The 69,692-nt window shown below is 42.6% G+C and overlaps 1 protein-coding gene across 1 annotated transcript; it reads left to right on the top strand.

The window, feature by feature from the left end:
- The first annotated feature begins 29,103 nt into the window (after nucleotides 1–29,103).
- On the top strand, nucleotides 29,104–58,451 carry LOC114590864 (serine protease inhibitor Kazal-type 5-like). Its single transcript, XM_077923477.1, has 19 exons — nucleotides 29,104–29,187; nucleotides 33,802–33,827; nucleotides 35,345–35,475; nucleotides 35,571–35,651; nucleotides 36,539–36,587; nucleotides 39,874–40,004; nucleotides 40,093–40,153; nucleotides 42,113–42,249; nucleotides 43,137–43,263; nucleotides 47,940–48,040; nucleotides 49,614–49,701; nucleotides 50,678–50,707; nucleotides 50,884–50,913; nucleotides 52,710–52,837; nucleotides 54,142–54,202; nucleotides 54,728–54,849; nucleotides 55,383–55,431; nucleotides 55,722–55,773; nucleotides 57,437–58,451. Exons 1-18 carry the CDS (start codon nucleotides 29,136–29,138, stop codon nucleotides 55,725–55,727), a joined length of 1,410 nt encoding a protein of 469 aa, XP_077779603.1. The 5' UTR covers nucleotides 29,104–29,135; the 3' UTR covers nucleotides 55,728–55,773; nucleotides 57,437–58,451.
- The last annotated feature ends 11,241 nt before the right edge of the window (nucleotides 58,452–69,692 follow it).

Genomic DNA, 69,692 nt, shown 5'->3' with positions numbered 1-69,692 from the left:
GGCTTTTTAAGATGTGGCAGAGATTGGACATTATGCCACACACCTAACCTGAGGGATAGTTGGTAGAACAGCAGTCATTTTGTGACTGGCGCCCACGGAGGCAGTAAGTTGTGTGTGCTCTTCTATGGTAATGCTGTGTATTTTCTCTCTGTGTGCATCCACTGGTATCAGCCAGCAACCAGCTGACCCATTTGCTTTATTGCAAAGAAAACAATTAATTTACTTTGAAGGGAACAGCTGTGCTGCTGCTGCTTTTGCCCTTAGTATTTCTTTGCCTGTTTGATAAATGTTAAGCCCTTGGGGTTTTTTTTTGCAAATCTCCAGAATCTGCCATTTATCACAATGCAATTTAGATTGTATATTTAGGAGACAAACATATTTCAGATCAGAAAGGAAGTCTAGATCAGGTTTCTCTAAACCTTTAAGATGTTCAGGTATTTCCTTCAGTTCCCAAACATTCAATCTTTCCATTTGTCTGGATATACAAATAGGGGGGGGGGGAATATGAAGGTTCAGTGAAATCATTGGCCTGCTTCTCCTGGAGTGGAATCCAGCAGTCCCACCTGGTTACATCTATCCTCATTTTATGGAAGATTAAGGTTGCAATCCTGGCCTACACATACTTCCCCTGGGAGTAAGCCCCATTGTACCTCTTAGTAGTCAAGTATAGGATTGCCCTGCCAGAAACAAGGATTTGGCCCAGACAACCTGCAGCCTATCAAATTGCATCATGGTCACTCATAGGCGAGGGGCTCACCTTCCTTCTGCTCTTTGTGCCAAAGTGTGCTTACCCTCAGACCATAATAGTTGCTGATGGACGTATGGAGATATGCAAAGAACAGCAAAGGTATTAGCTACTGAGAATTAAGAGAGCCAGGTATTAACATCACCAGGAGATGGCAGCAGGTGAATGAAAAAGAGATTACAGTATTATATTTTGAAAATATACAATGATCCATGCAAGTCAACAATGAAACATGAAACATTCGTACTAAACTGAACATAAGCTATCATAAGTTGTGCTTCTGTTTTTGGAAGTCTTCTACTTTCTTTGTCCCTGTAAGTTTTCCTTTCCTACATGCTTATTCTGGAGGAAAGAGTGGAACCATTTAATCCAGCATCTAGTTCTCACAATGACCAACCAGATGTCTTTGGAAACCTGCAAGCAGGATCTGAGCGCAACAGCACACAAATATGTAAGCATTAAGGCCCTCAAATTCTTCTCCAGCCTGGATTTTACTCTGGTAATCCTGCTAATGCTGCAGAAGACAGAATCAAGATTCAAGATGACCTTAACAGATTGGAGAACTGGGTCCAAACTAACAAACTGTATTTTATTAGGCACAAATATAAAGTTCTACACTTACGCAGGAATAACCATCTGCACAAATATAAGATAGATTGCCAGTAGTACAAGTGAAAAGGATCTAGGAGCCTTAGTAGATCACAACAGAGTGATGTAGCAGCAAAAAAGCTAATGCTATTCTAGGCTGTATCAAAAGAGGTATAGTGTACAGATCAAGTGAAGTAATAGTACTGCCTTGATCAGACCACATGTGGAGTACTGTGTCCAGTTCTGGGCATCATTTAATAAGGATGTTGACAAGATGGAATATGTGCAGAGGAGGGTGACCAAGTTGATCAGGGTTCTGGAAACCAAGCCTTATGAGAAATGGTTGAGGAAGTTGGGTATGTTAGCCTGGAAAAGAGGAGACTGAGAGGAGATATGATATCCATCTGCAAATATCTCAAGGGTTGTCACATGGAAGATGGAGCAAGCTTGTTTTCTCCTGCTCCGGAGGCTAAGACCCGAACCAATGGATTCAAGTTACAAGAAAGGAAATTGTGACTAAACATCAGAATACCGTCAGACCTTTTTGACAGTAAGAGCTGTTTGAAAGTGGAATGGACTCCCTCAGAAGGTGATAGACTCCTTCCTTGGAGGTTTTAAAGCAGAGGCTGGATGGCCATTTGTCATAGATGCTTTAGATTCCTGCATTGCAGGGGGTTGGACTAGAAGACACTTGCGTTCTCTTCCAACTTACAGTGATTCTGAACCAGAAAACAATCCCCCATCCTGCTAGTTCCCAAACCCACCCATCTCCCTTGACCCCAGAAACTGCTTCCCCTTTTGACCCAATCTGACAGTAGCAAGCTGGAGGGAGGGGGGTATCTCCTGCCTCATCTCTTCAGGGTCTGGCATGTTGCTGCTACTCAACACACCAAACCACAAACAGCTCTTGGGAAATGTAACTCTCCCAAGGGCTGCTGCCATGTCAGCTGACCTTGGGCAGGAGAAAAACATTGCCCAAGGTGGACTTCTGGCCTGACATGCTGCCATGTATCATGTGAATATCATGTGAATATTCAACATCAATATTTGCAGAAGAGAAGTGTGAGAGTTGTTGAGAGCAAGTTTGCTTCAGCGCTAAAATGTCGCTCTCTGGGTGTTTTAATTAATCAGTTAAAGAAAATAGCCACTTATCTTGCAAAGTGAAGGAAAGAAAATCCCCACATTTCAACAACAGATTACACATAAGTTATTATTATTATTACAATTAATTTATTAATTGCCCTAAAAACCACCATCTGAAGGCGATTGCCACATAATATAATTTAAAACACAAATATAATAAATGGACATCTGTTTTCCCTTGCATCACACAGACCCAAAACCACGCTCACATATTGCTGCCTCATGACCCGATGGAAAATGACTAACACTGGTTTATATTATTCCCTCTGTGTGTTCCTCTGTTGTTACTTTACATCCCAGTTCCCGCCACCACCTGCCAGGAATTGCCTTGCAATCCCACCCTTTCAAGTGGTTGCTTCCCATTCTGAAGGAATCATTTTCCAGTTTCTGCTAGTCAGCTGCAGATTCCTTCATCAAAGCAAACAAGATGGGATAAACAGGATGTGGTGAAAGCATCAGGACCCTTGTCAAGAAGGAAGGATGTTGAATCAGCACCCCCTTGTTTGCGTTCAGCCTTCCAAGGCACACCTAAGCTGGCAGAAAATATGGAGACAATAAATTAATTCATGGCTGTGTAATATCCATGAGAAAACAAACACTGACCTACACCTGCTGTCTCTATGCAAACTGCTGTTGAAATAAATGCTTTACACTGCCTTTATAATACTAAGAAAGTGGAAGGGATTCCCCTAATGAACCCCATCCACAGAAGTCCCCCTCTCCTTCCCTTGCACCTCCTGAAATTAGCATGGGGAGCTGGGAATACCCCCATCAGAGCATGCAAGGGGAGAGAGATTGTTCTAGCTGGCATTTCTGGCTGAAACGCTTGCACAGGTGGAACATTTGTACCAGGGCAACATTAAATTCCACCCACTGTCCTTTAATATAGAGTAAGAGATGGTTGAGGCTTCAGGTTCCCCAGGCCATGATGGTTGCAAAGTTTTAGCACGTTGGTTTCCGTGTCTTTGATTTTCCTAACCCAACACACCCAACACCCACACCTACGGGCAAGGATAGAAATTGCCATTCATCAGGACGCAAGCATTAAGACCCAAACCCACACTTTCTCAGACCCAATAGGATATTGAGCAATGCCTTTCCCAACTGCAATACGGTCGAAACAGTTTTCATCTTATGGTTCTCTGAGCCAATCATGTGGGGTTTACTTTCCAGATATATGATATATGTTGTTCATGATCCCGACCCTTCCAGATTGGAATGGGAGGGAGTGTGGAGGTGCAGGAATGGCACTGTATATGGCACCATTGTCAGGTTTATGCATCTTTATGATATAGGACCATGGAGTTGGAGGGTGGGTGGGTGGCCTTTTCATCATGGGGGTTTCTTTGCCTGGCTAGAGACACACCAGAAGGGATGACTGATTTCTATCTCAGAAAGATAAAAAGCTAATGACTTTTACACAGTCATCTAATTCCTTCCAGTAATGCAGGGTAAAGGGTAATGCAGTGCATTATTTTTACTTGATTTCAAGTTCTTACGAAAAACTTAGGAAAACCCCAATGCCAATGGGACAGGCATATGGCAAATATCTCCTGAGGGATTTCTTTGAACTTATCTGTGGAGGTTCTGGGTGGGTGGCAAATGTATGAATTAAGAAGTAAACATTAACTAAGATTAATGAGACCTGCCAATTCTGCCAGATCACATTGGTCTGATGAAATGATAAAGTAAATAAACGTACATCACATGCCAGCTGTGCTCATGGTGAAGTCCTTTTGAAACACGAGAGGAAGGAAATTTGTATTATTACTGCTAGTAGAAGTAGCAGTGTCTATACCAGTGTTTCCCAACCTTGTGCCTCCAGCTGTTTTTGGCCTACAATTCCCATCATCCCTTGCCACTGGTCTTGCTAGTCAGGGATGATGGGAGTTGTAGGCCAAAAACATCTGGAGGCACAAGGTTGGGAAACACTGGTCTATACCACTTATATGCCAAAATGGCTTCTAAGCAACTGACAACTATAAAATCGAAACAGAATTAAAATGCACAATAAGCAGTCTGTTAGGTCATTAAAACATCCTTTATTAAAATCTAAACTAAAACAATCAATTAAAAAGCATAACCATTAAAAAGTTTAAAAACAGATAAAACAGATTGTGGAGGAATGTGAAATTCAAAGGAAAATGGCATCCTGATCTATGTGTGAGTCCATGAGTTGTGGATCAAATCAGTTTTTATCAGAATTCACCCCCAAAATATTAATAAATGAATTCCTCAAGTATCCTTACCAGCTATTTGATTGCTCAAAACTCACCCTTTCTTCCAAAACATACCACCCTAAAGAGAAAAGATGTGTGGTACCTATCTTTTCTATCAACACACTGTTGGCACATATCCCCATGGGTGCAGAAACTAAACCCTTCTAACAATGCATAGAGCATTCCCTCCAACATGTTGAGGTGAAAAACCAGGATGCGTTCCTGCATGAGTCATGTGACCCACGCAAAATTGTGGCCCCCAGAAAAGTGCTTTCTTTGGGGTGAGATCGCAATGCCCCAAATGACTGCCATGCTCTTGCACACAAAAAAGGAAAAAGGAATGTCCCACTTTTACTGGGATAGCTGGGGGGTATGGTACAGAGACTTGCTAGTCCCAGATTTAGTAGGACTAGCAAAGAGGAAATGGCCTCTACAGTGGTACCTCGGGTTACATACGCTTCAGGTTACAGACTCCGCTAACCCAGAAATAGTACCTCGGGTTAAGAACTTTGCTTCAGGTTGAGAACAGAAATCATGCTCTGGCGGCGCGGAGGCAGCAGAAGGCCCCATAGGCTAAAGTGGTGCTTCAGGTTAAGAACAGTTTCAGGTTAAGAACGGACCTCCGGAATAAATTAAGTACTTAACCCGAGGTACCACTGTAGTCAAAAGAGGCAATCAGAACATTACTATTCTGTGAATGGTTGTTTTTCAATAGCAGGCACTTCCTCTCAGTCATATGCAAATTGGTTTCCAGCTGCTTTAGCCTAAAAGGAAATACAATGAATAAAGAGTACTTAAGCAATAATACTGGGCAGCAAGGCCCACCCCACATTCCCAACCCAATCCATGATTTAATGGGTATCATTATAATTAGAGTATATTGTTTCCAGTTAAAGTCACAGAAATGTGATGCATATAATGGGTGTTTACTCTTCTTCTCTCATTTGACAAAGCAATTACAAGTGTTTTGAAGCTCAGTGGGTTAGCAATTTTCTCTTAGAATTGACTAGAATAGCTGGTGCACTTGAAAAATAGCCATTAACTCAGGCAATATTCCACCCACAAGCTGGGCAGTTATTAAATACTGAGAATTGTGATCAACTGACAGGCAGGTCATAGAGACCTAGATGCTCCTCTTTCCCACAGCCCACCATCACCAGAGATCTGGAAACCACTCCCTGTTTGAATGCCTCTTCAGGCATTAAGGCCCAAGTCTGGGGGAGGAGGGTGCCCTATTCTGTGCATAGCTACTTTACCTATAATGAAGAGTTGGAAGGACCAAACTACTTTTTGAGAGTAGTTGGCTGAATAGCCATTCAGCCAACTATTCTCAAAAAGCCACCTCACAGTCAGGAGACATTTGACTTAAAAACCTCCTCACAATCAGGAATCCTGAGAGTGCAGCGTTTCAAATCTTTGGGAACATTTAGCTGAATGCTCTTAGAAGTCTGCTTCTGACCTTCCCAGTCAAGTCGAGAAGGTCAGGATTGAGTGTGCCCTCTGCATACAGGGATCTTGGGTGTAGGGTTGGGGTGTGAACCCCTCCTTGGAGCAACAATAGACTGTTTTTATAGGGTGAAGATAGGGCAGAGATATGGGGGACTTATGGTCCTTCAGTTGTTGTTGGACTACAACAGTTGGCCATGCTCTCTGGGGTTGATAGGAGCTTGAGTCTATCAACATCTAAAGGGCCAGATGTTCTCATCCCTGGATTAATGGATAGGCACAGAAGACCAACTCAAAAGACCAGGGATGTGATTTAAGAAAGCCAGAGAGGGTTATCCAAGGACAGAGGTAGCAATGGCCACAGGGGTTATCAAGTCCATTCCTACCACCATTTAGATAATGTATCCCAAAATAACAATGATAGATATGAATCTAGCTTCCTCTTGGCTCCTACCAGTTATCATTAAACAAGACAGGCAAGAAACTCAAGGGGAAAGCTTGAGTTTCTGGAGCAGAAGGGAGTGTGGATGAGAGGGAAGCAGAGATGCAATTGCTGCATTAAAGACAGCTTCAGTTGTGCCTGATTTCAGTTTTGATGTTTTCAGGGTTGATTAGAACAGTAATGTTAATTACTTGCAAACAGCAACCATGCAAGTATAAATAGCAATTCATGACACCTAATTAAGGCCAGTCTCCTAAGTAGAGAGACTGCAAGTGAAGCACAACTGGTTGCCCCCCAGCCTTTAATAATAAATGTGAATGGTAAGGGGAAGGTGTGGCCCCATCTGCAGCACTCTGGCACTTGCACTAAGAGATGGTGGCATCAGGCAGTGAGCCTGCAGTCCTGCTGCACAGGTGCTGTGCATCTTTGGAGTTCCCACCTGGATGGTATTCGAGTTAAAAGCAGCTTTAACATTCACAAGGTCCTTCAGCAGAATCGAAATTCTCCTAAGAGATAAGTTGAGGATGATCTAGGCTGCAGCTATTGCAGTAAAGAGATAAGTTGAGGATGATCTAGGCTGCAGCTATTGCAGTAAAGAGGACAGGCTAACCCTGCTAGAAATGATGGTTGGAGGGAACCCCCCGTGAAAGAAAGTGAAGGTGAAAAAAGGCCACTTCCTTCCCCTCCAATGTACCATGCTGTGTGCAGCCTCTCTCTAGCAGTTTCCTCATCAGTGGAACTACGCTTAACTTGCCTGGGGTGTGGAAAGGATTAATTAGTTTGAGTTAGTAAATCACTTTGAAGATTTAAAAGTCTTAACTGCTAAGCATTATTGCTATTAATTATTAGAGATGGGTGGTGTCTGATGACAGTACAGAGCATGCCAGGAATGCACTTCTAAGCCTTTCCTTTCTCTGAAATGTTTGAGGTGAAAAGTTTCATCACAATGAGCTGGATTGTTGCACTTCAGAGAAGCCGTGAGGCTCAAAAGAGTGGGTCCTGGTGGTTGGACGAGGAAAGTACAAGCTTAGTGTTCCACTCAGTGGGACTGTGCCATTGGTCACTTAATGGGTCCTCCCTTTGGAAGAATAGGAATGGCACAGAATTTTATTTATTGATCTTGTTTAATGAGATGTACATGCCACTTCATTGCAAGGAAACCTCTAAGCCAGTGTTTCCCAAACTTGGGTCTCCAGCTGTTTTTGAATGACAACTCCCATCATCCCTAGCTAGCAGAACCAGTGGTCAGGGATGATGGGAATTGTAGCTCAAAAACAGCTGGAGCTCAGATCTAAATCAGCAGTTCTCAACCTGTGGGTCCCCAGATGATGTTGGACTACAACTCCCATCATCCCTGAGCTCTGGCCTTGCTAGCTACGGGTGATGGGAGTTGTAGTTCAACAACATCTGGCGACCCACAGGTTGAGAAAGGCTGGTAACGAAGTTGAATTAAAGACATGACTTGAGCCTAATTGACTTCAACGGGAATGAATTTCAACTAACTTAGTCTGGATCCAACCCAATGACACTGAAATAGTATAATGAAAAGTATGTCTTTAAAAATGTGAGCTGTTTGTATTCATGAGCAACTATGAAGGCAGCATTGTTTGAAATGGCATTTATAAGGCAGATACAATGCCATCTTGCACAATGAGGGATTCTCTGTCAGGGGAGGAGTATGTGGATCCATGTGCCCAAAGCTGGAATGTGTTTTGGGATGTGAGTGACACATTGCAGATGGAGGCGGTAGTAGTTAAGAGTTGCAGTTAGCATGGGTGTGTGTCTGCCCACTCGGTCTTACTTAATAGGCTACAACATTAAGCAATATGTGAAGCAGGCTCTCTAAGCAACTGAGTTGCCACCAACAGAGCTGTGGTGTCTTTTAGATAACCTAGAAATGGTCCAAGCTGTAACAAGAGAAAACAACATTTTTTTCAAGGCATGTAGAATTCAAGGCACCACCTTGTTGCATGTGTTGATCTTGCCCATCACAGATGGCTTGACGCTCATCATCAGGTTAGCAACAAAGGAAGGATCATCCAATAATTAGATAGCAACCGCAGAGTCAGGAGACCACAGGCATTTGATGTGGACACACCCTTGAACCTTTATATATCTATAAGTCTATTGCAATGGACGTGATGGTTTCACCCAGCAACTATGAGACTAGCTGTGTCCCAATGACTGCTTCATTAGTAACAAAGCTCAGACTCCTTACTTTGGAGAGGTTTCTCTTTGGGAATTAGGTGTATTCTCAGTGGTAGAACACATGTATTGCTTGCAAAGGTCCCAGGTTCAATTCCTGGTGACTCCTGGAAGGGCTGGAAAAGACTCCAGTCTGTAAACCCGAGGAGCTGAAATCAGTGTAAACTACAAGTCCCATAATCCCTGACCACTGGTTGTGCTTGGTGGTGCTGGTGGGAGTTGAGCAATGTCTGGAGGGCTGCAGGTTCCCCAGCTTCGTGGGATCTGTTTTGATAGCAAACATTTGTTTGGGACATTTCTTTGAAACTCAAGGCAGCAGAGAGTCCGTCTGAAGTTGGAAATGGTTCCTAGCATAGTATTTCTACAATCCCTAATCCCTTGCTCTGCCCTGCCATGCAGGTTTCACTCTCACTTCTTAGCTAGTAATTCAGGAGTCTGGATTTCATCCAGTGTCAGCTGCTTGCAACACAGCAGGTCTGCACCTGTGCAGCCTGCTTGCTGCTTTTTGTCATGTCAAACACACACCTTCGTTGTGATGAGCTCATGAACCTCCTAATCCCTCTCTGAAGTGTAACTCATTTAATTTCCTACAAGTTCCTCCTCAGCTTTCCCCCCTCATCTGTCTCAGCCACCATGGCCAATAGTCAAGAAAGATGAGCATTATATAGGGGTGTGCAGCCCACAAGATTAGTCTTGTATCTGTGCTTTAAAAACAAAACAAAAGTGATCTCCTTTTTATTCACTCTATGCTATTTCCATATGGATCTGGAATTTGGGCTCTAAACTGCTGTGTATAAAAATAAGCTGTGTCCCCCCCCCCCCATTCATTACAACAGGGAGTCTACAAATGGCTATAATTGTCTTTCTTTTTGACCAAAGTGAATGAAATTTACAGGCATGGGAAACTCTCCAAGTGGATTAATCCTGACAAATTACAGACAAATGAACCCAGGGGCTTTTTGTGGGTAAGGTAAAAGGGATTCGCTACCCTCCATAATCTTACCTGTCTGGACCGGAAGGGTTATAAAGGGCTTTCTTCTTGGGCCGAGCATTTTCTTGATTAGCAATGATCTTTCTGGTGCATTTCTCTTATTCCTTTTTTTTAAAAAAAATAATTTTTATTAACAGGCCAATTACATCACATTATCCATATCACATTAATTCCAAATTATACAGCCAAATTTTAAATTTTGTTGGGGGTACCCATACATCAAGCTCTGCTCGAGTCCAAAACAGCATCACTTATCTTACTGCTTTAATTAGACAGTTCTGTCCAGTTTGATCCGGATAGTCCTTTATTACTTCCTTTCTCTTCTTGTTGTTATCATAAATTCCTTTCTTTGCGATCTCTGATGATTTTCACAAGCAGGTTAAAAGCTGGCATTCTATGTGGATTTTGTACTCTTCCAAAAATCATATCGATCAGGGACAGCCTCTGTACAACGCTTCCATAAACAAAATTAATCTCCGATCTGTCCTTTATTTTTCTCAGGCTTACCAAATAAATCAAATGAGTCTGGGGGCTCTGTCAGGCCAAACTCACATTCCAACATTCCTTCTCATTCGAACAATCCTGATTCTCCTCCCCCAGTCCTTCTTCCTCAGGCAAGCCTGTCTTGGAGAGACGCCATTTTTAAACTGCGTCATAATTTTTTTTCCTCTTTTCTCACCGTTCTCCAGTCTTCTTTCCTATTATAATCCATCCCACATAGTTCTTAAAGTCCTGCCTATGATTCATAAAAACGCGACGATTTTGTTTCTATCTGGGGTGAAGGGTTATTAATGTCACATCATGGAGGAAAAAAAGTTTTTTCCTCCACCCCCCCTTCGTTCCAAACATACAGTCTCTTTGTGGTAATTCATCAGAAGATTTACTTATCCGTCCGTCACTCCTGGTCGCAGAGATCCATTAATCAGCAGCCTTATCAGTTGAGCTTTACTTGATGTATGTGCTTTCGTTGTCCCCGAGAGGGGGCAATGACAATAAAGATATTATTATTATTATTATTATTATTATTATTATTATTATTATTATTTCAGCTTCATTTCCAATTGTATGTTTCCTATTATAATTCCAAGCTGAAGCAACCAGCACGTGCTAATTGGAATCGGCGTCAGGAAGATCTGACTTCACCGAGGGCCTGTGCCAAGTGTTCGGCACCCCCATCACTCGTATCAGGGGGTGCATTGTGAACACCGTTGGCAGGACAGTGCTCCCCCACATCCTGGGGGAGCTTAGGAAGGCTGCATACTTCCCATAGCAGCCCCTTAGTACCTCGTATGGATCAGAGAGATGTTATTGTCGGCCATCTTCCAATGCGCCACCTGGTGGCCCCCCATTTCTCTTATTCCTTAACAGAACTCCTGCTTCCTTGCTTTCCTCGGGCATCTGCCTCCGGCTGAGTCCCATCAAGCTGTAATACTGGCTTTCATACCAGAAGTTAACCTAAGAAATGGGTCTTTCCTTTTCCTTTATATGGCCCAAATCCCCCCTTTGACTCTTGTTTTCCTTAATCACAGCTTAGAGTTACATCTAAATCTAAATCATGGTTAATGTTAACTGGCTTCCCGCTTGACCAGGGTTTACAAATGCAGCTCAAACCCTCATTTGAAATTGGGGCCAGGATGAGATGCTGGGTAACAGTAGCCATAGGTAGCACTGGTATGAAAATAGTGCTAAAACTACAGTTCAGGCAAATATCTGTCCATTCTAAATATTGACACAGGGGTGTTAAAATCAACACAAATATAAAGATATGTAGCTGCCTTGTCCAAGTAGGTCCCTCTAACCTATTAATGTCTGCTCTGAATGACAATGTTGTGGCAGAGTCTTTCCTTGGGATCTTTTAAAGTGCATTAAACATGAGGCTCCCTGCATCTGTTCTCCAGCTGATCTGAGGTCCCACTTGCAAATTCTGTGACTTTAATATCATTTGCATCAGCTAAGAAGATAAGGAGACAGACACTGACAGGCAGACGGTGAATTGTCTGGGATAAAATGGGAGCAAATTTACATAGGCGGCCTGTTCCTGCTCCCAACCCACTGGAATTTTTAAAAACTAGAACACCAGTGATTGAAATTGAGGTCTTCTGCATGCAAAGCATGTCCTCTAGCTACTGGTCTATGGTCCCACCCAAAGATTTGAACCTGGGGCTTCTCAGTTCACACTCTTAGTAATCTAAAGTAGAGTGAGTAGACAAGGGTGGAAGATTAGTAAGGTGTGGTGGAATGTGTAAGTAGGGAACTGAGATAAGTGAGCAGGTGGCATGATGGGGACAGCTAGGTGGCTGGACCAAGATGAGTGATGACTCCATCTCCTTGTGGCTCCTGCTCAGTGGCTTTAAAATCAGCTGCATCAGCTGGAAATGGGGAGACAGGGACTGGGAAACAATGACTCAAGTCTGGACTAAACAAAAGGGAACAAATTTACATAGGCTGCCTACTCCTCCTCCACACCCCCTGTCTGTGTCCAGAGAAAGGAATGAGGGTGGGCGATCAATCAATTAGCTTTGTGAGCTATGCAGCAGAGACCAGGAGTCTGCACTTAATGAAAACAAGGAAGTACATAAAAAGGAAACAGCATAGAGTCAAGTGTAAGAGACAGACAGGTGGCGTTGTCATGGAATTTTACTTACAGTGAATTTTGAAGATTGCTGCTTGGGTAAAACTTTGGAGGAGTTTCTCTTGCAGTAAAAGATGATTATAAAAAGCTTAGAGGAATCTTTCCAAGGGTTCTGCACAATTTGGAGATATCTTTAATAGTGAGATGTGGACCCAAGGGCCTGGAAGTACAATGACCACACATGTACATACACGCAATACAGTAGATCACGGCTGTCAAACATAAGAGCTACATGTCTTTTCAAGTCCTTTGAGGTCCCTTAATGGATGGAAGAGAGGAATCTTGGCTGCTTTCTCATCTCTTTCACCCCAGGCATGTGCAAAACTAAGTGAAAGGAGAGTGTCCCAGTGGCAGTGGAAATGTTAGGGCAGGTGGGGCTCCACCTCTTGCACTTTCACCGCTTCAGGCAGCTGCTTTACCCCATCACATGGATGGGTTGGTTCTGATCAAAATATTTTGCAGAGTATACAACATACTGTACTGTAAGGGAAATACTGGGGTCCCAGGTTTGTCCCGGGGTACAGTACCCACATGTCTTGTCTCCGACATTGTGCGCTAGACAAACACCACTTTCTTGGACTGCTTACAGATGTGCAAGGAGCAGCATTGTACTGATGCAATCAGAGTCCATCTAACATGACCGGCAGCCATTACTGAAAGTCCCAGGGGGCAATCTGATATATGCAAGTCATGCTCTTTTCCTGCTGTGCCAATGTTATACCATGCAATTGATCTTGGTTTTGTAAATGTAGATGTTTTAATTATTGTGTCACATTTTATGCTTCCCACTGCCCTGTGCTCTTTAAGGGGGAAGGACAGTGTATAAAAATGATTAATTATCATCTTCATCCTTTTCCTTTCAAAAGACTTTTTCAGTCTGGTTTTCTTTGAGGAACCATATTACACATGAGATGAACACGATTCCTAACATGAAAACCACATCCTTTCCTTTCAAAGACACAACTGGCCTCTTCCAATAACAAGGAAACTGCTGAACTTCTTTTTCCCCCTGCACTTTCTTTCTTTAGAAGACCTACAATATGATAGCTTAAAATCCTCTATTGAGGTATATTGAAATAACTTAACTGGAATCTCTGATATAGCTGGTGTTCACATTTGACACCAGCTGAAAATCAAACTATAATAAATTGTTATGAAATCAAAATAAAAAATAAAAAAATAAAAGAATGCTCTCCATCTGTTTTCACAACACTTTCCCAAACCAAAGCTTTTTCTCCAATGGCTGGCTAACACTGTGAAGAATATTCTGGAAGGCAATGTGAAACCACAACATCTGCAACATATGGTTGCTAGCCACAAACAATATGTATTGTATTAAAATGAATGTGAAGATGAATATTTTAGTTAAACCCATATGATGACTTTCCTCCCTTCATTACTGGGCAGTGAGTGGGCTCGCACAATGGTTGCCTCAGCACTTGTGATCAAATGAGGCTGTAAAAACTCCACCCCTGAAACGCATGATCTCCATTTTATCTCAGTCATGAAGGTGACATCCTGGTTAAGCAAAGTCAGTAGGAGGTTTGGCTGTGAATGTAATTAAGTTAGGCTTTCCCCTATAATGTATGTTTCTCCCCCCGCCCCATGCATTTTCTCATCAAAGCAATAAAGGTTCTTTCACAATGCATAAAAGGCTGAGATGTGAAATTCCCATATTGCAAGGAAGCTCTGAAAATGCTTCCCTTCAATACTGGGACCATGTGACTCATGCGAGCTTCCCAGCAGGTGCATCACCGTTGCTGACCAGGAGGGGTGAGGCAGTAGGCAGGCCAGCATGGTGCAAACGCACCAGCAGAGTAACCTCCCACCATCTCTCCCCTCTATCTTATGGGAAGCAACCACGAAGCTAGCGTAGCAGTTCCACCCCACCCAGTGAGCTGCTTCTGCTCACTGCTCATTCTTTTGTGAGAAGTCAGTTGCATACGCCTAATCCAGTGCAATAATAATAACAACTCAGATTCCTTCCCCTGGAAAATTAGGAGGAGAGCAACAGAGGGAGAGGAGAAGGGGGGGGGATCACAGAAGATATGGGTTGCATCTGGAAAAGTCATCCCAAGGATGTTTGTCTGCACAACTGGACCTCCTCTCCCCTTGAACCTCCGCGCCCACCCAGCCTAATCAACTCTAGAAGGTCTGAGGAAAACCCAGTTCAGTTCCAGCAGGCAGTGAACATAAGAGCCCATCTAGTCCAACATCATGTTCTCACAGTGGCCAACCAGATGCCTGGGGGGAACCCCACAAGCAGGCTTTGAGCACAAGAGCATTCTCCCCACCTGTGGGTTCCAGCAAATACTATTCAGAGACATCACCGCCTCCACGACAACTGTGGTGCGTTTAGTAAATATTAGACTTCAGACTTAATGGATTCTCTTGTGTTTTAATGCCACTCAATATTGAGTCTGCGTTTCATTCTGCATCATTGATTGTCCGTTTCAGTTCTTGCCATTGTTTCAACAGCTTTCACTGTATCGTTTTATTGCGATTGTCCACGCAGCCTCATAAATCTGTATATATAGAACATTTTCAATAACTAATTGAATAAATCAAACTGTTGGGATTTCCCAAGGTATTAGTTTGAGGATTACTGATAGAATGTATGTGACTCACTTTGAAATTTGAATAATACTCTTTAAACCATAATAAAGGGTGAATTATTATTACTACTTATGTAAGCATGACAAATGTTACATGAATATACTCTGCACGCAGTTCAATATAAAAGTATGACCAACAGGCTGTGACATGTGTTTGTTACACTGCTCATGGATTTATTAGGACCTCTTGACGAAGATTGAACCTATTCATTTCCGTAAGCCTGATCTTATTTCCTGTCCGCATAAACCTTATTGTAGACTTATGATTCTGTAGGTATATTTTGGTATATTTTTCATAAAGAGTTTTGGCCAGGGCTAGTTTTTGGGGGTGGGGGTGGGAAGGGTAAGCAATTGGCCAGCATTGTATATTATAAAATCGCATTCAAGCCATGTATTTCTTCCCCAAACATGTGTTATCCTAGATGTGATCTTGCCCCAGACTGCTGCAAGAGAAGTTAGTCAATAGTACATTCAGAATACAATCACAGCTGGAGAGAGTTATGCAATATGTAACCGTTGGGTATTTCTGGGTCTGAAATAAATTGGTGGCCTTAATCCAGCTTTTAAATTGAGTTACTTCCATTATATCCATTATATCTTGAGCTCTAGATGTAAGATTACATGGCAAGATGTTGTCTTCTTTCTTGAAGAAGGCAGCATCTTCCGTTGAGACTAGTTAGTCAGCCAGAGGTTAGTCCCTAAAGCCAACACAAAAAGACAATAGCCTGGGGATCAGAGGGCAATAGTTGTAGCTAAATTAAAATGGTTTAATCTCAGCACTTAATTGCATCTTGCACTGGAGTCAGACACTGGGGGTGAGGATGTCTCGCTTGATAATAGCTCAGGTGTGCCAAAGCTGAGTGTAAGCTGAGGTCAAATAAAGGTAAATAGATACCAGGAAGAAACAAAGGACCATTACTAAATTGTTCAGACTAGATGCCAAGGGGCTTAAGCACTGAATTTTTTTCCAAATAAATATTTACAAACATTCCAAATCTATGGTGTGATTCCTCATGTTGACATTTGGCGCTTTTAATAAAAATTCAAAACATGTTGTTTAAATGTAAAATCATTGACTCAGAAGTAGAATTAAAATGTTTTAGGCTTGTTGATATCTCTTGGTGGTTTTTATTACATTAGCTAACTGTCAGCTATCAAATACTGCTCACCATTGCATGTGATCTACTAATACAATTAGTGGCAGATGAAGATGTTGGACTTTCTGGAGCTGGCAGACCTTACTGGAAAAATCTGCGATCAGAAGGAGGAGAAATATCAAGAAGATTGGAAAAAATTTAAAGATTATCTAGCTAAATATTATAATATTTTATAAGTAGAAATACTTGTAAGTATTAAATTGGCCTAGGATTTAAGATATGTGGAATTGTGTAATATTATGGATTGAGAACATGATGAAAAGTAAGGAAGTTAGTAATTTCAATTAGGTTATTATATTAGAAAATGAATATTGGAAAATTGCTAAAATGAGACTTTATGAAAATCAGTCAGGAAGGATCTGAGGAAGTCACTTAACAATGGATATTAGGTTGGACTTGGATTGGAAGAATTTTTTTATGTTTGTTTGTTTTCTATATGCTTTGTTTTTTCTGTGTTATGTTGTATCTGATAAAAATTTGGAAAATTAATAAAAAGAAATTTTTTTGGGGGGGAACTAATACAATTAGTTACACGACTGCCATCAAATATTACCTACTGCTCCATTCTGCTGCAGGTCAGTAGTCAAATATTGGCAAGTATGATATAGCCATGGTTTTCAAGCGATGTCCTGGATAAATTATTTGGAATCTTGTCAGTGGTTTGTTGAAAATAAACAGCTAAGGAAGAGCTTGCCCATAGCTACTGATTTACCTCTATAACATGAAGCCACAAGGGAATATCGGGGGTGTGAACCAGTGTGGTGTAGAGTGTGGTTGGATTGTTGGTTCAAATCCCCTCTCAGCCGTGAAACTCAGAGTGACCTTGAGCCAGTCTCAATCTCTCAGCCTAAACTACCTCACAGGGTTGTTGTGAAGATAAAATAAGGAAGAGAAGAACCATGTATGTCTTATTGATCTCCTTAGAGGAAAGGTGGGATATAAATGTGATAAATAAATAGATTCTAGCTTGAACACTCAGTTAAAACTTGGCGAGACAGTGAGACCCAACACTGATGCTCATGAAAACCACTGATATACAATTGAAAGGCAGCTATCGCAAATAGTAAATAGCAGTGTATGTTGACTACTACGCACCATTAAGTATCAACTGTCAGATACCAAATATTGAAATAAACATCACTGGCTGTCAAATACAGGCATCAAATATTCAAAGACTTTAATAGTATGCAGACAATATTTTTTTTTGGGGGGGGGAATGATTTGTAAGTATTATTTAACACTTAAAAATGCAAAGCTATACATCTCACATGCATAAAGACTAATCAACTCAACTCTTACAACATGGCTATTATGTTCAATGCTACAATTTCTCTCTATCTAATCTGGTTCCAGTATTGTACAGATTCAAAAGGATCTCTCCTAGCTGCAAGGATGGACATTAAAATAACAAATGCAGTTCAAAGTAAGCAAGTGTAAATTAAAGCAGAATAAGGCAGAATAAATAAACCCCAACTTCTCATTTACATCGAAAGTGATTCACCAGGAAAAGAATCTTGGTTTTGTGGTGGAGAGGTAAATGAAAATGTTGACTCAATATGTGGCTGTTGTGAACAAGATGAATTCAGTTTGGGAATCATTAGTAAAGGATCTTTTCTAATCCAGGTAGTGTATGGATCTTCCCTTTGCACAGCTGCTTATAACACATGAACTCACCCCCAGACATGATTTTCCAGATTCTTCTTCCCTCCAAATTTCCATAGGTGGAAAGTGAACTGTTCTCCATGCTTTCTCCCACAAAATCCTGTTTGTTGTTAACATATCTCAGAAACCTCATCAGGAGGGCTTTAAACTGACTAATGTGGGGGAGGGAGACAGTGCTCCTGAAGGTAGGAGTCTATCAATTGATGAAGATGATCATCCAAATGTCATAGACCGAATGGAGCAAAGAGCATGCAGACCTAGTGGTGGGAGGAGAAAATCCTTAAATAAGAGACACGGGGGAATGATTAATGGACTTCAATGTCTGTACACTAATGCGCAAAGCATGGGAAATAAACAAGATGAGCTTGAGCTCCTGGTACAGCAAACTAAATATGACATAATAGGAATCACTGAAACCTGGTGGGATAAATCCCACGATTGGAATGTAATAATGGAGGGATACAATCTATTTCAAAGAAACAGACCAGACAAGAAAGGAGGAGGAGTGGCGTTATATGTCAGGGATGTGTATACCTGTGAAGAGATCCAAGATTTAGAACCTCAAAGCCAAAGTGAGAGCATTTGGGTCAAAATTAAGGGAGAGAAGAATAACAGTGACCTCATTGTGGGAGTTTACTATAGATCCCCAAGCCAAACGGAGGACATAGATGATGCCTTCCTGGAACAGATGGCCAAGCATGCAAAAGGAAGGGAGATAGTAGTAATGGGGGACTTCAATTACCCGGATATTTGTTGGGTGTCAAACTCAGCCAAGAGCATAAGGTCAAACAGATTCCTCACTGCCCTTGCAGACAACTTCATTGTCCAGAAAGTGGGAGAAGCAACAAGAGGAACAGCCATTTTAGATCTGGTCCTAACCAATGTTGATGACCTGGTTAGTGGGGTAGAAGTGGAAGGATCATTAGGCGCGAGTGATCATGCTCTTCTGAAGTTTACTATACAGCGGAAAGGAGCAGCCAAGCATACTAGGACTCAATTTCTCGACTTTAAGAAAGCCGACTTCATAAAGCTTAGGGAAGTGCTGGGTGAGATCCCATGGACAGTAATACTAAAAGGAAAGGGAGTTCAAGATGGCTGGGAGTTTGTTAAGAGGGAGATAGTAAAAGCACAACTTCAGGCAATACCAATGAGACGGAAACATGGAAGGTGCCTAAAGAAGCCAGGGTGGCTATCTAAAGAACTTTTAACTGAGTTAAGATTAAAAAAGGATGTGTACAAAAAATGGAAAAGGGGGGAAACCACCAAAGAGGAATTCAAACAAATAGCCAGCACGTGTAGACACAAAGTCAGAAAAGCTAAAGCACAAAATGAACTCAGGCTTGCTAGAGAGGTTAAAAGCAACAAAAAAGGCTTTTATGGGTATGTTCGTAGCAAAAGGAAGAACAAAGAAACCGTGGGGTCACTCAGAGGAGAAGATGGTGAAATGCAAACAGGGGACACAGAAAGGGCTGAACTCCTCAATGCCTTCTTTGCCTCAGTCTTCTCCGATAAAGAAAACAATGCCCGACCTGAAGAATTTGGAGCAAATGATTCAGCAGAGGAAACACAGCCCAGAATAACTAAGGAGATAGTACAAGAATACTTGGCTAGTCTAGATGTATTCAAGTCTCCAGGGCCAGATGAACTGCATCCAAGAGTATTAAAAGAACTGGCAGATGTGATTTCAGAACCACTGGCAGTCATCTTTGAGAATTCCTGGAGAACAGGCGAAGTCCCGGCAGACTGGAGGAGGGCAAATGTTGTCCCTATTTTCAAAAAGGGGAAAAGAGAGGACCCAAATAATTACCGCCCAGTCAGTCTGACATCAATACCAGGGAAGATTCTGGAGCAGATCATTAAGCAAACAGTCTGTGAGCACCTAGAAAGGAATGCTGTGATCACCAATAGTCAGCATGGATTTCTGAAAAATAAGTCATGTCAGACTAACCTGATCTCGTTTTTTGACAGAATTACAAGCCTGGTAGATGAAGGGAACGCAGTGGATGTAGTCTACCTTGATTTCAGCAAGGCATTTGACAAGGTGCCCCATGATATTCTTGTAAAGAAGCTGGTAAAATGCGGTCTTGACTATGCTACCACTCAGTGGATTTGTAACTGGCTGACTGACCGAACCCAAAGGGTGCTCATCAATGGTTCCTCTTCATCCTGGAGAAGAGTGACTAGTGGGGTGCCACAGGGTTCTGTCTTGGGCCCGGTCTTATTCAACATCTTTATCAACGACTTGGATGATGGACTCAAGGGCATCCTGATCAAATTTGCAGATGACACCAAACTGGGAGGGGTGGCTAACACCCCAGAGGACAGGATCACACTTCAAAACGACCTTGACAGATTAGAGAACTGGGCCAAAACAAACAAGATGAACTTTAACAGGGAGAAATGTAAAGTATTGCACTTGGGCAAAAAAAAATGAGAGGCACAAATACAAGATGGGTGACACCTGGCTTGAGAGCAGTACATGTGAAAAGGATCTAGGAGTCTTGGTGACCACAAACTTGACATGAGCCAACAGTGTGACGCGGCAGCTAAAAAAGCCAATGCAATTCTGGGCCTCATCAATAGGAGTATAGCATCTAGATCAAGGGAAGTAATAGTGCCACTGTATTCTGCTCTGGTCAGACCTCACCTGGAGTACTGTGTCCAGTTCTGGGCACCACAGTTCAAGAAGGACACTGACAAACTGGAACGTGTCCAGAGGAGGGCAACCAAAATGGTCAAAGGCCTGGAAATGATGCCTTATGAGGAACGGCTAAGGGAGCTGGGCATGTTTAGCCTGGAGAAGAGGAGGTTAAGGGGTGATATGATAGCCATGTTCAAATATATAAAAGGATGTCACATAGAGGAGGGAGAAAGGCTGTTTTCTGCTGCTCCAGAGAAGCGGACACGGAGCAATGGATCCAAACTACAAGAAAGAAGATTCCACCTAAACATTAGGAAGAACTTCCTGACAGTAAGAGCTGTTCGACAGTGGAATTTGCTGCCAAGGAGTGTGGTGGAGTCTCCTTCTTTGGAGGTCTTTAAGCAGAGGCTTGACAACCATATGTCAGGAGTGCTCTGATGGTGTTTCCTGCTTGGCAGGGGGTTGGACTCGATGGCCCTTGTGGTCTCTTCCAACTCTATGATTCTATGATTCTATGATTCTATGATATCAGTAAATAGCCATCATCACACATATGGGGAATACTTAATGTCAAAAAGTATTAAAAACATTTTCCAGAACAAATTTTGTTTGATTCAGCATTAATATTGGTTAGATTGCAATTTGTCTTCCAGAGGTGATGCATACAATCCCATTGACACTGATATGTGGTAAATCAGTCATTGGAAAAATATGTCACACATTACAATTTAAAGCTTACTTTCAGGCAAATTTAGGGAGGGAAATATTTAGGGAAATATAGATGGTTGCTTAGGCTGGACTTGGACACTGCTGAACATGCAGCTCAATACCTCCTCCATCTCTCCTTTTTCTCCTTTCACCTCCTCCATCTCTCCTTTCACCTCTGGCAACATCAGCTATTACAAAATGTGTGATTGATATCATTAGGTAGATAGCACTGGCAGACAATGAAGTTGAACCAGGGGTAGAGGCAAACTGCGCCATGTTGATTTCATGCTGCATATTCTGTAATAGTAGGTAGATGTTACAGAGAAGGGAGGGTTGCTGTTTTCGGTGGCAGACACAGAAGCTCTGGAATATCTAGGTCACCAGCACATACAAGATACATTGTCATATTTTGTAGAACCAACCATCTGAACTTCACATTAGGCAATTAAAGCTGAGAAACTATTATTACTTTGACCTATTGAATACCCCACCTGTGGTGTATGATCTGATTAATACTTACTCTAATCATGGTCTAGAGCAGTGTTTCCCAACCTTGGGCCTCCAGCTGTTTTTGAACTACAATTCCCATCATCCCTGACCACTGGTCTTGCTAGCTAGGGATGATGGGAGTTGTAGTCCAAAAACAGCTGGAGGCCCAAGGTTGGGAAACACTGGTCTAGAGAAGGCTGAAGCCTTACACTAGGGATAGTTAACATGGTACCTTTCAGGTATCGTTGGACTCCAACTCCCATCAGCCCCAGCCAGCATGCCTATGGCAGGGGTCAGCAACCTAAGCCCCATGGGCCACAAGCAGCCCACTGGCGTCGTTTAACCAGCCCACTAGCTGCCCCTGAACCAAGCTGCCAGCTTGGCAAGTCCCTGCGCACTGTGCTAAACTGGTGCAACGTGGTGCGGGGACTCGCTTCCGCGGTGCTGGAAATCACGCCTGTGCATGCACAGAAGCTGGAAATTGCATCTGTGCAGACGCAAATGGCAGAAATCACAGGCATGCATGTGATCCAGCCCACAGAAGGATCTCCGCTGGAGTGAACCAGCCCAGGCGAGGTAAACCTTGCTGACCCCTGGCCTATGGTCAGGCATAATGGGCTTTGTGTTAACAGAGATGTTGCCTTGGCTGAATACAAAAGCACTGCGACAGAACTGAGTGTCTCTGAGGATGGGTGGGTGGTTACTTGAGATTAAGAATGGCAAATACACCAATTTTGGTTTCTCTCAGTTTATCATTTTTCCAATCTTAAGCACACTTCTCCACATTTACACATCAGTTTGCAAATCATGGGTGGAATTCAAGGTAGCACTAAGCGCAGGGAATGAGGTCTGCTTGCACAATGGGGCTTTCCACTTCTCCTTCCCCCACGTGTCCTCTAAAGGTGTTGCGTGGTTCACCAAGACTCCAGAGCAGATTTAGGAGTGTGAGGGCACATACAGGGAGGAGGCGGGGAAGTCTCATTGTGCAAGCAGACCTCAGTCCAAGCACACAACTTAACTGAATCCTGCCCTCAAAAAAAGTCCTCATAAAATTCATCCAAATTTTAGTGTGACTTCCGCCTAATATACACATATAGGAATTTTGCCTAATATACCCACTTACACAAAACAATTTTCCTTAGTATAGTGCACTTTCATGTGTTATTTTCATTAATATATGCTTTTTATACAAGCTTTGTCCTAGGAAATGCATTTTTGTACACATTACTTACATGGAATATTGCACTTCAAAATTCAGAGAAGTGCGAATTTTGAAGAAAGGCTGTTATGACTTGTTTTGGAAAGTGTGAATTAGATAAATTTGCTTTTAAATACAAACTGATTTGAATTTCTCCACCATACCTACTTGACAAAGGGCCTTTTCAGTGGTTATGCTCTTAGGATGGAGCTCCCTCTCTTGGTGCAGTCACCTAGAGAGACTATACGAGACAATATCTGTTACATCTTCCAGGGCCATTTTTTATTGCGGTTTCTACACTAGGCCAGAGGCACAGGGAGTTGCAAGTGGAAGGAAGCAAATGTTTTCTGGATGGTTGAAACAATATGGGAAGTGGCACTGGGGGCTGTGAAAGGAAGGTGGAATCAGCTTTTTTTTTTATAAAAAAAAAGATCTCCCCACTTCCTCCTGTGAACATTGTTTTCCTACCCACCCTGTTCTGCCATTAGAAGGTTTTGTTGGATCAGAATTCTTTCGCTTTGAGGCAAGGGCTGTTGCTCAGTGGCAGAACATTTGCTTTCCATGTAGAAGGTCCCAAGTCCAATCTCTGGCATTTCCAGGTATGGCTGAGAGAGAACCTTGTCTGGAACTCAGTAAAGTTAGTTTGGACAATACTGAGCTAGATGAAGCAATGGTCCAACTTGATATTTGACAGCTAGTTATGTTCCATGAAGAAAATGAGAAATATAACTCATAACCCAAGCTAATGGGTCCAGTTTAGAAACATGGTTTCTCCTCCAGTAATCTGAAGTGGGACAATCCATTCTGTCACCTCAGCGCTTTATCCCTTCAGTTTTGTCTCATTCTGTGGCATGCATAGACTCTACCAAAATCTATGTCACATGGTTCTCCAATCACTTTACTACACTGTATATTTTCATTTCATTTCTGTTCTGTTCAGAAACCCAGACCCTTGGTGTGACTTTGCCATGCCTACATTTAAATGGCCCAGTTCTTTGACTAGCTTTGGGAGTTTCTATAAGTAAGTTTCAAAATGACTGTACAGCACCCCAAGACACTAAGTAAGAATAGGGTGTGGTGGCGATACCATTTTCTGAGACTTGCTTATATACAGAATGAATACATCTTGGCTTTCTGCCACTGCTTTAGATATGGTGATTGGCAGCTCAGCCTACACACAGACCTACACACAAATGATTGTTTTGTATAAGGAGGTTTTCCATGGATAAAGCACCAATGATTGTGTAGAGAGGCAACCAGCAGAACATTTTCATTTGCCTTAAGGAGTGAATTGATCAGACATGATGTTCCACAGCAGGGCATGGAAGGGGAGAGGAAGAACAGTCAGTTTCTTATCTTTTAGCTTGTTATTCACAACACTTCTTCCCAACACCATGACGTGAAGTTAAGAGTCAAGGGTAGGCCATGAGAAGCAGAAGTAAAAAGGAAGAGTCACCAGCACTTCAGAAAAGTTGCACTAATTCACACACACACAAAAACTTATCTCCTTGTCAGACTGTGCCAAGTGGCTCCAACCTCACAAGAAATGTTCAGCTAAAATTCTCCCCGTTGATGAAAGCCTGTCATTTTAGCCAATAGGTGATACACTTTTCATTTCCTTGAGGGGAAGGGGATAAGATCTAAAAAGGATCAAGGTCAAGAATGGCAGAATGTTTATATTCTGGCCAGTTACCACCTCCCAGAAGTGCCCTCTACCTGATGTTCTGTGCATCATGCGTAAAATACCCCAATGCGCTGGGAGGATTGTGCAATGCCATGAATGGAATGCAATCCCTTCTTAACCCCCGCAGGCGATCAGTTTACGCCCTGAATTATGAGATTTTGATTACTCTTATCTAAGATACAGGTGCTGTTAGATGCAATGAAATTAACCCACTCTTGCAAATGAGTCGGTAGTCTCCTGAGGCAGTGAATATTGCACACTGTCTAGATATTGCACTGATTTTTCTCAGAAACACTTATGTTTCATTCAAAGCTGTGGCTGACTTTTATTCACAGACATGTTCCAAAATTAGAGTGCCCCTAAACATTTTTAAAGAAAAAACTGGTTCCTCAACAAGCTAGGAATACACACTTTATTTCTGCTTCAACAGATATTGTCTCCCAGCTGAATCAGAACAATATTGTATATATATTATTTTCCTGCATGGGTTTAGAATTAGTATGGATTTCTTTGGTATCCTATAAATATGACGTAAATGTAAATATGAAAACAAATTATTTGGGCATCTCTGTCTCATCTCCATAGAATTTTGTGGAAGAATAGCATAGGGATGTATCATCCTAGTCTAGTTCTCACTGTTAGCCATTAGTACCTTGTAAAATATAATGTTACAGGATGTCCCTGGCATGTTTAAAGCCCATAATAATGCTGACTTACATATTTTCCTGAACATCACCCCATCTCTGTCTCCATCAAAAATTGCATCACTCTGAACCAATAAAGTTGCAAATGACTGTTGTGAATTAGAACATGACAGTAGCCAAACCAAAATTAAAGTAGCATGAATGAATACTAATCAGTGGTTTTGCCTTTATTGGAAAGCTATTTTTTGCATGAAATCTGGATAGTAGGGAGCATATGCTTCTGAACCTGAGTTGAGCTGATATACCATATGATTTGAACTTCTGCACATGGTTGCCAATAATCTGTGCTCATCAGATTCACCACCACTGATGATCTTGGAGTTTGGCAGACTAGTTCAACCACATTGAAGAGGTTGTGTGATTTAGTTCTAAGAAATTATATTTTACATGTAATAAGAGGACTATCTCAGATCTGGCTATCTGGTCCGCCCCCTACCCTTCAGCACAGAAAGCCTGCTCTTTATAGCTGAAGTGCAGCAAATGGCAATTCAGGTTTTCCATGGATAGCTGTTTGCTCCAATTCAGTGGCAAAGAACAAGTTTTTGCAGGGAAAGCTCCGGAGTGAAAAAAAGGAGAACTAGGATAGGGAACTTTAAAGTGTAGAGGAAAGTTAAGTGTAAATAAGCCCTTACTGACAGTGGCTCTTGGGGGTTTCAGACTTTTAGAATATGTTACAGCAGGAGCTCCTAAAACAAGGTTAAACACTTTTCAGTTTAGCTAGGTACTGAGTACTTACACAGCTGCAATGCCTTGGCATCCACACCTTTGCAAGGGAGGAAGAAAACCAGAACAGCTTGGCCCCACCCATGTGACTCCCCTTTGTTCCACCCATGTGGCCTTATTGGCCCTGCCTATATGACCTCCTTGGCCACAGGCCACCCCACAAAGTCCAGGGGCTACCATCTGCCACCACAGGTAATGTCTGCAACATGATGGTTGTGTGAAACCATGGGGGGCTGCTTCCCACCTTGTGCTTGTTCTCTTCTTTATTATCACAAAGTATTCCAACTAGAAATTTGTGTGGCAGACCACAACCCTCCATGCAGGTGAGTTGCAGTTGATCTATAAAGCACACTGTTGTAGCTGAAACAGATCATTGTGCAGAGCAGCTGCCCCACCAGCACTATTTTGTTCATGCCTTCAGAATGCCATCACTTTGTTTGAGCCTGTGAGGAATGAAAGAAGTAAAGGGAGTGAAATCTGTTGGTGAAAGGAGTGTGCCTCCATCCAAGCTGGGCAAAAATACAGTATGTGCCAGGGAAGAAAAATAGAAATTCAATTGTTGTTTGTTGTTGTTTAGTCGTTTAGTCGTGTCCGACTCTTCGTGACCCCATGGACCAGAGCACGCCAGGCACCTCTGTCCTCCACTACCTCCCGCAGTTTGGTCAAACTCATGCTGGTAACCTCGAAAACACTATCCAACCATCTCGTCCTCTGTCGCCCCCTTCTCCTTGTGCCCTCCATCTTTCCCAGCATCAGTGTCTTCTCCAGGGAGTCTTCTCTTCTCATGAGGTGGCCAAAGTACTGGAGCCTCAGCTTCACGATCTGTCCTTCCAGTGAGCACTCAGGGCTGATTTCCTTAAGAATGGATGTGTTTGATCTTCTTGCAGTCCATGGGACTCTCAAGAGTCTCCTCCAGCACCATAATTCAAAAGCATCAATTCTTCGGCGATCAGCCTTCTTTATGGTCCAGCTCTCACTTCCATACATCACTACTGGGAAAACCATGGCTTTAACTATACGGACCTTTGTTGGCAAGGTGATGTCTCTGCTTCTCAAGATGCTGTCTAGGCCTGTCATTGCCCTTCTCCCAAGAAGCAGGCGTCTTTTAATTTCGTGGCTGCTGTCACCATCTGCAGTGATCATGGAGCCCAAGAAAGTAAAATCTCTCACTGAGAAATTCAATTAGCTCTCAGCAATCAAAGAAGAAGAAGAAAAATCAATGCTGGTTGCCAATGCACCTTTTAAAAATACAATTTTTAGATTGATCAGAAAGCATAGAGAGTTGCTATGGACAAAATTATATATAAGGATTTAATAGCCTTACTACTGGCTGCAGTTTGTCTGGAATTAGCCAAGCATTGGTGGTACAAAACTCCATTTTTGTTGCAGTGGTAGACCAAGGTCTAGGGCACAGCACTGGCTGAAAAACTTAAAAACTGAGTGTGTAGGGGAGCCAAACATAAAGATTTGTTTGCAAATATGTGTTATCCCCTATGTCTCTGGACAACATGGACTTTTGAAACTTCCAGAGACACAAAAATCATTTTGGTATTATTTATATCTGAAGTATTTGTGGTCTTAGCCTTATTCCAAATGAACACTGGACATTGTAATACGAGCAGGTGTAGATCTTTTTCCTATGTCAGTTTGAGCTTCCACTGGATATGTTTCACGATACAGCTGGTGTAGACTAAACTTTGAAACTCACTGGAACAGCAGTTTCTGAATATATTTCAATGCCAATGTTCTTCCACAATGGTATAAAGTATTGTACATTTCAACATAACAGCCCAAATTCTCATTTTTCAGTTTGTTATTCGCAAGCTTGGACAGCAAAAGAAATGAAAATTGCACAGTGAGCCTCACCAGTTGTGCACTTAGCTGGTATTTCAAAACAGTGGTGATAGCTGTCAGTGTAGGAACCTGGAAGATAAGCAGATGTCGTCCAGAAAAACATTTGATCATATTTATCTTTTTTTCAAATGGGAATAATACTTGGAGAGATCCGGTATAGATTAGTTAGAACTTGGAAACCAGGAAGTCTTAAGTGCTATTATTATTGCTGTCATCACCCAAAGGCACTTAGACCAAACCTTGAGACATTCATCTGTCACTATTGTTCTCCTGATTCACATTTTCCCCAAACAAAATCAGCCATTCAGGAATCCTGCAAACAGCAGGCTAACTGAAGGGTGTATTGGTAGCTGGGATGAGACTAGCACTGCAATCCTGTCCCCGAGTTATGCCAGCTGGATGAAGATAGGCTTGCTCACTACTAAATCTATTGTACTGGTGGAACAAAAGGTTACAGCTGCATAATAGATTCTGTTTTGTTCCACCAATAATAGGTTATGCCAGAGTAGAGATGCTATTGTGCTGGCAATAGTCCTTTTTTAGCTTACCTGAAGATGCTGGGAATTGGAACCTGGGACTTTTTGTATGCAAAGCATGTAGCTGAACTCTGTGCAGAAGCAATTTGTAAAGTCTGAAAAATACTGTCATGCTACTAGACTCACTATTGTTATATTTGAGAGCTCCCAGCTAGGAATGTAATTCCTTATTAGCAACATTATTAGCTCGGAGTTGTAGCCAACTAAATTCTGCTCAGACTCGCTGAAACTAAGGGCCCCAAGTTAGTCATTTCTACCAACTTAAATGGGTCTACTAGCATTGAATGCAGCCCACAAAGTCTAGCAATGCTGAGCTATTCAGATATTGCATCTGGGTGGCTCTGTTTGCTGGTAATAGAAGTATTTTTATACTGCCCTTCAGATATAGTCCCAGGAAGGTCTTTGATTTGAGCATACCTCTTGGATCCAGCATCCTGCAGCCAGGATGCTCTGCTGCTGCTGAAAAATGAGCTGACCGATTGGTAAATGTCTCATTTTGACAAAATCCAGGGTGTGGCTCCCAGCCAGTCCCATCCTGATGAAAGTTATGTTGAAGGAATCATTAGAATTCAAACCATCCCTCATCAGACTGGTTTTCGTGGCTAATGATGGCTGTTCTGAAGGTTATGTCACAAGGAAGGCGGAGAAACCTGTCTCCTATATGTACATATGCAATCAGAGCTTCATCTGTGTGGCTTCTTGTGAGCAATGAGCTAAGAGAATCAAAACACGTTTACCACCATTATCCTTACCATGAAGGTAGCAGGGGTCTTCGTGGCCCTGGCACTTTTCAGCCACTTTGAAGGTAAGCTACATTTGTTATAACCAGTGTCTGTGGCAGGGGATGTCATCTTTGCCTAAGGAGTGGGCACCATGTAGTCCTTTAAAAATAATGATAACTAGGATATTACCTAACAAGAGAACTAGCTTATTTGAAGAGAAAACTGAGGAAAGCCAAGGACTAGGAAATACCAAACACTTTTATTTTATTCATGATAATATCAATGTTTAAAAGATGATTTATGGAACTGGTGGTGGGCATACCTTTGTTGTTGTCAAATACCTTGAAGGTTTGCAAATGAAGAAGGTAGAGAGCTTCCTTGTTTTGGTGAAAGCAATATCTATTTGTAGGGATGCGGGTGGCACTGTGGGTAAAACCTCAGTGCCTAGGACTTGCCGATCGCATGGTCGGCGGTTCGAATCCCCGCGGCGGGGTGCGCTCCCGTCGTTCGGTCCCAGCGCCTGCCAACCTAGCAGTTTGAAAGCACCCCCGGGTGCAAGTAGATAAATAGGGACCGCTTACCAGCGGGAAGGTAAACGGCGTTCCGTGTGCTGCGCTGGCTCGCCAGATGCAGCTTGTCATGCTGGCCACGTGACCCGGAAGTGTCTGCGGACAGCGCTGGCTCCCGGCCTATAGGGTGAGATGAGCACACAACCCTAGAGTCTGGCAAGACTGGCCCGTACGGGCAGGGGTACCTTTACCTTTACCTTTAATATCTATTTTCATCTATTTTGCCTTTTGGGTGGACAGTTCAAATGCACTGTCTGATGAAATGACATTCTTCTGTCAAAACGTGGTTGAGTGTTTGTATCCATGCATAGGGCAGACTTGGAATTCTTCAACTCGTTCAACAGAGTTGACATTAAACAGGAATGAAGATAAAGATAGGGTGATTCTGCAGAGAGAGAGAGAGAGTGCAAACATGGACCAACCAATCAGGGCTCAGTATGGCTGTTATTGTATGTATATATAAATAGAATTCTGTATTCATTGTCATAAAATCTAGAGAATCCTGCCATCTGCAAGTAGTTGAACTTAATGTGTCTGGAATTTTTTCCCTTGCTCTTTGAGTTGTTTATCCCAATGTCTATCAGTGCCTCTTGGGCAAGTTATTATCAGCTGGTTGATTTGCCTGAGGAATTGCAGAAGCAGTGGCTATAAGTGGCAGGATATAACAATGGACAGCACTGGACAAGTCGGGTAGACTGATAGTGATCCAGTCTGAAGGACCTGTCACCTCCAGTGACATGCAGATTGGACATTCTGTGCTAGTTTTCAGTACAGCTTGATTTGCTTTCAGTTCTCATTGGCATCAGGGGGTATCTGCTGTTTGTGGCCTGTGGAGTCTTCTTATCTAGCAGACTTGCGGTGTGGAAGGGGGGGGGGCAGCAATTTTTTTCTGTGCAACCATTGCATCTTAACCGCTACAGCTTCCCAGGTGGTCCCAAAATTGTGGTAAGTGGCAAGATGTGCCCGTCACAAAGTGACTTCAGAAGGAAGATGACTTGACATTATTAACTGGACCAGCATAGGTCACCTCTGCTCCATGGACCAAAGTAGAAACAAGCAGTGGCACCAAAGATTGCTTACTGAGGTGGGGTGTAAAAGAGAGATGGTAATCTTCAGATCTGTGGTTTAGTTAGGGCAAGGATGAGGAACCTCTAGCCTTCCAGATGTGGATAGACCTCAACTCCCACCATCCCTTATTATTAGCCACACCGGCGGGAAGGCCACAAGTTCCCCACCCCTGAGTTAGGGTAATAATATTTCATATAGAGAGCTCCCTGCTTTATATTGACTTGTTGTTGTTGGCATCTGTCTGTCTTGATGGACAATGGAGAGCACCTTTGGGGCTGAAGTCAAACTGCTTCATTAGCAGCACCGAAGTGAACGTACAGGGTGCAAACCTGGGCAGTGTGTATTGAGGTCCTGGGCTGCCCAGATGACAAGTCCCCCCTCTTGGCCTCGTTGATGTGGTTCAAAGTAAAGCAGAGTAATATGTTTGGCACCAGCTGCAGGAATTGCCAGAAGGAGGCATACAAGGCCCCATCAAACTGTCTTATGGACTCTACTTTGGATTTGTGTAGGGTTTATGCCTTAGCCTTTTCTTCTTCTGAAGATATCCCACAAGGCAGAAGAGGTTTAGGATCAGAGTTTTCTTCTCCTAGATGGGCTACTTTCCCAGGTTGACAAACCCCACCTGCTCCTCACTTCCCTCTACATCACATGCAGAAACCGCCTTCTTGACCATTAGACCCTCTATTGGTCTTGTCCACTCAATCCACTGGAGTCTGTCTTTTCATGTAGAGGAAGTCCCTAATTCACTGAGGGTTTGAGACTCAGCAGCCACCCTCACCTGGTTTAGTCAGCCAGTCGAAGCCATTCCTGGGGTGTGGTTCTGTCGCATGCTGACAGCTTCTAGGAACCACAGTGGAGAGCTAAGTGCAGGGTGGGGACCAAAGGTGGACTAACTATCCCAAAAGGAGCATGATGTGTCCCCCACCAGATGCAATACCCCTCCCCAAACACCCCATATATTGACTAGGCTGCTTTATATGAAATACTAGAATAAAACAGTATAAGTTCCATTAAAAAGAAAAGTTAAAGGGGAGAAAGGAAGAGAAAGAAACAAAAAAAGAGGCTGTACGACATGCTGTTCTAAATATCAGTTTAGTTAAGGGCAGTATTCTAGGCTTGGATTTGGGTTGTAAGATGTTTCTGACAAATGTTACATTAACAAATCCTTGTTAAGAACTTCATATAGCTCAGTCCCAACATTTTGAGAACCACACAGAAATATCTGGATGGTATGAATCAAGGAATTTGCAGTTAGTAGTATTATATAATTACCTAGTGGGCAACCAGCCCAATGCACAATCTCATTAAATAAAAGTGCTTACATTTAGCACAGTTCCCATTAAAAGCCATGCTCAGGACTGTGTTTCCATAGGTGCACCATCATCATCACTTGCAGAAAGAGGAGAGACCTATATGATCATGATGTGCACAAAGTTTCACTACAAGTGACAATAAGTAACTCAGGCAAGCATAGGCCTCAAAATTATAGAAAGCAGTGAAGGAATGGGTTTCTGTGTAGTAAGTTTTAAAACTGTCTCAACCCCCCCTTTTGTTCTTTCAAAAGAGAGCACTTTTAAATGCATAAAACTTGAACTGTTCAGCAAAACCATAATAAGGACACAACTGCATAAATAGTTCTCTCCCTTATCAGTTTGACGGCAAGACTGGCCTTGACTTTACCAGTAGAACAGACACAGACATATCTTATGTCCTGGGCACAAATGACGCAGAGACCCAAGTCTGGGACTAACGCCAGAGCATGTTCTCGGAAGTAGTGACCTCTTGCTTCAAGATAGGAGTAGGAACAGGAATATCTTTTTATGGTCAGGAGTGCAGGAAGGAAGATCCTTTTATGGTTGAGAGTACCAGTGCAGGAACATATGTGATGTCAACCTACGTACGTAGGCCGACGTGGTTGGGCTCGTAGGGGAGGAGTGAGAGGGTGCCTGGAGGATATATAAACTGCACAAAACCTGTCATTTCTTCGGACTTGCTAGGGACTAATCACGCAAGTGCCTTCTGCTATCCGGAGAGCAGAATAAACTCTTTCTTTGAACCAACTCGGTGTCATTTTGACTTCCTTCCTCCTGTCCCGGAGCAATGCAGACCCAATCGGTAAACTCCAATAAGGCTACAGCAGGACTGCAAGCCCAAACCATATTTATTGAGAAATAAGTCCCTCGGATTTCAGTAAGGTTTATTTCTAATACTTAGGATTACAGGGTAATTCAGTGTAAATAATTTTCACATCAACCCAGCAAGTGTGTTTTGTGCAAGCAGCTGGTCTGAGTTTGCATTATGAGGCTCACCTGACCCCCTTTGAAGTCCACTGGTACATCTGGTGTGGATGGCTATGCAGATCTCTATCAAGGACCACTAACCTTATGCAAGAAAGCAGAAGGCTATATGGATCAAGGAAATTCAGATTAACTGAAACCATCTTCTTTTAAAAAAGTAATTTTTATTAAAGATTTTCTTGGTTTACCAAAGTACATGCATTTGAAACTCTGAAACAAAGAAAATCATCAAACCATTAATTCTGGCATACGGCATCTCCATGATTGGTATTATTACTTGTATTATAATTTGGCATTGTTGTAACTGAAAACTAATAAAAATTACTATCAGAAGTACGTGCATTGTCTCTTTTTCAGGCTGTAAAGTCTTATCTATAGATCAGTTACATTTGTTATGAGATGTTAGTGTTGAGTACAGTATAAGCTAGGGGAAAGAGAGTGGGGGAGAGGAGGGGTGGGGTGGTGAAAAGTATATTCTTTTTTATAGTGTACGTGTGGGGTTTTGTGTCAGCGTCAAATGGATACAGTAGGTTCTCTTTCTATTCGCTTGTTACATTTCCTTTGTAATGAGAGGGTTTGGGGGGCAGGGTGTAGTTGGTTGTCTATGGTTGTCTGTAGTGGGGTTTGTTTGCATTTGTGAGGGGGTAAGGTTTGTTGGGTCACGTAACTGTAACCACCTCTTTGATTGAGTCATCGTCTTTTTAAAACTTGAATTTGTACAATGACAATGCAAGAATTTACAATCTGTGTATTTTTGTTGCAGGTGTTGCCAGTCAAATGAGATACCAGGTTAGTTCAGACTTTTCTCTTATTTTTCCTAAATCAGGCTGTGTACACACCATACATTTAAAACACCCCACCAAGAATTCTGGGAACTGTAGTTTGTTAAAGGTGCTGAGAATTCACTTGCATTTGGTAATGATTTGTCACGTGTTATTTGTGAAATGAATAACACTGCTGGAGTTTAACTGTTGCAGTTCAGCCAACATCTCTGTTGCCCAATATTTCCAAAAGGCTTGCAACCTAGGACAGGATTCCCCCTCCCCCCCCCCCCAAAAAAAAGAAGAAGGCAAAAATGCACCTGGAAACTACATAATAGCCTGGTTAATATTGCCTCCTGGCAACCCATCTTCCGCATTGCCCAGTCATTGTGATCATGCTTTCTAATCAACGGAGATCCTTTTGGGATTCTCTGGCTAGATTGCATTAAGAAATCCTGGTGGATTCTTAGTGCTACTCCCCAGTCTCTGACCAATATTAGTAGGTTGGAGGGTGAATCAATGCTCTATGGGGCCTCCCTGCTCTAACCAACATGGAATAGTGGTAGAACTATCCAACATGGTGGCACATGTTTTTTAAGGAGCATATGGCTTAGTAGAAGGGCATACGCTTCGCGTGAAGAAAGTCCCAGGTTCCTTCCTGGCATATTCAGGTATGGTTGAGAAAGACTGAAACCCTGGAGAGCTGTTGCCAGTCATTGTCAACAACGGGCAGCAGTAGACAGTGTGGTGGGGCTATGCCATCCACTTGAACTCTATTCAGCTGAGTTGCAGAAGGGAAGAATGTGGTGGTGGTGGTGTGGTGTAAATGCGCTGACATAGCAACAGATTGCTTCTGTTGGTGTGTTTGCAGTGCACCAGTCCCACCATTGCCATACCCAACTCCACCACAACCTTGACTGCTGGTGAAGAATAACCAATGTGATGTGCTGTTGGACTACATCTCCAATGATCTTTGACCATTGGCCATGTGGGCTGGGGATGAAGGGAGTTGGAGTCTAACCACATTTGGAGGGTATCACTTTGGCTAGTTCTGGTGTAAACGGTACTGAGCTAGGTGGACCAATGGTCCAGCTTGGTCTAAGGTAGCTTCCAGTGTTACACTAGCATTAAACACAAGGCTTACAGAATCCCTGCCTCAGCTACCTATGACCATCATATTGAAATGCCCAGGTAACAGAGGGCTCCATCTATCTGCAAGTTCACCTTCACTCATTTTAATGAGATTGCAGTGCTGAACCTCTTGGTGGATTGTGTCCAGAGTTTGACTATCATCTGAGCTCCATTTTTGTTACCACTCCCCTCCAGAAATGTCTAAAATTTGAGTGGGATTTTCCATTCAAATGAAACAAACATTGAAACTCAGTGACAGAGCAAGCGAAAGCGAAAACTAGAAGAGGGTTACATTCCCCACCTTCATATTACTCACTTCCATTCCATATAAACATACAGAACTGAAGCAATTTAAGGATTGCAGAAGCAGAAAAAGGCAAGCAAGCCTCATTAAGCGTTCCTTTATCCCTTTAGGAGGGCATGTGCCGTGAATTCCAACCATTTTTAGAGGATGGGAATTTATACTGCAACAGAGATATAGACCCTGTTTTCGGTCCTGATGGCAGGAGACATATGAACAAGTGTGTCATGTGCCGTGAAGTCTTGTGAGTATTAGAAACAACCACTTGTTTCAGAGATGCTAATGCCGTGATGAGAGCTGTTATACTGGTTGTTTCCCCTATGTCTTCTCCTCCTACAGACAATTTCCTAGTTCCATCTCTATAGCAGAAACCCCTTGGCTGAGGCAAACACTGCAACTTATAACCCCCAGAACAGAGAGGTCAGTTTCATGCCTTGCTGTTCCCTCAGACCATCAAGATCAACACCAAAAGTGGATCAAAAAATCAAGGCCATCAAGGCAGCAGGGAAGATCTAGCACACATTAGAAATCACACAGGGCTTTAGTTTCAATGCCTGCAAGATTCCTTCCATGAAGGAGAAGCTATTCGGATTTAGTGAGCAGGAGTCTGCATCAATATTAAGATGAGACCTGTGCTCATTCCCTAAGATTCATTTCAGATTCGGAAGGTGCTCAGGGATGAGTGGTTTAATCAGTCTCCATGAATATGATTCTCAGCAATACAAATGGGCTCTGAAATATCCTTTTCATATCAGTGGTTTGTGTAAATGGCCATCTAGGCAATATTTCATAGAAGGTTGGCAACACTTCAGTACCATCAAGTTGTATCCAATGCTGCCCATGTACACGTAGAACAGACTTCCTCCTTGTGCAATGGGACTTCCTTGCCTCCTGTGCACCCACAAAATCTGCTTGGGAGGACTGAGAAATACTCTGGGGTAAAATCTGGAAGTGTATGGGGAAACTGCAGAGAGAAGGAGAGGAAAATGAAGTCCTGGTACCTGAGAGGAAATCCACTGGTGCAACAATGGTTTCTATCCATTGAAATGAGTGGGACAAATTAGTTACATGAATAAGTCCTTAGATTAGAGATTCTAAGCAAATAACATTCCTTACCTACTTTACGTCTTGATTTCTTCTGTTCTCTTTTATGTGAGCAGTTCTCTTGCATTCCAAGAACCTCTTGTGTGAAAAAAGATTGCGGGGTTTGTATTGAACTTTATATCACCCTACACTAAAGTGTTGCACCATTTACATTTTCCATTCATAATTTCTTCTCTGTTTTTGTTTGTTATCTTCATGAATAGGAGAAGGAGAGCAATTGCTGGTTGGCCCAAAAACCCTTCTTCAGCAAAGGTGAGGAGAAATTTTAAAGCTATCCAATGGCATCTGATAGCGTTGATTCCATTAGTGTTACAAGGAGGAAAACAATTTTAGATTATTTCAGGAGTTTGAAGGAGATGGAGAATAACTGGAAATTGCTCCTCTTCTTATGTGGCTTTACCATCACCCGAGCAACGTTGCTGGCTACAACCTACAGTTCTTGCTAACAGTGCTATCCTGTGCAAACTTCCCTGGGAGTAAGTCCCATTGAGGCTAATGGATCGTATTTTCATGCTCAGGCACAGTGAGCCCGCCACGTGGTGCCTCACACCGTGTATAAAGATACACAGACTTACATTCATGGATCCAAAAAAGGAAAAAAGGGGAAAAAAGGCCACAACTTTATTGATTACAGATGTAGGTGATTTGCCTCAGGCTGTGGGTGATTTCCCACTTGGTCAGCCTGTCTGCTTCCTGCTTCCTAGGGCATCCATTCCAGGAAAAGATTGCCCTATGGTTTCCATCAAATAGAAGCAGCCCATGGAAATTCCCTTGGGGAGTGCTATGGTCCTCAGCCCCCCATCTGGTTTTATGGACAGAAACACCTCTCCTAGGATTCCTTTAATGGGATACCCCAATTCCTGGAAGGGGAAGTTAAAGCAACATAATCCCCTTATGAGTAATTACTATGAATCTGACCTAATGCTTTAACCACTAAAGTTGTGAGGATTGCTGTGAGGCAAAAACCACAAGTCCAGCCAATTTTTCTGGATATAAAATTTCTTCCTGCCCCAAATACAGCAGCCAAAAGATTACATAGCAAAGTCATTAACAAGGGGGGGGGGGGAAGACCAAAAGGGTGACTGTAGTGCCAAGGGAGAAGGCGGGCCCCTTTTTATCCTGAAGAAGAGAACCCAAGTGGAAACCAGCACAAAGTTTCCACCTGACTCTGCACCCCCCTGGTGCCACCTCCTAAAGCCCATCCACGATTGGCCAGTTATTGTGGGTGGGTAAATTTGGATTTCCCCATGGCAGAAAGGTGAGAGGAATATCTGAGTAGACATGTGCAGGATTGCATGTGAGGCATGAAAAATGGTATACCTGACATATGATGATATTATGTGTTTAAGCCCTGCATTTGACCCAGTGCCTTAGCAATTGGTTTTTGCTTTTGTGCTGGAAGATATCAGACTTCATTGTCACTTGGATTGTAGCCCAATCTAATTTTACTAAATGAGATTAGAGTTACACTGCTGATACTATATGTAATTATAGTGAACACACTTCTGGAACAGAAATTGCACAAGTGGAGACCTGCTGAATTTCATGGAAATTCGGGATGGTGTCCTCCCCCACAGCACATTGCTGGTTCACTAGAAATATGGTTCAGGAAGAGTTGATTTTCATCATACACCCTCTGGCTGCTTCTTATATGTACAAATATGCTTCATTACACCAACAGTAGCAGTTTCCATTCTCCTTATGTTTTATCCTTACAACAACCTGGTAGGTTGGCCTAAGAGATTGTGATGGGTCAAAGTCATCCAGTAAAGTTAACCACTCACCAGGAATTTCAACCCAAGCATCCCTGGTCCTAGCTTAACCAAAGGGTGAGGAACCTAGGGATTGGGCCCTCCAAAAATTGCTGGACTACAACTGCCACGATCATTTAGCTAGGACTGCTGGGAAATTGAGTCCAACAATATCTAGAAGGCCACAGGCTCACCAGCCCTGCTCTAACCATTGTACCACTCTGATTCTCTAAACCTGTTCCTGCCTGTGAGTATTAATAGCAATCCTAGTTTCCGGTTTGGCTCCAGACTTGGAGGGCAGATAGAACAGATAGAACAGTGCCTTCCCCCCCCCCAAAAAAAAAACACCCCCACGTTATTAGGTATGGCTTAAAAGAAGTAAGGCTCATTACTTATCTAAAGAAGGTCTTCATGAGACCATTGAGTCCAGGGTCTAAAATTATCCAAGTTCACCCACTACAGGGTCTCATTGAAAACCACAATTGAACCGTTACTAGTACTATTCATTTTGGTTTCTGACAGGCCCAAGTTAGTGTGCCATGATGAGTTTGTATCTTTTCCTTCTTGTGTTTCCGAGACTGAAATAGTAAATTCTCCAGGGCGGGTCCTGGGCTGCCTTCCCTGTTTGGAACATTCCAAGCACGTTGTTGGCACTCAATTACTGCTTAATGGGGTAATAACACCCAAGAGCGCTCCAGCTAGGGCAAGGTGTGGGACCAGGCATAAGCAAGCCTTAATTGCGCCTTGTTTATCTTGGCCAATCCATTTCTTGCACACCTCTTTCTCTAGGCAGCAAATCTTGTCATTGACAGGCTTTTCTTTCCCAAATGATATCTTTGTTTCTTGGTCAAATTGCTTGGCTTAATTCGTCATCATAATGCTTGCTTCTGTGTGACTTACACTTGTGCAGGTTAGACTTCATAAGGTTGTGTCTAGCATTCTGGCTGAGAGGGAAGTGTTCAGAGGGAGAAGCTGCTAAGAGAAAGGGTGGGAGAAGGATAAAGCAGAAACTCTGCTGCTTTTCCCATTCAGATTGTTCCCACCCAGGAGCAGAGGAAAAGATGAACACAAGCTAGCAACATGGCAAGCAGTTCTGTTGTTAGTGTGTCCACTATATTTTTGAAATCTAATGTGTCTAACAGATTTTTAAAATCTTGCTTAATATAAAGTCCAAAATAGACATTACGCATCTACAAAGAAAACAGAATCTCAAGTGCTAGACATAATGTATTGGCTATTAAGCACATTTGCTGTATTGATTTATTTACATGGGAAAGAATTCTGGGTGGACAATTCCCCACTGAAACCAATGCTACCATTTGGTTGGTTTTGTGGCACCTTTAAAGACTAACACGTTTATGACAAACACAAGCTTTCATGGACTGTAGTCCACTTCATCAGATGCATCTGATAAAAGAAACATCTGATAAAGTAGAATGTAGTCTGCAAAAGCTCATAACATCATAAATTTATTAGTCTTTAAGGTGCTACAAAACTGCTGTATTTGCTGCAACAGATGAACACAGCTACACCTCTGGAAACTTTCAGGTTTGTGCTCATTCTCTTAATTACTTCCAATGAAGATCACTTCCAGGGTGCTTCATTCCTCATAAAAGACTTATTCCATTGGGTTTGGTTCAGTCAAAAGTGATTGAACATTCTGCTGATCACATGATTTTCTAAGGGACCTTAAACGCTGGATATGGGCATCCTGTTGATGACTCATGATGAACTTTATCTCCAGTGAGACTTCAAGGAGGAAAATTGATCTTCTTCTTCCACTGTAGGATGGCGACTGCAGTGAATATTGGCCTTATTTCAGAGATGGGTCATTTTCCTGCACCAGAGAGAATAATCCAGTTCGTGATGCTTCTGGCAAGCAGCATAGCAATAAATGCATAATGTGTCTACAGAAGTTGTGAGTATGCCGTAATATATTTGCTTTTTAATTAAATTGGGCCTCTCTGTCTGCAACAAAGTAAAACTTTATCCATTGTTTCTTGCAGCAAAAATGGAGGTACGATGAATTCTGTTGGAAAGGACCAACCACAAAATGGAAAAAATGAGGTGAAATAAAGCTTTATCCAAATTTGTATCTGACCATTTACATTCTGCATTTCTTGCCCATGGTGACCAAGAATGAGAAGAATCAGTTTTACTCCAAACAGGTTCCAACTCTGTTCACCCAAGGTTTTGTTGCATCCTGCACATACATGCACAGTTTAGCCTCTTGTTCCATATGCAAAAAGTCATGTGTGTGGTAGAGTACCGCATTATGCACAGAATTAGGAAGTCCTCCCTCATGTTCCACAGGTACCTCTTTATGCAGCCCATTGTTAATTATGGAACTCACTGCCACAGAAGGCAGCAATGGCCACCAACTTGGATGGCTTTAAAAGAGAATTAGACAAATACAAGGAGGAAAAGGCTTTCAATGGCAACTAGCCATGATGGCTATGCTGTGGTTCCATGATCAGAGGCAGTAATGCTCCTGAACACTTGCTGCTGGAAATCACTGGATGGGAGAGTGTTCTTGTGCTTGGGTCCTACTTGTGGGTTTCCCACAGGCAACTGATTGGCCACTGTGAGAACAGGATGCTGGAGTAGAGGGGCCATTGGCCTGATCCAGCATGTTATTGTTATGTTCTTATATTGACCTGCATTATCTCTGCCCAAATCATAGAAACTACATTTGCCTGTAATGTCATTTTAAAAAATTGTGTTCAGCATTTCAGTCATTGGATTAGCTTTTAATGATTTCATTAAAAGCTAGAAAGCGGTAGACTTCAAGGTTATATTTCAGGCCTAGCCAAATTCATATCTGCATTAATTGATAATGTTCATCCCTGGATAACAGTTTTAGTCCATAAAGAGGTTATCTTAATATGCATAATGTTTAAAATGCTATATCACATTTGAGGGCAATGTCCATTTTAGAGATTATTTTTATCTGTAAGCTGCCTTGAGTCAGGTATAAATGATGACGATCATGATGAAGTTTTATATTGACTATAATGGAATGTGAATTATGCCCATTCTGTAATTAAGCATGTTGGGGAAAGTGAGAGAACTTTTCAGATCAGCTGCGTCCAGATCAATTGCATACTTAGAATCTACGTTTCAATGACTCATAAAGAAGAAATAGTTCAAGGAGACTTTAATGAAAGGTCCTCTACCTATCTAACTGAACAAGCAAACAAAATAGTAAAGAACCTTCCAGATAAAAGTTGGTTATTGCAGAAACTTTTTTTAAAAAAGAAAACCCTTATACTTACCTTCCTTTTAACCTGTTTTGAATTGGCAAAGTCAGTTCATCCTCATAGATTTATTTATTTATGTTTCATTCACTCACTTTACCCTTGTTCCATCATGTGGACCCAGCTAGGAGAGTATACGGGTTGTCGGTGCAAATGTTCACATCATTCTTTTGCCTTCATTAAAGCTAAAGAGAATCTATATGAAAAGTTTCTCACTGGTGAGATGTCTAAGCAACACCAGTTCATGAAATAGTATTGAGGAATCAAGGGCAGGCCCTTTCTTGCCAGCATTCCAGCCACCTTTGTTGGCTTTATTCGCTATTGATTGAAAGCATGTTGCAACTTTTTAGAAGTTTTCATCATGCTCCACAGCAATTGATGCAGGGACCTGAGTATTCTCTGAATTGTTCTGGTGCAGTTGTCTGCCTGTGATCTGGTAAGGTGTTGACAGTATTTTAAGCACATTGTTGGGAAAAGTGGGGGAGATCGCTTTTATCATCCAGATCAATTGCATGCTTTGAATATCCCTGCTAAAGAATGATAATTAGGCCGGCCATAGAGGGCAACACCCAACAAATGTTTCTAAGACAGAGGCACTCAGGATTCCTCTGACTAACGCCTCAGTCAGACACAAGGTAGTAGGTGACATGGTTCACCCTGTCACACCCTGACACCATCTGTGTCTGTGTGATGCATTTGCTGTGAATGAAGATCCTCCAGAGTTTCCAAAAATCAGACCAGCAAAGCAAACCATGTTCTTTCTCTGCAGAGGAATGATGGATGCGAGGAATATCGATCAGAGATGGGACCCAACGGAGAACTCACTTGCACCCGTGAGAATGCTCCAGTGCGGGATGCAACTGGCTACACATACAACAACAAGTGTATCATGTGCTCAGAGAAATTGTGAGTGCTCTAACTCAAAGATGAAATGATGTGCTGTCGTGAATAGCAAACTTTGGCATGTACTCTCCAAAGTTTATGGGCAGTCATTGAACACAAGAAGAAATGCCTTGTGTTTAATGTATATAGTTTATGTAATGTTAGCTACTTAGGCCAGGGTTTTATCCCCAGGGCCACATTCCCCAGCGGACAGCCTTCTGGGGGCCACATGCCAGCGGTGGGTGCAACAGCTGGTGTGACTTTTTCCATAGGCTGCTGACCAGCCATGCAAAGTCAGAGGTTTCCACATATACTGTTTTCCATCCAGGCAGTCAAGGGGCATTAGAACAGTCTGAGGATGCCTTCCAGCCAGGCAAAACCTATTGAGGAGGATGCACATTTGAAGAAGGTCCTTCCTCCCTTCACTAAATTTGCATTATAAAAAAATTGGCCAGCCAGCATGGCCAATGGTCAGGGATGATGACCATTCAGTAGCATATGGAGGGTGACAGGTCCCCCCACCCAGGATCTAGGGAGTACCAGGTTGGGATAGGTTGCTATATACCAGGTGTGGTAAACCTTTGTCCTTCCAGGTGTTGCTGAAGTACAACTCCCATCTTTCCTGACCATGCTGGCTGGGGCTGAGGGGAGTTGTAGTTCAACAACATCTGGAAGGCCAGGCCAAAGGTTCCACATTTCTGATATATTAAAACAAAGCAGCTGCTCACTTCTTTGTATATGCCTGTGGGTTTGTTCTCTCCTTATGTTTTCATTTTTGTTCTACTGTCCTTGGTTTTCTTTTCTTCTTTCAATCTTCTCCTGAATGTTCAAGTTCTAACAAGTATTTGAACATAAGAACTCCAGTTTCCAATTCCTGTTACTCACGTTGTTCTACATTCCATGCCTCTTAGCAAAAAAGAAGTTCGAGAAGGCAGGATCGTTGGAGGAGGAAGAGGAGGAGGCGGTGGTGCTGCTGCTGTGGATACTTATGGGAACAGAATCGTTCAAGGGAATTTCAACCCAGGGAACAGCAACGAGGTGAGGAAAAATGTCGGACAAGCTGCTACCTGAGCACTACTTTCCCACTCAAGAAAAGGGATGCTTTATCCTGTCTCTGATACTGTGCTGTAATGTTCATCGCCTAGAAAGCATGATTGGGAAGAGAGATCACATTCTCATAGCAAATCAGAAACATGTAAAACATCCAGGCTGAGCTCGGTCCAAAGGCTTTAACAGCCTGGGATAACATAGTAGAAAGCAACATGCAAATAATTTCTGAACACAAGCCACAGCTTCTGTGTGGTGTGGGAGTTGTCTGATAGGTATTGGTAGATCAGAGCCAGGAAGACAGCAAATCCATGATTGCAACATGTCGTGGATATGGCTCAATCACAGAGAGGTGTCCGATGTTAAAGAAGAATGCCATGAGATGGAGAATGAAGGAAGCTACAAATTTATAGGATACGATCTAGGCTGCAGTGCCAGTCCTGAGCATCCAGCCGGGCCTCAGAGTTAGCTCCTTGGTTTGAACAACTTGTTAGTGGTCTGAGGAGGATACTTCCCCTGAGTGCTGCCTTAGATCTAGCCCAGCTTTCAGTAATATTACTTACAAATTAAATATTACTTACAAATTAAATAGCCAAACAAGTCAAAATTATCCTTCCTTTAAGGAAAACCATTATTAGAACAATAAAAATGTCAATGAAAGGAATAACTGTAAACCAAAGGAGTAAAAACATCCTACAGAGATAACCACACAAGCAATGAAAACTTGCTTTCACACATGACATGTTGGCATTTAGGTTCTAATGTGCCAAATATGTGGGCCCTAGTCCAGCTTTAGTCACACAAAACTAGTGGCCTTTGTTGGGGATCTACAGCAAGAGATGCTTCTGGACAATTCGGTAATGTATTAGCTGGGCTTCCCATTGTTGGGTCAGGCTGGTGGTCTTCACATTGTTTGTTTACTAATTAATTATACTTCATTTAGAAGAGTTTATATAGTTTCCATGAGACTCCCAGTGGCTTCCTAACCAGGTTCTGATCTGGCCCACATCCAATCATGAATGAGTCATTCCCATCCATGGGGTGGGGAGCTTATGCATGTTAAACTTATCCCTAATCATGCCCATCAACAAGTCATATAGACCAACCAGAGATATGATTAGGGTGGCCATGCATCTTGCTTTAAAGAGGACAAATCTCTATTTGAAATGCTAACAGAGGATAGCCCTCTATTTGAAGGAGTCCTCTGTTTGAAGGGCTGTCTGGTCCAAGCCTGGTTTAAGGATGAAGAACCCTAAGGGAAAGCAGCAGAGACCTTGAAGTTACCACCAACAGTTAGCAGCAGCTCACCTGTTCACAGCCTTCATCACTATGGTGAGATGTATTTTCATTTGAATTTGCATTAGCCAGCCTGTCTAAATTTGCATTCATACATATAAATCAGTACATGCTAATTTTATGCATATCTTTGTCATATTTTGGGGTGATGCATAAGTGGCCACCCCAGAGAGGTGTCTTAAATTGTAAATAAACAGTTCTCGTATTTTTAATATAAGGCTTTCATGATTTGACTAACATCAGCAACTGTTTAAGAATGACAAGAAAAGATGCACTCTCTCCTCATGGTTTTCAATGGGAAGACCATTCATTAACCTAGCTCTGCAGTAAAAAAACAAAAAAACAAAAACAAGCCTCCTTTGTCTCAAGATAAAACTTTCTATTTTGCAGCCAACAGGTTTTTTCGACATGTTAAGACATGTAAGAAAATCCTTTTTGAATTCACTGGGGCTTACTTGTGAATAAACAAGGTTAGGCCTGTGTCGTGAAGCTTGAATGGTGGCCCAGAGATTATAGCTGTGAAGCCCTTCCACATGTTAGGGGAGCCAGTACTGTGTGCTACATTAGTCCTGTTTAGACATTCAAACTCCTGTGTAAAGAAACATGGAAGTGGGGCCACACTCCATATGCCCACCTCTGACATGGCATACACTGAGTAGTGACACATGTATAATGCAAATATCTGCAGAGGAGGGGAGGGCTTTGTGTATTCAGCTTTACATACAGAGACCCGCCTCCTGCAGATGTTCATGCTGCATTCACAGATGCCAGAGGGGTTACCTGGTGTGCATGATGTCAGTGGCAGGGTTCCTCAGCACGTTGCTGTACAAAGGACCTCAGAAGACTGACTGAACAGGGATATTGACATGCAGGCCTGCTTTCTCACTCTTTCTAGGCAGGGACTGATTAAGAAAATTGTTCTTCCATTGCATTACGTGCATTACGTATCACTAGTCTCCACACTCTTTTCTTGTGCTAGCTGCTTTCAGTATGGGAGGATTGCCAACAGTTTCGGGGGTGGGGTGGGGGGTGCAATGCAGTGGCATAGCTCGGAAGGGGCCACAGATTCAGTTGCTCTGGGAGCAAAATTCTTAGGGGCACAAAATTTCAACACCCAGTGCTGCCTCAATACAATTGGACACTTCCGTCGCTGGGTTCCATTGAAAACGGCTTCTCTAGGAAGTGACCTCTCCAGAGAATGGAATGACTCTTAACTCTGTAGCTGTGATCTCCCAGGTGACACGGATGCCGTTAGGCCAGTGGTTTTCAACCAGTGTGCGGCATCACCCTGAGATGCCTTGAATGATGGTCAGGGGTGCCGCTGGCAACACTGGCCTCTGTCCCTCTTTCCTCCCCTCCCTCCTCTGATGCCCTCTTGCATCTCTGCCTCCCCAAGGCTTGTGTGGCTGTTTGTTGCAGCAGCCCTGGCTACAGACTCCACAGGCGAATGATGCTTCTTGGGCTAGCCACGGGGGTACTTCCCAGACCCCTGTGGGGCAGTGTGAGGAGGCACCTCTCTTTGGGGCAGGGTGGGCAGCTCAGAGACCAGGAGTGACAAAATCTGGTGGTTCAAAAACTTGACCCTCTTCCTGTTTTAAAGAATGCATCATTATTTTGTAATGCCCAAATTACAAGACATTCAAGCATAATGACCCTCCCATTTTCAAAGCATCGTATTGCATCTCATTGTAATCCTTGCCTGTCACTCAGATGTAGGAATGTAAGAAGGTATCATTTCCTATTCTGCCCTGTATGGTCACATGGAGCATTGCTTCTGTCTCGCTGCAGTTTGTCTGTCACCAAATACAGTATTTGTATCACTGTCCACTGTGGTAAAATTATGTAATTTACGTAAATTGCATGGTCATTGCATAATTCCACACCCATCATTTTGATATGAAGGAAACACAATGCAAATGGAGGTGAAACCTAATCATTTGTGCACTGAAAGCAACAACATCAGCAAATACTGATAGTATTTCCTGGGTGGATTTCTGTTCATATGTGGATGAGTAAATGAACATCAGCAATTTACATATCTCTTTTCATTTCCAACTGAATTTCTCTACTCAAAGGTCTGTCTCTTTCTCTGACAAGGGCTTGATCCTTTGCCTTCCACAAAGTAATTTCGTTGTCCCCGAGAGGGGGCAATGACAATAAAGATATTATTATTATTATTATTATTATTATTATTATTATTATTATTATTATTATTATTATTAAAGCACATTCCTGAGTACATTGATTGTTCCAGAAACTTCTCGGGGTTGCAGACACTTCTCATGGTTCAGCATTGCTGCATCTTTCCTCAGATTTGTCTGCATCACCCAGGACAGGCAATAAGTGGACTGATATCCTCATCAGTACTTATTGTAACTTCTGCCTTAGGATTAATACTGTGTTTGTTTGTTTTGCTCTCCAGTTCCCATAATTTTATTTAATACTGTAATGCTTGTGGTAATTTCTGTCACTGAGCCTTTCTTTAAAATACTACCAGAAGTGGCAGCTCCAGCTCAGCAAGAGTTTGTGAAAAGAGAAAAGAGTGTGTAAAACCAAAACATGCACACATTCTGGCTATCCCACAATAGTGATCACACTAGAAACAACTGTCATAAAGTTTATTCTCCGCTGCCTCAACGCTGTGTATTATCAAAAAGTGAGGTGCATTCCAGCTCAGTAGCATTCTGTGACAAAGTGATCAGGCAGGCTTGACAGCTGGGCCTGGTGAGCTGCCTGTCAAGTTGGAGAGCCCTCCTCTTTAATCAAATCTAGAAAGGGATTGGTGGGAGGGGGGAGAAAAAGCGCAGCTTCACTGGCAGTTGGGACTTGTCAGCTAGGAGAGAAGATAGCCTGAGAGAATGGGAGGGTGGAGTGGGGTGGGGGGAAGGAGAGGAAGAGGGAGAAGCTAAGCTAGGAGATTCCTTCTAAACCTGTCCTTGTCACACTTGCAATGGATCTAACCCACTTAATGATTCTAATGATGGGAATAAGGTAGTTAGAAATGGTAACAAATCTGTTTCTATTGGACTTGAGTTTAAGTACACCATCTGAGCCCTTGTTTTCCATTAGTTCCATTAGAAAGTGTTGTGCCTTCATATTGCAGAAACTTTTTCTTGTGTCCTTCCCCATGACCTTTGACCTAGCCGATTTTGTTCTGATTTATATGAGTTTAAGGGTGCACGATCACCACTCTCTTGATGGAAAAACTCTTGTGAGTTTAAGGGTCCAAAATCACCACTCTCTTGATGGAAAAGAGTAGATCTCGTCTGCACAAAGCGTGGTCTCTCTCTCTTTTTTTTTTTGTGGTCTCTCTTTTGTGAACAAGAAAAGAAGTCACCCTCTTATCAAACTTGCTTCTTCTCCATTGACAGAAAAACTGCAATCCATATGGAAAAAATGGTGCAAATAATCCTTGCCCCACAGAATATCAGATTGCATCGGGGGATTACAGATCATATACCAATTGTGGAGGGTGAGTATGCTTGACATGCAAAGATCTGTGTGATAGCACTTATGATGCCAAAGTGGGAGTTTATCAATGCTTTGCCACAATGAGGTAGTTGGGTTGCAAATGTCTGACCAAATATTCAGGTACCCTGGGTATGACCTGCTGGTTTCTCTTAGGGACAACGGCTTTACTATCTGAAGTGTGGAATCATCAGTCTGTTGCTAATACTCAGCTCTGCCTTTTCTTGGAAGAGATCCAGGAATTTCAGTTCTAAATGAGTGTTTGAAGGCTGTGGTGGGGTAAATGAGGTTGAACAGGTTTAGACTGGATCCACAAAAGTGATACATATAGATGCGCTCTTCCTTTGCCTCTGGGTCAAGTCCGCAGACTTTATTGTGCTCCTGGACCTGAGCTTAATGTTGAAGGCTCAAATAGTGCAGCAGTTAAGACCACATTCTGACAGAAAAAATACTTGTAGAGATGAGATGGGTCAAATTTCATATAATCATAGAATTGTAGAATTGGAGGGGATACTGAGGGTCATCTAGTCCAACCCTCCTGCAATGCAGGAATCTCAACTAAAGCATCCATGACAGATGGCCATCCAACTTCTTCCTGATGATGAGTAAGAATCTCCTTCTAACTTGAATGCATTGGTTCAGGTCCTAGCCTCCAGAGTAGGAGAAAACAAATTTGCTCTATCTTCCATGTGATAGCCCTTGAAATATTTGAAGATCCATGCTTCTGTAATTTGTGACCCTAACTGGCTTTGGATGTGCTCCAACCATGGTTTCCTTTAAACTTATACTTCTAACCATGAGTTCTAGAAACATTCATTTTAAACTACTAACCTTGCAGCAAGAAAGAATTGTTGGATCAAAGAAAACGCCATGTCATCCATGTTCTTGGCAGGATCAGGTCCCACAGGAGAGAAGGGCAAGGAAGACCAAGTAATACAGGCAGCAAGTAATATTTGGCGTTCTGAAAAATATGCCATTGTTTTGTATGTAGCAGGTGCTGGATGAGATTGTGCAAGAATGTCCCCAATCAGATCTAACAGAAATTTCAGATGTCTGTTTGTAGGATCCAGGGAGCTAGCAATGGAAGGAGACATTTGAGGTTAATGCAAACAGACTGGAATATCTGGGGTGGAAAAGGAGTAGAAAGTGAGATTGAGAAGGGAAGTGAGATTAGGCATATAGCAAATGGCATTATATAAACCTATGATGTATTCACAATTGGGAGTAACAGCTATAGTCTGGTTATACTGTCAGAATGGATATTGCATAGTGGAAATGGTATAGAAAGAGTAAGTAAATTGATAAAGAGTAAAACATGTCAACAAAGGCTTCAAAAGAAATTGAGGCTTTTTAGTTCAGAAAAGGATAAGAGAAAATATTTTCCGTCTCTCAGAATAGTAGATCTTTCAGTTACATTGATCGGCTGACAGTTCTACACAAACAAAAGGAAGCACTTTGCTTCTTCCTGTGACGCCTAGTAATTAAGTTGTTGAATTTGTTGCCACCGGATGTTGTGGCGGCTACTGACACTTACATTTTTTTAAGGGTTAGAAAAACTTATGTGACTTTTCTTCTAGGACAGGACAGTCATCATACTACAATGAAAATTGTAGGAAAGGGCCCTTCCGCAATAGGCAGAAGAAAATTGCTGCTGGGGACAAGAAGGTAAAAATCACCTCCTAATACAGTTCGTTATTGGTTACATTACTTATTAGATTTATATACCACATTTTCCCTGAGGAGCTCAAGGCAGTTTATATGGTTCTGCCCCTTCTCAATGTAGCCCCACAACAACCCCATGAAGAATCTTGGGCTAAGAGATAATGACTGGCCCAAGTCATCCAATGAGCTTCAAAGCTGAGAGGGGATTTGATCCCTGGCCTCCTTGGTCCTAGTCCAATCCTCTAACCACTACTCCACCACAACAGAATAAATCCTTGTCACAAAGCAGTAGTGGCTATGTGGGCACTCCAGTAGGGACAGAAGGATATGGTGCCCCATGCTTGTACTGTTGCTAAATGAAAATGGTCTATGTGCCCAAGTATAAAATAAGCTGTGAGGAGTCGTTCTGCATTTAATGCATCACTCACAACCTGGCTGTGTTACTCGATGCTCTGGTAAATTCCAGACTGGATTATTGCAATGCATTCTACATGGAGCTGCCCTTGAAGATGGCTTGGACACTTCAATTGGTCCAAAATGCAGTTGCCAGATTTCTGACTGCGTTCCATCTAGAACTCATATAACCCCTGTTTTAAAACAGCAACAATGGTTACCAGTTCATTTCTAGGCCCAATTCAAGGTGCTCATGCTAATGTTTAAAGCTCTAAGTGACTTTGGCCCCAAATATCCGAAATACTGCCTCCTTCCCTACACCTAAGCAAAGAGGCCCTCTTGAGAGCTCCACCTACTTCAGAAGTTTGGGTGGTGGTGATGGCCTGGGAGAGGGTATTCTCTGTACAGCCCATAAGTTGTGGAATTCCCTCTCCACAGAGGTGTTTCTCTCTTCTTCACTATATATTTTTCAGTGAATGTTGCAGGTGCACGTCTATACCCTGGTCTTTGAAAACTTATATATATTTTAGAACCCACTAAAATTTGTTTTAAATTGTTTTTAATGCTGTACTTTATTTTTCTGCAGCCCACCCCAGGACCTTCAGGAGAAGGGCAGGTAATAAATATAATAAATGTTGTTGTTGATGATGATATGTGAACTTCAGTGTTTGCATATATTTGTGTATTTATACATCACATTTCTAATGTTTCAATTCCCATATATATATATATTAGAACCCACTAAAATTTATTTTTAAATTATTTTTAATGCTGTACCTTATTTTTCTGCAGCCCACCCCAGGACCTTCAGGTGAACCGAAGGTAATAAATATAAGGATGCTGTTGATGATGATGATGATGATGATGATGATATGTGAACATCAGTGTTTGTATATATTTGTACAACACTTCTAATGTTTCAATTCCCACAGTGGCTTGGAATTTAAAGCCAGCTGATTCAGTACGAAGCCAGTGCTCCTGGGTTTTTGACTGTCTGCAGGGAAAACATCAGAAGCCGCAGATCCTCCCATTATAGCAATATAATTCTGAGAAGTTGCAAGTCCTGAAATCATTTCTATTCTCCTTAAAAAACAAACAAATGCTAATCTCTACTGAATCTGGAAATTCCAGTGTTTTCTGAGGTCAAGCCAGAAGACTCTAAAGTAGAAAGGATACACATAAACGTATATTTCTCCTTGCATCATGCTATATGCAAATAACTATATGAGTTTCTTTCTTTTACAGTATATGTAGAAAGACCAAACTCACGTTTGCTCTGCTTGTCTGTTCATAATAAAAAAAATCCTTCTAGTAGCACCTTAGAGACCGACTAAGTTTGTTATTGGTATGAGCTTTTGTGTGCATGCACACTTCTTCAGATTCTTCATGCACACGAAAACTCATACCAGTAAGAAACTTACTGGTAGTTGGTCTCTAAGGTGCTACTGGAAGGAATTTTTTTATTATTTTTTGACTACGGCAGACCAACACAGCTACCTACCTGTCTGTTCATAATTACTCACGTACCTTCAGGCCTGCACATATAAACACACCTCCATGAATATCAGGAAAGTATGTTAATTTGTTGGAATGAGACATTGCCCTCTAGTGACTGGAAACAAACAAAACAGTTACATCAGCTACTGTTTAATAAATCCCTTGTTACAAGAAAGCGCTCCTGCGGCTGTTCCTAAATATATGGTTGTGTAAATGAAAAGAACAGATGGATGAGCCTTTCATGTGGTATGCTCACATATGTATACGCTCACAGTGATCAACCCAGGTATTGTTTTCATTATTATTATGTAGTAGATGAACAGGAAGGGAGATATCTTATAACAGAACTGATCCTTCATTCTGACAAACTGACTCAGGAATGCACAGGGTGCTCTTGGATGAGGTGGCAGGTAGATGCGTTGATTCTCCTGCCTTGGGCAAGGAACCTGTCAATAATAATAATAATAATAATAATAATAATAATAATAATAATAATAATAATAATAATAAATTTATTTATTTATACTCCACCCATCTGGCTGGGTTTTCCCAGCCACTCTGGGTGGCTCCCAACAGAATATTAAAATTACGATAAAACATCAAACATTAAAAACTTCCCTAAACAGGGTTGCCTTCAGGTGTTCTAGAATGCCTTGCTTTTATTGAGCAGTTCTTATCTAGCTGGCACTACACATCAGATCAGTTCCAGCTTTTTCTTTTCTTTTCTGCTGTTTGTACAGTGCAGGACTTATATTCAGTTTCTTTCTGTATTGTTTGTCATACCCATCCCTTTGGGGGTGATGGTGGGGAGGGATGATCCGAGCAAAGGCTATCAAAGAGGCCCCAAAAATTATTGAGAAGAAACTTGACTATGAAACACCTCACTATAAGAGCTGTGAGCCGATGGAACAATTGTTGTTGTTGTTTGTACCCTGCCCATCTGACTGGGTTACCCCAGCCACTCTGAGTGGCTTCCAACATATATAAAGACATAATAAAACATTAAACATTAAAAGTCTCCCTATATGTATTTTGTCAGTCCTAAAACATTTATGATTAAGTAAGTTACCTTATACTGTAACATGTTATCTAATTTACTTATATCTATTTTCTCCTTCCAGCTGGACTGTGATCAAATTCTAGCCGATATAAAGAAGGAAGGGACTTCGTGCAATGCTCTGTGGTCTCCTGTTTGTGGCACTGATGAGAAAACATATAGCAATAAATGTTTCCTGTGTTCCGCAATTGTGTGAGTATTAGCAGTTGCTCTGGGGGCATTGCAAATGCACTCTGACTTCACTGTGGGATCCTAATTGTGTTTACTTCATAGCAAACTACCCAACATCTTGGTGATTTTCCAATGACATACACAGAGATCAACAAGATCCCAATTAAAGGAATGACAGATAATTCAGGATAATGGCAATGCTTATATGGATGCCATCTTTGTCATCATTCATTGGAAACCCTAGCCGTGTTTAATGATCACTTAGACAAGAATTAAGATAGGATTTAATTCATAATGGGATGAGTGAATGAGGGTGTGTGTGAAAGAAAGAGAGAGAATTCCTCATAATCCTAACACACCTTGAAAGACCGGTCTTCAAAAAACAGTGAGGCCAAACTGTGACAGCAGGTATGAAAAGCGACTGCCTCGTGTTCTGCATTAATTGATCAGCATCTCATCATAAAAAGCATATAGATCAGTAATCAGGTTCCCCAAGAGTGTCCAGAGCTGTTGTGTATAGATTCTGCTTCCTCCACAAGAGCTGGTTCACACAACCATTGTGAGGTGCATGTTGGTGGACATTTTAAAAGTCCACGCATTCAGCTTTGACATGCTGAACTTATCACACAACACCCAGGATTCAGCTTTTGGAACGTGATTTGTGTGTGCATGATTTTTAAAACATTGGCAGTGTAGCCCAAAACTGAAACCTGCACTTACTAGCAATTGCTTGAGTGACTTGCCCTAGTCTGAGAATAACTGGATTTCAGGCACCTTTCCTATGAGTGTTGTGCCCTTGATAGTCATGTGAAAAGATCCTCAAGCAGTTCTCTCAATACTTGGAAGCAGCATATTAGTTAGGTAGCATGGCACACTGAGTGATGCTGAGGATTGTTCTGCTTGTTTTGCTGATTTTAATGTTGTTCAATTATTGCTTGCATGCGACTAGAGGAGCAGCTGAAAACAACACACAATAAATACAATATAGCACATAATGCAACATAAAGCAGGGTGGGTGCAGTTCGGGCGGAGGGGCTTGGGGTGGTTAGGTCTGGCACCAGCAGTCAGCCAGGCTGGGCCGTTGTTAACGGTTCCATCTTCAACTCAAACATATCTTAAATCAATAGTGTATAGGCCTGCTTTGGAATGCCTTGGCTAAGCCATCATGTGATTCCTCTCCCTAAGCACGACCATTTTGTACCTTCTGTCTATATGTTGTCTTATATCTGTTCTGTACATAGTCTACCATAACTTGACCATAGGGTTTACTCACTTTAGGGGAGTGATAGGGGAGCACCCTATAACATTTATTCTACTATTTCTAGGAAAGCTGAAGATACCCTTGCGCTAAAGAACGAAGGTGAATGTCAAGCTGGTCATATAAAGGTGAGACTCTGAATAATTTGAGGGCAGGGCTAGCATTAAATGATCTGTTGAGTCAAATGGAACTACTAAAGAAGGGATGTCCAACAGGTCGATCGTGATCTACTGGTCGATCGCAGTGCATTCCTGGTCGATCCTGATCGATTGCCCCCCCCCCCACCAAAAAGCTCAACAATTTTGGTCGATACAATGGGTAGATCACTGCCAGCATTTTTTAAGTGGGAGTAGATCACAGTCTCTTAGAAGTTGGACATCCCAGTACTAAAGGAATGGTATCTGTGATTCTCAGAGTAAGCCCATTGAAATCAATGGAGTTAAGTTAGTCAAGACTAACTGGGTCTGTTCTGAGTATGACTTTGTCAGATGCCACCTTAGGTTTCCAGATATGCCAAATATCAGTTTAACATTGTCTCCTCCAAACTTTAACAAAATATAAGGTTAATCAGCCATGGCGACCGGGAGCTGATCACTGAGTATAGTTGTCTTCTCCAAGTGTCCATTCTAGTATTTTTGCTGCTGTTTTGTTAGGCTGACTGCAGCCAATACCCCCAAACCAGAGGGAAAGTCCTTTGCAAGAGGAGAAGCCAGGAGGTGTGTGGAACAGATGGCGAGACATACGGGAGTGAGTGCATGCTCTGTGACAGAATCCTGTGAGTAAACCAAGCCTGCCTTGCCCATAATAATACTGAAAGGCATACAACTTTTTCATTAATTAAACCGAAATGCATATTCCCACCAGGGGTTCTCATGCACTGAAGTGGCCAGCAGCGAAGGATCCTCTTCACTCGGCACACACATTCATAGTGGAACCATTCCATTTTTACTTTCAACAGAATTGTTGAATACAATAAACTCAAAGTGGGCTATTTTAATCAGAACTGTTGCATTTTCCAGGTGTGTGTGGTGCTTCTTAAGGTATCCTGATTCATAAAAGATGTTTCTGCGCAATGCTTAAAAAGGAGCTAAGAGAACCATCAGCAACAGATTTAATGGCAATGTTTGTACTGAGACAGAAAACAAACTCTTTCTCAACCTTTGCAGCAGATTATATTCTGAATTCTTTTTAGCATCACATCTAATCTGTGAAATGTTCTGTGACCTTACTATGAAGGCCTTTCCACCAGCGAAGTTATTAGGGCTGTATGTGTGTTCACACTAATCTATTCTCTCTCCTTTTTTTTAGGAAAACGAAATCTGAAATTGGTATAAAAAATATCGGACCATGCCCTAAGGTTTGTTCTGCTCTTACTATATATAGATTGACAATGGACACCAGAAGTTTATAATAATAACTCTTCATCATCCCATTTATTGTAGCCATAAAACTGAAGGGGGAAAAAGAGGTTAGCAATTGTGTAAAATGTGAACTGGTCCTCTCAGCACTGGGTCAGTTTCTGTCCTACCCCTTCCGCCCTTGTGTCAGGACTCTTGCTTTGACACATACACCCCAGTTGATGTCATTTTGACGCACATGGGCCTTCAGATATGTAACACCACCCTCTCACTATGACTCTCTTCCCAGATATAAAGGCGTTCAGGTTGCCAGAAAGCTTTAGGAGGAAAGGGTGACAAAGGTAAGAAGAAGAAGAAGCCAAAGTCACATGGCTGTAATAAGGGAGGTGAGGGCTACTACAACAACCAAACGCTGCAGAAAAACCTGTTGCAATTTTATGGTGACTCGCAGTCTAAGATGTACACCCAGTATATGCCTGTCTCTAAACCCACAATTGCTCAAATAATGGGAATGTAGAGTAAGGGATGCGGGTGGCGCTGTGGTTTAAACCACTGAGCCTCTTGGGCTTGCCAATCAGAAGGTCGGCGGTTCAAATCCCTGCGACAGGGTGAGCTCCCATTGCTCGGTCCCAGCTCCTGCCAACCTAGCAGTTTGAAAGCATGTCAAAGTGCAAGTAGATAAATAGGTACCACTCTGGCAGGAAGGTAAACGGCATTTTGGTGCGCTGCCCTGGTTTCACCAGAAACGGCTTAGTCATGCTTACCACATGACCCAGAAAAACTGTCTGCGGACAAACATCGGCTCCCTCAGCCAGTAAAGCGAGATGAGCACTGCAATCCCAGAGTCATTCTTAACTGTCAGGGGTCCTTTACCTTTACCTTTAAGCCTCAGTCAATCATCATTTCAGATACTTCCAGGACCAGAGAAGCCAAGAACTCTGTTCAACATACAAGAATTTAGGAACTTATGAGGGGGCTCCTTTTTCCACATACAGAAATGATGACCACTTTGGAAATAACTGTGGCAGTTCTATAAGTCTCCTAGAGAATATCCCTCTCTCTACGGACAATATTAGAAATTTCTGTGCACTGATAACTGAAAATTTGCCATTTTATTGACTTTCAGATATCAAATTGATCCACCTCATCCAAGCCTTGCGTTTTTAGTGTGTGTGTTTTTAGAGCCCCTAGGTTGTCATAGTATTAAATATATGTTCCTATTGCCCCAAAGAATTTAGGGATGTGGATTACTTTTAATTTTTACAAATTATTTTTAATTATTTTTAAAACAAAATTTCTCTGAGAACAATTGTGAACTGTCAATATACTTTGCAGGAATAAATTACTATTAGAAAATAATGCTGTGTAAAGTTCAAAGATCATTGGCATGTTTCAACCGGCAATGTTCAGCCTCTTGAAATTGTGAAACCTCTGCAAGCCAGTCTGCTCCACAAAGCAAGCAACAGATAGCATAGATTTCATATCAAAGTGATTTTACCAGTGCTTTTTTCTGGGGATACACAGGGGTACCCCTAAACATTTTGTGAATCTTTGTACTTTTGTCCATTTACTGTATTTATTCTTCCCGATTTGAACTATAAAATGGTGATTTTCTTGAGTCAAAATGAGAGTACCACTAAACATATTTTTTAAGCACTGGATTTACCTAAGTACATACCTAGTATAGTTTGTTATCCTAATACAGTGGTACCTCGGGTTAAGTATTTAATTCGTTCTGGAGGTCCGTACTTAACCTGAAACTGTTCTTAACCTGAAGCACCACTTTAGCTAATGGGGCCTCCCGCTGCTGCTGCGCCGCCGGAGCACGATTTCTGTTCTCATCCTGAAGCACTATTTCTGGGTTAGCGGAGTCTGTAACCTGAAGCGTATGTAACCTGAAGTGTATGTAACCCGAGGTACCACTGTAGTAAACTTCATAAATTTTTATTTAGAGAGATTTTGTCCTCTCAGAACCTCAGACTAAATTCATTCTGTTTTCCCCAGAGCAAGTGATGGAAGAATTGGCCTTCAGAATCAAGGAAACTGCTGCATTCCCAAGTGTTGCAAAGCCTGCCTTCATAGTATATTCAAGGAACTATCCCATGTCTATAGTACATGGGCAACAACTCTGCACTGCTCTGCATGGGGACAGGGTGGCAGACCTTGATGACACAGTCATCAGACGGACTCTTCCATTTGCTTCCTTATTGAGTTTCATTCTTCCAGCTTCCATGGACGCTCCAGAACATTTTCTTACCTCCACCAATCTCACTGAGTTTCTTCAATAAAAAAAACCTAAGAAGATCTCTGCCAATCATTCCCTTTGGCCATGTTTAAGAATATATTGAATGTTAAGAACACTTTTTTGTCCTATATTTTCTCAGTAGGAACAACGGGTAAGTTAGTTGATTGACAGTAGATTGACTTCTTAACCTTGATTTGATTCAAATTTTAGTGTGCTTAAACCCAGTGAGGGTTTTACTTAACAAATAAAGAGATGTCCAGATCCCTTAATAGCATCCTTTAGCACACTAAAACCTTGAGTGGCCATATCTAATTATCAGGCATGATACCACCTACAGATGCAGTATACTTTGTGACTTGAGTAAGTCATGCCCTTCTCCATTTTTGTTTTCTTTACCCATAGCAAAAATCCAGACTTACCCACCCCACAAGGTTGTTGTGAGGTCTAAGTGGGTACATTTATTCATATATGACTTCTGCCAAGTCATAAGTGTTAGTTGCAAAACACTTAACATTTGCAGGCATCTGACTTGGTATGGTATGCTCATGCCATTTTCTGTGGCCTCCTCAACCAAGCTCCAGGTGGGCATAGGATGGCTCCCTAAGTTGGCAATGTGGTTGCAAACCCTAATATAAACAGTACAATTCCATTTAACACTCTATTTTGTTTGTCAGAATCAGCAACAGTAAACAATGGGCAAGCTCATAGGGTTGAAAAGAAGGCGGGGGAGAGAGAGAGAGGGAGAGGTGGATGCCTCATTGATGGTGCAGTCCTATACACACTTATCTAGGAGTGACTCCCACAAACGTCAATGAGACTAACTTCTGAGGAGATGTGCAGAATTGCAGTGTAAGAGTTGTGGTGTTGTGTTGCTCTTTTGAGGACATCACAACATTCCAAAACAGAATTATGCTGACACCAGCATTGGTTAGGTGTGCAACGATGCTGTATTAAGCTATTGAGTATGTGTGTGGTTGAGTGGGGAACTGGGGGTAATTTACCTAGGTCTTTTTCTGGGCATTTTGGCTAGAGCCTGCTGTATTGTAATCACCTTTTATAGCAATATTGCTATAAAATATTTCTCTAGTCCATTTACCTTTCATGTCAACCACATCATTGTAAATCACTCTGTTAACTGTCACAGCTGTGTATTTTTTCCCCAGCTGAGGTTTTGGGCTGGTAGTTGGAGCAAGTCTTTGGTATTCAAAGTTGGCTTCTGGATAGGTCTGGTAAAATGGTGTGTATCATAGAATCATAGAATCATAGAGTTGGAATAGACCACAAGGGCCATCGAGTCCAACCCCCTGCCAAGCAGGAAACACCATCAGAGCACTCCTGACATCACTTTTTGTCCAGTCATTTATGCGCATGTAGCCATTGACACTATGGTGGTCTTTGCCAACCTGGTGCCCTCCAGAAACTGGCTGCATCTGACAGGACTTGTACAGTAGTCCAAAACATCTGCAAAGGCTGCTCTATAGTCATTAGACTAACATACAGCGTATGGTTTATTCTTCATTATTATTCTCCATTCCCCTCTAGCTCTGTAATCTCAATATTATATGTAGATATTTTCTTCCAAAATATGTGTATGTAAAATAATATCTGTTTTTTGATGTTTCTAGAGCTAGATTTTTAAAAATAATAATAATATTTACCACTGTAATATAAAAACACTGATCTGATATATTTTAGGTAGAAAAACAAGTCCTTGTTTGGTCCTTAAAAGATCCAAGGCACAAGCCCATGACACAAACATGTGTAAAATGTGCATAAACTCATTTCTATATGTAGATGCAAATTTCAGCTGACTCTCAGAGGGAAAGCTCCTTTAAAAGCAACTCCTTCAACAACAACAACAACAACAACAACAACAACAACAACAACAACAACAAAAGATAAAAAAAAAGCAGGATAGCCAAAACCCAGGTCTGAGGCCCCTACTCTCTAACAATGGCAGGTTGATCACTATTAACAGCTTTAGGGCATTTTTGGATCTAGATTCCAAAAAACATAGGAGGCAGGAAATAATCCCCCCTCCCCTATTTTGCTCCCTTTCGCTTTTCTTTTTTTATCCTTTGGTCCCTCCTCCAGCTTTGTCAACCACAGTAGTAGAAACCTCCAAGGAGGTGGAGAAGGGGTGTTAGAGAGGAGGGAAGATACTGTTAGGATATTTCCGTTCCACCTTAAGAGAGAGCAGGCTTGTGAGTCACAGAGTCTGCGTATTTCCTGTTGAGGATGTTTATGTTTGCTGTTTCCTTTCGATTTCAGTCGGTCAGAGACACTGACACAGAACGGTCATGTTTTCTCTTTGTTCTGTTCAACGCTAAATAAAGTCTGTAAATTATGCTCTCTTCTGCGGTGCAAGCTTTCTGGCTGTGGTTTCTGCTGATAAAGAACAGTGTGCACAAGCCTGGAATGTGGCAATCTATTTCTGAGGCTTTGTGTCGCTAACTGCTGGATCTGCCTGGCTACGGGAGATCGATGGACGTTCGGCAGCCGGCTTGGGGCCATGATGGACAATATCTCCCTGGCAGTTTCCCAACAACAAGGTTATGGGCCCAGATTCACAGCACCTACAGGAGAGTAAAAGCTGCAACAGACTGCGTTTGAGAGGTACGTGGGAAAAGCGAAAGAAAGGGAGGCTTTTCTGTTTTACCTCGGACGGAGCCTTTGAACTCCGGCAAGGCTTAATTGGCCTGGGAGCCGAGCCAGAGAGGTCGTGATTAATGGCTGCCAAGATAAGGAGTCTCTGAAGTTAAAGAAGACTCACGGCTCAAGTAAAAGCTGGAATGGAGTTTTTCCATGCTTTTGAAGCTGCAGAGGCTGCTGAATGCCCTAAGTTACATGGGCAGAATTATGAAACCTGGGCAAAATGGTGTGAGAGTTTGCTGCGTCAGTTTAGGGTGTGGCACACTGTATCTGAGGCCCCCCCAGTTCCTCTGACAGAGAGATGGAAAGCCGATGATTCGAAGGCGATAGACGTAATAGTCTTATCCGTATCTCTTGAGGAAATTAAGACGCTGGCTGGCAACACCACTGCACGTGGAATGTGGTATGCTTTGATGAAAGCTCACAAGTCAGTCATCCCAGCCCAGAGTTTGACTGCATCGGAGGTCCTGGCTGTTTCCCAGAATGCGAGTGTATGCAGGGATGCTGAGGGCACCGGTTGCAAGCTGCAGGGGGAGCTGACCGTCACGTCATCCCAGGCAGCATTCCAGCCTCCAGAGGGAGCCAAGGAGTCAGCAGCTGAGAGCTCTGTTTCTCGTGAGAACCAAGGTCATCGCCTTTGCAGAGGCCGGAAAGGCAAAGGTAAACAGGCGTCTGCAGATGGCCAGGAGCGAAGGGAGGGTGAAGAGCCCGCGCCAGGGAAAAACAAAGCTATGTTTGCTGGTACAGCTTCACCAAAGGCTAAAGGCACGTCTGCTGACCAGAAGCAGGGGGGCAAGCTGCAAAAGCCCACGCCAGTGGAAGACAAGGCTATGTCTGCTGGCACAGCTTCACCAAAGGCTAAAGGCACGTCTGCTGGCCAGGAGCAGCAGGGGGGCAAGCTGCAAAAGCCCAAGTCAGTGGAAAACAAGGGTTTGCTTGCTGTAAAGACTGCTCCAACAGCCAAAGGCAGGTTTATTATCGATTCAGGTGCCAGCCGCCATATTTCGAAGGATCGCCACCTGTTTATCTCCTTCAAGCCTCAGGAAGGTGAGATCCACCTGGCTGAGGGAAGGACGTTGCAAATTGCAGGAGAAGGGACTGTGAAACTTGCAAGTTTGCATACAACCATCAGTAATGTTCTGTATGTTCCTGGAGCTGCAAGCAATTTGTTGAGCGTCCCGCAGCTTACTGGACGTGGTTTTCAGATTTCCTTCAAGAGGAGCGTCTGTGTCATCAACAAAAAAGGCTTTTATGGGTATGTTCGTAGCAAAAGGAAGAACAAAGAAACCGTGGGGTCACTCAGAGGAGAAGATGGTGAAATGCAAACAGGGGACACAGAAAGGGCTGAACTCCTCAATGCCTTCTTTGCCTCAGTCTTCTCCGATAAAGAAAACAATGCCCGACCTGAAGAATTTGGAGCAAATGATTCAGCAGAGGAAACACAGCCCAGAATAACTAAGGAGATAGTACAAGAATACTTGGCTAGTCTAGATGTATTCAAGTCTCCAGGGCCAGATGAACTGCATCCAAGAGTATTAAAAGAACTGGCAGATGTGATTTCAGAACCACTGGCAGTCATCTTTGAGAATTCCTGGAGAACAGGCGAAGTCCCGGCAGACTGGAGGAGAGCAAATGTTGTCCCTATTTTCAAAAAGGGGAAAAGAGAGGACCCAAATAATTACCGCCCAGTCAGTCTGACATCAATACCAGGGAAGATTCTGGAGCAGATCATTAAGCAAACAGTCTGTGAGCACCTAGAAAGGAATGCTGTGATCACCAATAGTCAGCATGGATTTCTGAAAAATAAGTCATGTCAGACTAACCTGATCTCGTTTTTTGACAGAATTACAAGCCTGGTAGATGAAGGGAACGCAGTGGATGTAGTCTACCTTGATTTCAGCAAGGCATTTGACAAGGTGCCCCATGATATTCTTGTAAAGAAGCTGGTAAAATGTGGTCTTGACTATGCTACCACTCAGTGGATTTGTAACTGGCTGACTGACCGAACCCAAAGGGTGCTCATCAATGGTTCCTCTTCATCCTGGAGAAGAGTGACTAGTGGGGTGCCACAGGGTTCTGTCTTGGGCCCGGTCTTATTCAACATCTTTATCAACGACTTGGATGATGGACTCAAGGGCATCCTGATCAAATTTGCAGATGACACCAAACTGGGAGGGGTGGCTAACACCCCAGAGGACAGGATCACACTTCAAAACGACCTTGACAGATTAGAGAACTGGGCCAAAACAAACAAGATGAATTTTAACAGGGAGAAATGTAAAGTATTGCACTTGGGCAAAAAAAATGAGAGGCACAAATACAAGATGGGTGACACCTGGTTTGAGAGCAGTACATGTGAAAAGGATCTAGGAGTCTTGGTTGACCACAAACTTGACATGAGCCAACAGTGTGACGCGGCAGCTAAAAAAGCCAATGCAATTCTGGGCCTCATCAATAGGAGTATAGCATCTAGATCAAGGGAAGTAATAGTGCCACTGTATTCTGCTCTGGTCAGACCTCACCTGGAGTACTGTGTCCAGTTCTGGGCACCACAGTTCAAGAAGGACACTGACAAACTGGAACGTGTCCAGAGGAGGGCAACCAAAATGGTCAAAGGCCTGGAAACGATGCCTTATGAGGAACGGCTAAGGGAGCTGGGCATGTTTAGCCTGGAGAAGAGGAGGTTAAGGGGTGATATGATAGCCATGTTCAAATATATAAAAGGATGTCACATGGAGGAGGGAGAAAGGCTGTTTTCTGCTGCTCCAGAGAAGCGGACACGGAGCAATGGATCCAAACTACAAGAAAGAAGATTCCACCTAAACATTAGGAAGAACTTCCTGACAGTAAGAGCTGTTCGACAGTGGAATTTGCTGCCAAGGAGTGTGGTGGAGTCTCCTTCTTTGGAGGTCTTTAAGCAGAGGCTTGACATCCATATGTCAGGAGTGCTCTGATGGTGTTTCCTGCTTGGCAGGGGGTTGGACTCGATGGCCCTTGTGGTCTCTTCCAACTCTATGATTCTATGATTCTATGATTCTATGATTCTAAAGGCAAAGAGGACTATTTGCATGCAAAGTTTATGGATGGTTTGTTCCATATAACTTATGAGGACACTGCTGTTGTATCTAATGCTGATTCTTGTTGTGTTGCACAAACTAACAAAGTTCTTCATGCAGGTTGCATTCATGAAGCGCATCGAAGGTTTGGTCACCTCTCTTGGAAGGCACTGGCCAAGATGCCAGAGGTGGTTGAGGGTTTGAACATCAAACCCTGTAAATTTCACATGAAGTGTGTATCTTGTGCAGAGAACAAGGTGAAGGTTGCTCCAAAAGGCAAAGAGTCTAGCAGGCAGGCTTCCAAGCCCTACCAGCTAGTGCACGCAGACCTGGTTGGGCCACTTACGCCCTCTTTAGGAGGAGCAAGGTTCTTCATGGTTCTAATTGATTCTTTTTCTAGGTACATTCATGTGTTTTTGCTCGAACAGAAATCGCAAGCGTTTCCTAAGTTTAAGGCATTCTGTGCTTGGTTGGAGAATGCTCACGGTAAACGTATTTCCTGTCTGTTTACCGATCGGGGCGGGGAATTCACTTCTCAGCAGTTTGAAGCTTTCCTGACTGAGAAGGGAATCCAGCATGACATGTCAACCCCCAGATCGCCATGGATGAATGGGCTTGCGGAGAGAGCAAATCAGACATTGCTGCAAGGAATGAAAACCTTGTTGCATGATGCCAATCTCCCTGATAAGTTTTGGGGGGAGGCTTTGGGGAATCTGGTTTACTCCGTTAATCGCAGATTGTCATCACCCATTGGTTGTACCCCCTATGAGAAGATGTTTGGCAAGAAACCCAACACCAAACACATGAGAATATTTGGTTCTGACATGTGGGTACGCACCCCACAAACCAACAAGCTTGGGAAGCGTGGGGCACATGGTTTGTTCATGGGGTACGAAAAAGGTGCATATAGGGTATGGATGACTGACTCTAAGTCCATAAAGTTCACAAGGAGTGTTGAGTACAATCCTAAGTGGGGGGAAAATGTGGGAATTTTCCAGAGTTACCCAGAGGAGGATGAAGGTGGTGTCAAGCGAGCAGCTAAAGCTGAGGAAGCTGCTGAGGATGATGATGATGAGGAGGATGATGATGATGATGATGATCAGAGTTCGGATTCCAGTTCAGTGGGCGGCGCTGCTGCTGATGTCAGTGAGAGTGATGACACAGCAGACTACAAGAGTGCAAAGGCCTCAGTCAGACCATCTGATGCGTCTGACAATGAACTGGAAGAACCACTGTTCACCATTGGTCATTTTTCTCCTAAGAAAGAGGAGATGAGTCCAGAAGACTTGCGTCTAGTACGTAGGTCTGAAAGGGCGACCAAAGGCAGACCTCCTAAGAGATTTGCTGATGAGTTTGCTAAGACTGCAACTGCTGTTCTTAGTAGCTCAGAGAAGGTGTGGGAACCTTCAAGCTTCAAAGAGGTTCAGGAGTTAACCTCTAAAGATGCTGAGCCTTGGCTTAATGCCATGAAGGCTGAAGTTGATTCCTTGAACAGGAACCAAACTTGGGAGCTGGTACCGGTAGTCCCAGGTATGAGACTGGTTGGCAGCAAATGGGTCTTCAAGGCCAAGACAGACCAGAATGGCAAGGTTGTCAGACACAAAGCCAGATTGGTTGCCAGAGGTTTTTCACAGGTACCAGGACAGGATTACCACGAGACCTACTCTCCCACTGTCAAATATGAGAGCATTCGGCTGATGCTCAAGATCGCTGCGGAGGAGAAACTGCATGTTTCCCATCATGACATTAATACAGCTTTTTTGTACGGGATTTTGAACGAGGAGCTGTTTATGCTTCCACCTGATGGGATGCAGATACAGAAGGGAATGGTCTGTAAACTGCGGAAATCCTTATATGGTCTCAAGCAGAGTGCTAGGTGTTGGAACACAAAACTCACTGAAACGTTGCTTTCTCTAGGTTTTCACCAGGGCAAAGCTGATCCATGTGTGTTTGTCAAGGAGGAGGGGCAAAACAAACTGTATTGTTTATGTTTTGTTGATGATCTTCTGATGTTTTGGAAGAATCAGGCTTTCTATCAAAGCACCCTAGCTCAACTGAAGGAGCACTTTGACATGAAGGATCTTGGTGAGGTATCCAACTATCTTTCTCTGCAGGTGGAGAAGGACCAAGCAGGTAATTTTCTGGTACACCAAACACAGAAAATTGCTGATGTATTAACCAGGTTGAATTTGGTTGATGCAAACCCAGCAGACACACCAATGGTGACAGGTTACCAGGTAGACAGTACTGCTGAAGCGTTTTCTGACACAACGCTGTACAGATGCGTTCTAGGCAAGCTGAATTTCATTGCCAGATGTTCAAGACCTGACATAGCTGTAAGCTGTAATCTGCTTAGCAGACATGCCAACAATCCTACGGTTCAGGATTGGAAAGCTCTGAAGCGCATAGCCCGCTATTTGAAAGGGACTATGCACTACAGGCTGAGGTTCACCAGTCAGAAGACTGGAGGTCTTGAAATCTTTGCAGATGCAAGTTTTGGAAGTGACACCACAGATGGTACAAGCACTTCTGGAGTATGCTACATGTACAACCACTGCCTGTTTGACTGGTTGCGCAAGAAGCAAACAACAGTGAGCCTAAGTTCCTGTGAAGCAGAACTCAATGCTCTGTCATTTTCACTCATGGATTGTGAATGGTTGATGCAACTGTTTAAGGACATCGGGGTTTCTGTGAAATGTCCTATACAAGTGTATCAAGACAATAGATCGTGTTTGGCTTTGCTGAACTCTGAGAGTTGCAAGCAAAGAACCAAGTACTTGCAGATTAAGCTACATCGTGCAAGAGAGTGTATTCAGAAAGGACTGATTCGGGTGTCCTACATGGCAGGAAATGAAATTCCTGCTGATCTGTTGTCTAAGGTTGTTAACAAAGAACAACTTAAGGTTTACACACAGAGGTTGCAATTGGGTGAACCACAGGTACTACAGGTTACACGGAAAGGGGGAGGATGTTAGGATATTTCCGTTCCACCTTAAGAGAGAGCAGGCTTGTGAGTCACAGAGTCTGCGTATTTCCTGTTGAGGATGTTTATGTTTGCTGTTTCCTTTCGATTTCAGTCGGTCAGAGACACTGACACAGAACGGTCATGTTTTCTCTTTGTTCTGTTCAACGCTAAATAAAGTCTGTAAATTATGCTCTCTTCTGCGGTGCAAGCTTTCTGGCTGTGGTTTCTGCTGATAAAGAACAGTGTGCACAAGCCTGGAATGTGGCAATCTATTTCTGAGGCTTTGTGTCGCTAACTGCTGGATCTGCCTGGCTACGGGAGATCGATGGACGTTCGGCAGCCGGCTTGGGGCCATGATGGACAATATCTCCCTGGCAGTTTCCCAACAGATACATCACTCATACCATTGGATAAGCAAAATTGACTGGCAAGCAGGAGTTACTGCAGTACAGAATACTGGGCAGTTGTATCTCTTCTTGCCTCCACAGTCTAAGTCTCCATTTAAAAACTTGTATGGAACATTGCATCTAACACACTACTGGTATTTTCAAGACTGTACAGTTCAGTTTCTGAGCTGGGTATGTTGGGAAATTGTGGTGAAAGCCGTGAGATTTAGGCATGCTGTTGTTTAATTTATGGCGGTGCCGCAAAGCAAATATTCCCTTAGTTCATACTGAATCGGGGTGTGTGTGTGTGATATGAAGTTATATTGGCAGAACATTGTGGTTTAATTTTCTTTTAACTGTGATGGGGACTGTAAATAATCCCTCTTGTGACAGCCTTCTTTGTATATTTTGGCAGAGATCTTGTGCATCCTCTATATTTCTCTGCTGAATTTTATAAATGTGATGAATGTGGCTGCTGGTCTCCAGCTAAGGCACTGGCAGTCAAAGTAGTGCTCTAAGTAGTTTTCTTATCTTATTGGTGTATGTGTTCAAACACTTTTAAGTGTTCTTGTTCAGATGCTTATTGAAGTTGTGTATTGTGTCATTAACTGTTCACTTGCTTTAAGTGCATGGATACCAAGTATTCATGAAGACATAGTATGCTGCCTTAAAATTATATATGAAGAGTCAGGATATAAATGTAGGAAATAAACCCCAATCCTAAAAATAGATAAAACTGTTGCTGAGTGGAAAGAAGATATGAAAAGTATCATAATGGAGGAACACTGTTACAAATCATTTATTTTAGAAGACTCTGCACAGCTCAGGTTTGTTACTGACATACACTAAGATAAATTAAGGGGGAAAGGAAGTCATGTTCTCCCTCTTGGTTATCATACTCATTAATGTAACCAGCAGATCTATATTTAGACTCTATATTTGCCTAGGTCTAGGGAATGGGGAGAAATTTGGTTTTGTTTGCATTTTAATGAGAAACAACCCAATTCCCATTCTCGAACCAAAAGGCAGCTGTCCTTGAAATTCTCACTTCTCCAAACTTTGTGACACAGCTCTCCAACCAAAAAAATGGGCATGAACATGCATATATTCATGAAAAATGTACATGAAAATAAATATCTTCATAAACAGAATGAGGTGCTTGCAAAGATACGTATATTAGTCAAAACTTTAAAATAAACTAGGTGCAAATCTCACAAAAGTGTTGGCAAATCTTCATAAGGATTAATAAATATATAACTTAGCAAATTGCTATAGAAATGTAGAGAGTTGTATGTAAAAAGGAACTGAAATGGAGAGATTCTTCCATTCCTGTTTAGCTCACCACTGGAGAGGCTTCAGCTCTGTGGAATCTATAATTGTTATTTATTACTGGGACTCTGAGATCCACTAACTGGAGCCAGGTGCAAAAGACATACACTTAAAGTTTGTTTTGAGCCGCAGAAATGAACTGCATTCACAGTCCTTTCTGGTTCCTCCCCACACTCTCAGCTTCCTTCACTTCAGCAGTATACTCTGGGCTGTGGGGGAAGTCATTTTGTTGCAATTGTTAAAACAACTGGAAGTCAGAAATCATTCCTGTTGCACTTGGATATCAACTAGAACAAGCATCCCCAAACTCGGCCCTCCAGATGTTTTGGGACAACAACTCCCATCATCCCTAGCTAACAGGACCAGTGGTCAGGGAGGATGGGAATTGTAGTCCCAACATGTCTGGAGGGCCGAGTTTGGGGATACCTGAACTAGCATATTAGCAGATCCCCAACTCTCCACATTCCTAGTCTAGATTGGCTGTTGTTGGCATCCAACTGTCTCAAGAGACAATGGAGTGTGCCTCTGGGGCCGAAGTCAAACCGCTGCGTTAGCAGCACCAACATGACCCATGCAGTCCTGTTATGGAAGTCTACATAGACGGCAAGACCCTCGGGCTCACTGATGTGGTCCAAAGGAAAGCAGATAAATATGTTTGGCACCAGCTTGGCTGCAGGAGTTGCTGGTTGAGGCGTACAAGGCACCATCCAACCATTTTAGGGACTCCACTCCGGATTTGTGTAGGGCATAGTCCTTAGCCCTTTCTTCTCCCAAAGATATCCTGCAAAGGAGCAGAGGTTTAAGATCAAAGTTTTCCTTCTCCTAGGTGGACAACCTTCCCAGGTGGACAAGCACCATCTGCCCCTCATTTACCTTTACAGTACATGCAGAGACCTCCTTCTTAATGGTTGGATCCACTATTAGTCTCATCTGCTCAATCCGCTGGAGCCTGTCTTCGCATGCAGGGGAAGCTCCTACCTCACCAAGGGTTTGAGACCCATTGGCTACCCGCACCTGGTTTAGCCAGCCAGTCAAAGCTGTTTCCCAGGGTGTGGCCACTGTTGCATGTTGACAGTTTCTAGGAGCCACAGGTGAGAGCTAGTTCTCCAAATGTGTCCCCCCACAAGAGTTAGTACCCCTCATCCAACACCCAATACACCCCAAGGTTAGGTAACAGACTCATAGATCAGGGATGGAAAGGTGCTAAATTGGGATATACTGGTTTATCTCCACAGTGGTGGTCATAGCTACAACAACTGTGCAATTGCTGCTTCCTAGCTCTTGTCACCAGATCATTTGTTTAAGAAAAAGAAAGAACACAGGGAGGGGGGGGGGTCTGAAAGAAGGAAAACCCATCTGTATGCCTATGGTCTCCCAAGCACCTCATCTCCCAAATTTCAGTTATCCCCAGGTCTCTGGAGCCCACTAGATACTGTTTGACTCCAGCTCCCATCAACCTCAGTTAGCATGGGCTGTGGTTTGAGATAATGGGAGTTGTAATACAGCAACATGGGATGCTATTGGCAATGAAGATTACTTCTAAGTGGAGTGTGTTAGATCAGGGATGGGGAACCCGTGGACCTCTAAATGTTAGAATCATAGAATCATAGAATCATAGAGTTGGAAT

This window comes from Podarcis muralis, chromosome 2 (genome assembly GCF_964188315.1).
Source record: "Podarcis muralis chromosome 2, rPodMur119.hap1.1, whole genome shotgun sequence".
Classification (NCBI taxonomy): domain Eukaryota; kingdom Metazoa; phylum Chordata; class Lepidosauria; order Squamata; family Lacertidae; genus Podarcis; species Podarcis muralis.
The sequence above is the reverse complement of the archived record's forward strand: the minus strand, read 5'-3'. Positions and strand labels throughout refer to the sequence as shown.

Excerpts from the sequence above, each read along its gene's own strand:
- LOC114590864 (XM_077923477.1), top strand. The coding sequence starts at position 29,136 with ATGAAGGTAGCAGGGGTCTTCGTGGCCCTGGCACTTTTCAGCCACTTT. Across the intron at positions 35,476-35,570 it reads GTCATGTGCCGTGAAGTCTT|ACAATTTCCTAGTTCCATCT; the intron begins GTGAGTATTAGA and ends CTCCTCCTACAG. Across the intron at positions 43,264-47,939 it reads ACCCAGGGAACAGCAACGAG|AAAAACTGCAATCCATATGG; the intron begins GTGAGGAAAAAT and ends CTCCATTGACAG.